Source organism: Ranitomeya variabilis, chromosome 1, assembly GCF_051348905.1.
Source record: "Ranitomeya variabilis isolate aRanVar5 chromosome 1, aRanVar5.hap1, whole genome shotgun sequence".
Lineage (NCBI taxonomy): Eukaryota > Metazoa > Chordata > Amphibia > Anura > Dendrobatidae > Ranitomeya > Ranitomeya variabilis.
Window position 1 is genome coordinate 205,058,231 of NC_135232.1, and position 72,089 is coordinate 205,130,319.

The following is a 72,089-nucleotide window of genomic DNA, read 5'->3' on the forward strand; positions in this document are numbered from 1 at the left end:
CTGCTGCAACCTATCCACCACAGAATCCACCCCAGGACAGTCAGAAGGCTCCACATGTCCCGAGGAAAAACGAGGATGGAAACCAGAGTTGCAGAAAAATGGCGAGACCAAAGTAGCGGAACTAGCCCGATTATTAAGGGCAAACTCAGCCAACGGCAAGAAGGTCACCCAATCATCCTGATCCGCAGAAACAAAACACCTCAAATAAGCCTCCAAAGTTTGATTAGTTCGCTCCGTTTGTCCATTAGTCTGAGGATGAAAGGCAGACGAAAACAACAAATCAATGCCCATCTTAGCACAAAAGGATCGCCAGAACCTGGAAACAAACTGGGATCCTCTGTCAGACACGATATTCTCAGGAATGCCGTGTAAACGAACCACATTCTGAAAGAACAAAGGAACCAGATCGGAAGAGGAAGGCAGCTTAGGCAAAGATACCAAATGGACCATCTTGGAAAAGCGATCACATACCACCCAGATGACAGACATGCCTTGAGACACCGGAAGATCTGAAATGAAATCCATGGAAATGTGTGTCCAAGGCCTCTTCGGGACAGGCAAGGGCAAGAGCAACCCTCTGGCATGAGAACAGCAAGGCTTAGCTCGAGCACAAGTCCCACAGGACTGCACAAATGACCGCACATCTCGCGACAAGGAAGGCCACCAAAAGGACCTAGCCACCAAATCTCTGGTGCCAAAAATTCCCGGATGCCCTGCCAACACCGAGGAATGAACCTCGGAAATGACTCTGCTGGTCCATTTAACAGGAACAAACAGTCTGTCAGGTGGACAAGAGTCAGGTCTACCAGCCTGAAATCTCTGCAACACACGTCGCAAATCCGGAGAAATGGCTGACAAGATTTCTCCCTCCTTAAGAATACCAACTGGTTCTGCGACTCCAGGAGAGTCAGGCACAAAGCTCCTCGAAAGAGCATCAGCCTTCACATTCTTTGAACCTGGTAAATACGAGACCACAAAGTCAAAACGGGAGAAAAACAATGACCAACGGGCCTGTCTAGGATTCAGGCGTTTAGCAGACTCGAGATACATCAGATTTTTGTGATCAGTCAAGACCACCACACGATGCTTAGCACCCTCGAGCCAATGACGCCACTCCTCAAATGCCCACTTCATGGCCAGCAACTCCCGATTGCCAACATCATAATTCTGCTCAGCAGGCGAAAACTTCCTAGAGAAAAAAGCACATGGTCTCATTACAGAGCAACCAGGGCCTCTCTGCGACAAAACGGCCCCTGCCCCAATCTCAGAAGCATCCACTTCAACCTGAAAGGGAAGTGAGACATCAGGCTGGCACAAAACAGGCGCTGAAGTAAACCGGCGCTTCAACTCTTGGAAAGCCTCCATGGCTGCAGGAGCCCAGTTAGCAACATCAGAACCTTTCTTGGTCATATCCGTCAAAGGTTTAACAACGCTAGAAAAATTAGCGATGAAACGACGGTAGAAGTTAGCAAAGCCCAAGAACTTCTGAAGACTCTTAACTGACGTGGGTTGAGTCCAATCATGAATAGCTCGGACCTTGACTGGGTCCATCTCCACCACAGAAGGGGAGAAAATAAAACCCAAAAAGGGAACCTTCTGTACTCCAAAGAGACACTTTGAGCCCTTAACAAACAAAGCATTCTCACGCAAAACCTGAAACACCATCCTGACCTGCTCTACATGCGAATCCCAATCATCAGAAAAAACCAGAATATCATCCAGATAAACAATCATAAATTTATCCAGATACTTCCGGAAAATATCATGCATAAAGGACTGAAACACTGAAGGAGCATTAGAGAGCCCAAAAGGCATCACCAAGTACTCAAAATGACCTTCGGGCGTATTAAATGCAGTTTTCCATTCATCTCCTTGCTTAATGCGCACAAGGTTGTACGCACCACGAAGATCTATCTTGGTGAACCACTTGGCACCTTTAATCCGGGCAAACAAGTCCGACAACAGAGGCAAAGGCTACTGAAATTTAACAGTGATTTTATTCAGAAGCCAATAGTCAATACAAGGTCTCAAAGATCCGTCCTTCTTGGCCACAAAAAAGAATCCCGCACCAAGAGGGGAAGAGGATGGACGGATATGCCCCTTCTCCAGAGACTCCTTGATATACGAATGCATTGCGGCATGCTCAGGTACAGACAGAGTAAATAATCTTCCCTTAGGAAATTTACTACCCGGAATCAAATCTATAGCGCAGTCACAGTCCCTATGAGGAGGAAGAGCACTGGACTCACTGAATACATCCTGATAATCAGACAAATACTCAGGAACTTCCGAAGGAGTAGAGGAAGCAATAGACACCGGCGGGGAATCACCATGAATTCCCTGACAGCCCCAACTTGACACAGACATTGCCTTCCAATCCAAGACTGGATTATGGGTCTGTAACCATGGCAGACCTAAAACGACCAAATCATGCATTTTATGCAGAACAAGAAAACGAATCACCTCCCGATGTTCAGGAGTCATGCACATGGTTACCTGTGTCCAAAACTGCGGTTTATTTTCCACCAATGGCGTAGCATCAATACCTCTAAGAGGGATAGGATTTACCAATGGCTCAAGAACAAAACCACAGCGCTTGGCAAACGACAGATCCATAAGACTCAGGGCAGCACCTGAATCCACAAACGCCATAACAGGGTAGGAAGACAATGAGCAAATTAAAGTCACAGACAAAATAAATTTAGGTTGCAAATTACCAATGGCGACAGGGCTAACAACCCTTGTAAGGCGTTTAGAGCATGCTGATATAACATGTGTAGAATCACCACAGTAAAAACACAACCCATTCTGCCGTCTATGATTTTTCCGTTCATTTCTAGTCTGAATTCTATCACATTGCATTAAATCAGGTGTTTGTTCAGACAACACCACCAGAGGATTAGCAGTTTTGCGCTCCCGCAAACGCCGGTCAATTTGAATAGCCAGCGCCATGGAATCATTCAGACTTGTAGGAATGGAGAAACCCACCATCACATTCTTAATGGCTTCAGAAAGACCATTTCTGAAATTTGCGGCCAGAGCACACTCATTCCACTGAGTAAGCACGGACCATTTCCGAAATTTTTGGCAATACACTTCAGCTTCATCCTGGCCCTGAGAAATAGCCAGCAAGGCTTTTTCTGCCTGAATTTCAAGATTGGGTTCCTCGTAAAGCAATCCGAGCGCCAGAAAAAACGCATCAATATTCGCCAATGCCGGATCTCCTGGCGCTAGCGAGAAGGCCCAATCCTGAGGGTCGCCCCGCAAGAAAGAGATAACAATTTTAACTTGCTGAGCTGAGTCTCCAGACGAACGGGGTCTCAGAGATAGAAACAATTTACAATTATTCCTGAAATTCCTAAACTTAAATCGATCTCCAGAGAACAGTTCAGGAATAGGTATTTTAGGTTCAGACATAGGACTACTGGTAACAAAATCTTGTATGCCCTGCACACGAGCAGCAAGCTGATCCACACTTGTAATCAGAGTCTGGACATTCATGTCTGCAGCAAGCTTAAGCCACTCAGAGGTAAAGGGGAGGAAGAAAGAGAGGAAAAAAAAAAAAAAAACACAGAATTTCCTTTCTTATTATCCCACTTCTGCAATGCATTAAACATTCAACTTTGGCCTGGCATACTGTTCTGACCCCAATGGCAGAGGGTCTCTGCAATAAATACCAAGTCTGCAAACACAAAAAACCAGCTCATAGGGCAGTGGTAACTGGGCTAACCGTATATCTAATCCTAGCACCACAAATAGCAGCAGCCGGGGAACGTGCCTACGTTGGTTCTAGACGTCTCGCGCCAGCCGGAGAACTAACTAACCCTAGAAGGGAAAAGATAGACCTTTCTTGCCTCCAGAGAAAAGACCCCAAAAGTTGGATACAAGCCCCCAACAAATAATAACGGTGAGGTAAGAAGAAAAGACAAACGTAAGAATGAACTAGGTATTTAGCAAAGAGAGGCCCACTGACTAATAGCAGAATATAGTAAGATGACTTATACGGTCAGCAAAAACCCTATAAAAAATATCCACGCTGGATATTCAAGAACCCCTGAACCGTCTAACGGCCCGGGGGGAGAATACCAGCCCCCTAGAGCTTCCAGCCAAAATCAGGAATCACATTTAGTACAAGCTGGACAAAAAATAAGAGCAATACAAATAAACAAAAAACAAGGAAGCAGGACTTAGCTTAATTTTGCATGAACCAGGACCAGCAGACAGGAGCAAACAGAAAGGACTGATTACAACGATGCCAGGCACCAGACTAAGAATTCAGGAAGTTCATATAGCAACACCCCTGGACTAACGACCCAGGTGGGTGCCAAACTAGGGAAAGACAATCTCAGAGTCATACCACTAGTGACCACAAGAGGGAGCCAAAAAAGTCTAATTCACAACACCTGTGTATGTGCCTTCCTCTTACCTCACCGTTATTATCTGTTAGGGGCTTCTATATCTTTGGGGATTATTTCTCTGGAGGCAAGAGAGGTCTTACTTTCTCTCTAGGGGTAGTTAGTTCCTCAGGCTGGCTCGAGACGTCTAGGATTTTTAGGCACGTTCACCGGCTACTTCTAGTGTGTTTGGATAGGTTCAGATTTGCGGTCAGTTCAGTTTGCCACCTCCCTAGAGCTTGTCCTATGTTTGTTACTTAGCTGGAGTAATTTGTGATCCTCAACCACTAAGGATCATAACAGTCATGCACACGACAGTGTGACAAACACCCGGTGTTTGGACAGCCGAAGTCCGTGTTCAGTGTCCGTGCCCGAACAGTAGCTGTTTGGTATGGACCCCAAACTTTTCTGTTAAGGTTCGCCCATTTCTACTCACAACTCTTAATAAAGGCTTCTACAGACATGCTTTGTGCAAGACACTGTATCTAGGAGGTCCCAGGGAAACTCTAGCTTTGGATTTAGTCCAAATAGTGGGTATTAGCAGATGAAGCCAGCTGGCAGAGAATACAGTAGTTAGAAAGCCATGTCATAACCAGGATGTCAAAGTCAGGAATAAAATTGAGAGGCAAAACACACGTTTTGACTAAGTACTTGAATAAACAGGTTTAGTCAGAGTTGGGAAGCATGAGCCAGAGTTATTGAAAGGTATAACTGCCAGCCAGAAACAAAAGGGGAGTAGTTCCGACCATGACATCCAGCTGTGAGCTAATTCGAAGTTCAAGCTATCTGAAACAAAACACATCATCATTAGCCATCGGAATCTGCAGTAATGTTTGCTCATGTCTAATGTATTTGTCTATATTTGCCCCGTATTTCACATGTAAAGCGCCATGGAATAAATGGCGCTATAAAAATTAATAATAATAATAATAATAATAATGTCGCATTATCAATCAGCTTTTGTGCTGTGTATGTTTGGCTATATTCGGCGATTAAATCGATGATATTGCAAATTTGGCGATCGAGAGCAGAACCAAATTATTATTATTATTATTGAAATATTTGCTCATGTCTAATTATCACTATAATTAAACAATTTTTGGATTGCTTCAAATCATTTCCTTGTCATGGCAATACGGAATACTGGTGTATTGTATAGTATATCAGTACTCCAGTATTTCTAATCTCTAGATTCCCCAAAATCTCAGCACGATTCCCCAAAATATCATAATTTCTGCTGCAATTACTGGGGTCCATCTGACATATGATGACGTTGAATTTTGGGAGATAAATTGATGGGTATATAAATTTGTCTGAGCCACGATAAGATTTATTATTATTATAACCCTTAAGAATTTGAAAAATTTCAGTGAGGCCTGTAGCATCAAATGTGATTGCTGAGCTGATCATGAAATCCGGAATAAGAGGCTAATAACTTTGACATTCATATCGGATCAATTGTTCAAGGGGTTGCTTCGGTCTTAAGGTGGCTTGCTAGATCAGGAGTGAGGAAAAAGAGGAATGTGGGATCTTCCACACTGCCTGACTCTGGAAAGTGTATGCTTCCTGTGCTGCATAGTGCCTTCTTGATGAATAGGCCATTTGTATTGTATTCTTTTAAACAGTGCTAATGTGTGTGTAAGTGGTGCTTTTACACATATATTGTGTGAGGCATTTTTGAAGGGTACAATTTATTATTAAATTAGCTATAAAAAATAGTGGAAAAATGAGAAAAAAAATAGAAGAAAAAGATGAGAAGAAAAATCAGTACAAGTGAAAAAGTTTGTACAAAAAAATTACAGTGATGACCACTCCCCTAATGAGCTACCTATGAATATACTCGGTACTATTACTCGGTATTATTTTTCTTCCCTGCAAAACAAAGATGGATGTCACTAATACTATGACGTCCTTCCCCCTAACGCCCTACCTATGAAGCTACTCGGTACTAGTGCCCTACCTCCCTACCTCTACATATACATAAGCTACTCACTACCGGCTACTATTATCTTTTTTTACACAAGAAAATCAGACGACACTTAAGTAGCTATGCTACTCTACTTATAGAAAAAAATAGATAAACTACCTTGGGGCATATTTTACTCAGCAATACTGATCAGACAACTGCAACCCAACCATGGAAAGGGCCCACGTTAGTGTGGCAAAAAAAAGCTCTAAAAATTGAGGATGAATTATCAGTGCAGAATGTACTTGTGGCATGGATACAGGATGCACAAGCATAAAAGGAGTCAAAAAGTGCCCCAAAAATGCAATTAGGGAATGGAGGGATTGGGAGTGGGTGGATTGGGTGTATGTAGATGGTGGTTATGGGATGGAGGGGAGCATGAACAAGAATTTGGAACTGCGGCTGCTGCTGTGATCACAAATGAGGCACACGGCATTCAGCACACAATCGCAAGATACGCAGGAGGATCGCACTCCCACCAATAAATTCTCTCTCTCAGGTAGGATACAAGTTGTATACAACCACTCTGCATGACAGATCTGAGGGAAATATGGTGTGCAAAGCGGTGATTGTTATTTTAAATGAACCCTTTTGGTGCCGATTGGTCAATAAATATTGATAAGTGAAGGTTAATAAACAAAGGTGATGCCACGATCATCCTATCCATTTTGACTGCTATAATTGGTGCTGTCACCAATCATAGTAGGTCACATTAAAGTAAAAAAACCTTTGTTAAAATGCTGAGATTGGCTGGTAAGTATTGAGTAGTGGCCACAGACCACAAGATGACATACAGGGATGGTCTATCAGAGAGAGCAATCATTTTGACTTGGTTACCATGGTGACCAGAACTTGGGCGCCATACATGAAACACACTTCCCACAGCACTGTATACAGTGGGAATGGAAAGTATTCAGACCCCTTTACATTTTTCACTCTTTATTTCATTGCAGCCATTTGGTAAATTCACAAAAGTTCATTTTTTCTCATTAATGTCATTAATGTACACTCTGCACCCCAGCTTGACTGAAAAAAATAGAAATGTAGAATTTTTTGCAAATTTATTAAAAATGAAAAACTGAAATATCACATGGTTCAGGGTGATTCAGGGTATTCAGACCCTTTGCTCAGACACTCATATTTAAGTCACATGCTGTCATTTCCTTGTGATCCTCCTTGAGATGGTTCTACTCCTTCATTGGAGTCCAGCTGTGTTTCATTAAACTAATAGGACTTGATTTGGAAAGGCACACACCTGTCTATATAAGACCTCACAGCTCACAGTGCATGTCAGACTATATGAGAATCATGAGGTAAAAGGAACTGGCCAAGGAGCTCAGAGACAGAATTGTGGCAAGGTACACATCTGGCCAAGGTTACAAAATAATTTCTTCAGTACTCCAGGTTCCTAAGAGCACAGTGGTCTCCATAATCCTTAAATGGGAGAAGTTTGGGACCACCAGGAGTCTTCCTAGACTTGGCCGTCCAGCCAAATTGAGCAATTGTGGGAGAAGAGCCTTGGTGATAGAGGTAAAGAGGAACCCCAAGATCACTGTGGCTGAGCTCCAGACATGCAGTAGGGAGATGAGAAAAAGTTCCACAAAGTCAATTATCATTGCAACCCTTCACCAGTTGGGCCTTTATGGCAGAGTGGCCCAACGGAAGCCTCTCCTCAGTTCAAGACATATTAAAGCCCGCATAGATTTAGCTAAAAAACCATGAAGGACTCCCAGACTATGAGAAATAAGATTCTCTGGTCTGATGAGACGAAGATAAACCTTTTTGGTGATAATTCTAAGTGGTATGTGTGAAGAAGATCAGGCACTTCTCATCACCTGCCCAATACAATCCCAACAGTGAAACATGGTGGTGGCAGCATCATGCTATTGGGGTGTTTTTCAGCTGCAGGGACAGGACAACTGGTTGCTATTGAAGGAAGCATGAATGCGGCCAAGTAGAGGGGATATCCTGGATGAAAACCTCTTCCAGAGTGCTCTGGACCTCAGACTTGGCCGAAGGTTCACTTTCCAACAAGACAATGACCCTAAGCACACAGCTAAAATAACAAAGGAGTAGCTTCAGAACAACTGTGACCATTCTTGACTGGCCCAGCCAGAGCCCTAACCTAAACCCAATTGAGCATCTCTGAAGAGTCCTGAAAATCGCTGTCCACTAACGTTCACCATCCAACCTGACGGAACTAGAGAGGATCTGCAAGGAAGAATGGCAGAGGATCTCCAAATCCAGGTGTGAAAAACTTGTTGCATCATTCCCAAGAAGACTCATGGCTGTACTAGCTCACAAGGGTGCTTCTACTCAATATTGAGCAAAAGGTCTGAATACTTATGACCATGTGATATTTCAGGTTTTTTTTAAATATATTTGCAAAAATTTCTACATTTCTGTTTTTTCCAGTCAATATGGGGTGCAGAGTGTACATTAATGAGAAAAAATGAACTTTTTTGAATTTACCAAATGGCTGCAATGAAACAAAGAGTGAAATGGGTCTGAATATTTTCCGTACCCACTGTATGTACAGTGGATGTCATGAAGAGGTTAGTAGCTGCTGGGGAGCGAGCCGCACTATGGACTAGTTAGACAGGTGAGTCCCCGGTGGCTTCTCCCTGCCCACTACCTAGGTCTCTGCTTACATGCGAGAATAGGCAGAGACCTGTTAGCCAGGCCTTTGGCTGGGAGAAGCAGTTTCTTTGTAACTTTTACATAGAAACCATGGTAGACAGCTACAAGAGAATTAGATCCTTGTATCCTTGTCAGTTAAAAAAAAAAATTCTATCCTGAACCACATCAAAACCTCATAGTGTGGAGATGACTGATATACGCCCGGTCCTAGACACCAAGCAACTACTTACAAAAAAACCATTATTGAATACATCAGTACTTTGAGTTTCACCTACAGGGATTTATGATTCTCTTTCCTTGCTTACTTAAAGAAATATGCATCATGAGGTTGAGTGTCTTTTTATTCATATATTGTGTCTATTCTGAGTCTTAATATGGTCTTTGCTTACTGCATCAGCATAGTGGAATCTAGGCCTGGATGAAATGTGCAAGTTAGTGTGAATGCCACTTCAAATTCTATATAGATGATTCTTGAAGACACATATAATGGCAGCTGAAAGATCTGCACTGCAGAGAGTTGCAACAGCAATGTACTGCATGCAATTCACATATCTCAACTGCTTCTTTTATTATGTATATTCTGAAAGAAAGCTGAAGATGTTACATAAAAATGTTGAAGATTTACGGTGTATGCTTATAGCTAAGTGGTCTGGTGGGTTTTTATGTCCAAGTCTAGGTAAAAGGATTTCTTAAAAGTGGTGTAAAGAATTGATTTCTTATTTATACTCACTTTTGTGTCTCTTTTATAGTTTAACTAGTAAAGCTCTGCATTTTGTTTTGGTCAACCTTGTGAATGCCTGTAAAAATGATTTTATGTTATTTTTTCCATCTTTTACAAAACTGACTTAAAGCCATACACATATGCATCACAACAGGTAACCGGTTGTTACAGTGGTATTGCCTTCCTCACGGGGAGGGTGATGCCATGTTTGAAAGCGAGGAAGAATCCCTTTAATAGGTAACCAGTACATGCAACACTGTTCTGACTCCAGGCCAGAAGGGGAAGCTTGAAACCCAGATTCAGGGGAACTTCCCCATATATTCTGACTGGAGGAGTTAGTTCACTCTGTGAGGAGTCAGTCTGGCAGAGGGACAGAGGATAGAGGAAGCAGACAGAGTCTGAGAGAGGAAAGCTCGGGCCGTGCAGACAAGTAGTTCTGCAGCTCCTGGAAGGAGAGAGAAACAGAGCAGTCTGTAGGAGACTGAAAGCAGAAGAGAAGCACAGAAGAAGTAAAGAGCTGGAGGGAAGCTGCGACTGAGCTTCCTCCATGCTTAAGCGCAGAATACCGGTAACCGGAAGACCAAGGTTGTGGGGATAACTCTATGCCCCACAGCAGAGACTGGTGGACAGGAGATTGCAGGTCACCTGCCCACCTTTAACACCCGAAGGCACAGCAGCACATAGATCCTGGAGTCATCCTTAGGGACTCCTGTAAAAAGGATCGTGCTGCCTGCAATGCAGGTAGTGTCCTACTAAAAGGGACAGAGAGAAAGTGAAAACCTTGTGTGAGGCCTAAGGCAGCAAGGGACTACAACACAGCGCAGAGAGGAAGGCTTCCAATCCAACCTGGCTAGGGGGATTCCCGAATCGCTTCCAAGCTTGCCAGACCACACCAGTACCTGTGATCAGTCTCCTGGACTGTGGCTGCCTTACACCAGTAAAAAGGTAAAGAGACTGCAGCCTTGTGTTATCTAGTTCTTTTGTCACTACACCATCTTTATCTACTAAGCTGGGAGCCCTGGGGACCCAGCTTCACCTGTAGGAAGCCATACCATCCCTACTGCCATAACATCACCCCAGTGGACCTCTTTAAGCAGCATCAGTTATCCCTGACCGAATACCACAGGTGGCGTCACAAACAAACTTTATTCTTTATTCAATAACCCCTTTTATTGGATGCCCAGGGCCACAGACCGGGTCACTGCCACCGTGACACATCCCTTTAAAAACCAGCCCGGTTCTGAGTATCCCCTAGGCCCTGGTGGGCACTCCAAACTTGGCATCACAAACAGGATGGACCGACCGGAAAAATCGGGTCCTGTGCGCCTAAGAGACTGTGATCATTGAACTGCTAATTGCCACCAAAACCGCAGCCATTACAGCACCATGTGACATGCAGGAGGAGAAGGAAAGTTTTGGCCACCCCTCACCGATACTACTGTGTCGGAGAGACCTGAATGTCAACAAGAGAAGTCACCATTCTAGTCTGGGATGGCGAGAAGCAAGGAAGAAGGAACCGCCCACAGAAGAGAATGCGGGAAGAGCAGCAGGAAGGTGCGGCCCAGAACCCAGAGGGCAAGATGGCAAGCGGAGGTCACCGGAGGATGGGAAGGAAGCAGGAAGCCGCCCCAGCAAAAGGGAGAAGAAAGAAGACCTGCAGTCAGCAATGAACCTGGAGGTTCTTGGAGCCGAGGTGGAGGAGCTATGCTGTCAGCTCCGGAGGTCCTGGTTCCGCACAGCCAAGAGAGCATGGGAGCATCAGAGAAGCAATCTTCCGATACACCAGCCCGCAATGGAGAAGTCTGGCACTGGAGACACAGCAGCGGCAGGTAAGGAGACCGACCCTGCCCCGGTAGCCGATGACACCCTCATAGGGCCCTTTGATGCTCCGACACCCCCACCACCTGGCCAGGTATACTGATAAATTGATTGGGAGCAGCCCTCGGGTATCGCACATACCTTAACAGCCCCACTGCAGCCGCAAAGATACCAGGAAGTGAGTGGGGAATGGGTGACGTTCCGGTGGGAGCACTCCGGCACCGACCTGATGGGGTTCCCCCGGGAGACCCAGGCTGAGGGAGAGTATATGGAGGTCATCAGTAAGGAGGAATGCTGCCAGCAGCAGGTGCCCAAATGGAAGCAGGAGGATAGAGAGCGGGACCTCTGGCGCAGGGCCATAGAGGAGAGGAACCTGCGAGCAAAGGCTCAGGCCCGAAAGATTAAACATGAAGAACAGGGCCTAAGAAGACAAGGAACAGTGGTGGCTTTTCGTGTAAAGGCAGGATGGGGATTCATTAAAGAACCCAGGGTGCAGCTAGTAGTTTTTGTCACCAAACGTGATGTAACATCCCACCTTCTAGAGGGACACCTGGATAGGGACCTCTACACAGGAGACCGTGTCAACTACACCCGACACTGGGGAGAAAAGGGATGGTATGCACTGCATGTTCACAAATGCGCCCCAAAAGGAACAGCACCTAGGTCACCTGCAAGTGATCCAGAGCCATCAGCTCCATTACCTGGTAAGATAACCTCTGCACCTGCAAATGTAAGCAAACCAACCAAAGTGTGTTCCAGGGCTACGCAGGCCACAGTAAAACTACATTCTAAGAGCACCCGACTCCCATAGTGGGTACTGACCAATTGATGTTGTACCTGTCATAAGACTGTACTCCCAGCAAGGAGACTGCAATGTCCAGGTAAACCCGTGGAAGCAGCAAGATTAGTACAGATATGTAAGCATGACTGTAAAAAAGTTAAATTAACCTGGCAAGGTTTCTGTTAAAAAGTTAAATTGTTTAAAGGGACACAGAGGCCATGGATAATGAATGGTCCACAAACTTTCCATTGCAAATAGTTGGCACCTCTTAAGGTGCTGTCTACTGGTTTTACAAGTAACCACTGAAGATACTGTCTGTTTACACTAAAAAGTTGTTTGTCTTAAAGTTTGGCGTAGCCAAAGAAGCGGTCCAGAGAGGAGACCACTTAAGCCTTGCAGCACGCCTAAGTCTTACGTTGGGGGTTTAGAACGGGTCCCCTGCATCACTGCTGTTGCTGGTGAGAGAGATCTCACAATTTACTGAATAAAACTGTTACTGATGTGATGTTGAAATACTTGAGTGTTCGCACCTTTAAATGTTGCACTACCTCGATTTAGGAAATGCTGACTTTGTTGCACTTTATTAAAAGTGATAGAATTTGATATTGCTAAAGAAGTTTACCCGTAAGGGAATTGAATAGTATTTTATAGTTAATATATGCTATATTTTTGGTAAAGTTAATGTTTTGCACTTTATAGTTATTAGTACTATAAGTATAACTATACTTTATAGTTATGAAACATTTAAAGCAAAATATCATCCCATAAAGGGAAGCAAAAGTTTTATAATAACCTGTTAGTTGTTTTTCAAAATGTTTTGCAAAATGTAACCTGTTATTGTTGTTGTTTTCCCATTCTGGGAGTTTTGGATTTAACGGGGGGGAGTGTAACAACCCAAGTAACCAGTTGTTACAGTGGTATTGCCTTCCTCACGGGGAGGGTGATGCCATGCTTGGAAGCGAGGAAGAATCCATTTAACAGGTAATCAGTACATGCAACACTGTTCTGACTCCAAGTCAGAAGGGGAAGCTCGAGACTCGTATTCAGGGGAACTTCCCTATATATCCTGGCTGGAGGAGGAGTTAGTTCTGTCTTTAAGGAGTCAGTCTATCAGAAGGACAGAGGAGAGAGGAAGCAGATAGAGAAAGTATGAGAGAGGAAAGCTGGGGCTGTGCAAATGAATGGATCTGCAGCTCCTGGAAGGAGAAACAGAGCAGTCTGTAGGAGACTGAAAGTGGATGAGAAGCACAGGAGAAGCGAAGAGCTGGAGGGAAGCTGCGACTGAGCTTCTTCCACAATGAAGCGCAGAATAAAGGTAGCCGGAAGACCGAGGTTGTGGGGGTATCTCTATGCCCTGTAAGAAAGTCCTTACTGAGAGCTGGAAGAGCCGGGAAAAATATGTGGACAACTCCTTTTATCAAGCCAAGACTGAGGTTTACTCGGAGATTTCGCAGCAGGACAGCACATGGATAGTCAGTGAAATAAAGCATGTGAGCACGAACAGAAGTCCAGACAGACAAAGTATCGCTGGGATATCTGGCCGATGGTCTGGCCATAGCCTGGCCATGGTGTGGCACGGCGGCAGAATGGCGATGAAATGGCCATATTGTGGCATAGCAGCAGGTTGGCTATGTAATGGCCCCAAACAACAGCAACAGGGGCTTTTTATACATGATACAGACAAAGAAAGCTCATTGCGGCAAGAAGGGCGTATACATGATAACATCATACTGCAGAGAAAAACACATTCACATTCACGGACAAAACCATGGTTAAATGTAATGACTTTGAGGTTCTTTACGCCGAACTCCATTAGAACTCGTAAATCTCCATGCTCCTCGTAGTAACTGTCATTGTTCACTTAATACACTTATTTATTACCATGTTTACCCTTTTTCTATTCTCATTGCCCTGCAGCTGATTCAAATAACCTGTGTGTATGTCCACTATATCTGCTAATGGCCATGATCTCATCTTGTGCCTCCAATCTGTCTATGACTTTCAGAAGTACATCTTAGAATTAGTTGGTTTCTAACTTTGTACAAGATGGCTGCTAGAGCCAACATGGCTGTTCTGTTCAGTAATATTATGACTTAGCATTCTCTTACATGCCCCACAGCAGAAACCAGCAGACAGGAGACTGCAGGTCACCTGCCCACCTTTAACACCCGAAGGCACAGCAGCACATAGAGCCTGGAGTCATCCTTAGGGACCCCTGTAAAAAGGCTCGTGCTGCCTGCCATGCGGGTAGTGTCCTACTAAAAGGGGCAGAGAGAAAGTGAGGACCTTGTGTGAGGCCTAAGGCAGCAAGGGACTACATCACAGCGCAGAGAGGAAGGCTTCCAACCCCACCTGGCAAGGGGGATTCCTGAATCCCTTCCAAGCTGGCCGGATCACACCAGCACCTGTCATCTGTCTCCTGGAGTGTGGCTGCCTTACACCAGTAAAAAGGTAAAGCGATTGCAACCTTGTGTCCTCTAATTCTTTCTGGCACTACACCATCTTTATCTACTAAGCTGGGAGCCCTGGGGACCCAGCTTCACCTGTGGGAAGCCATACCATCCCTGCTGCCCCAGTGAACCCCTTAAGCAGCGTCGGTTATCCCTGACCGAATACCACAGGTGGTATCATGAGCAAACTTTATTCTTTATTCAATAACCCCTTTATTGGACACCCAGGGTCACGGACCGGGTCACTGCCGCCGTGAAACATCCATTTAAGAACTGGCCCAGTTCCGAGTATCCCCTAGGGCCTGGCGGGCGCTCCGCGTACACCAATACTGTGAGGTTTTTTTTTCATATAAGGACAACGTTAAAAATCAATAAGTCTTAAGAGAAAATACCAGTGAGTACAAATAAGGGTTGGTGAAGAATGTATTCTCAGACCACCACTGACATCCAAAAAGGAAAGGTTTTTTTTCTCGGTTAAACATTTTTTTTGCTGTTGGGTCTCATTAATGGTGGATGATTTGGCTTTTATGGTCTCTGTGTACAAATTAAATAGATGGCTGCGGAATGGGTGAAATGTGAATCTATCAGTATGATTGCTTTGGCATACAGCTGTCTGCATAATGAGTACATTGTGAATCCATGAGTGAATTTGTTTTGGCAGCAGGGTTTGCAACTCTTATTTCTCTTCCTCTGAATTTTTTTTCTAAACTAATTTGTGATAAAACAAAAGTTCAGATCAAGCTTTCTGTGCTTAAACATCAGTTTAAGGCCACGTTCACACGTTCAGTATTTGGTCAGTATTTTAACTCATTATTTGTAAGCCAAAATCATGAGTGGAACAATCAGAAGAAAAGTATAATAGAAACATGTCACCACTTCTGGATTTATCACCCACTACTGGTCTTGACTTACAAATACTGATGGAAAATACTGACCAAATACTAAACGTGTGAATATGGCCTAAATGAGTCCAGGAGAATAAAGTTTTACAAAATTTCCAGATCAAGCTCACAGACAGGTTTACAAGAATCTCATTCTGAAGCAAATTGTGCACTATGTGAAACAGCGGTGACCCAAGCAAGTTCAAACAAAACGTTTCTTTATTGTGTTACTTCACACAGTCTATACATTATATGGTTTTTTCATACAGTCCATTAATAATAAATGGCTATATGATGCAGTCAATAAACAAGCCAAACTTCCATCTGTACAGTTTCCCTGGGTGACCACAAGCCGGTATCAAGTCTCTGTACTCAGTGCACTGCACTCTTTATCCTCCGGATTGCAGCCGGGTAAACACAAAACAGCCCAAGACGCAGGGTGTCAGTCTCTTTGGTTCCTTCTGCCTCTGTGTTGCTCCACACAGATATAGCTCTGCAGACAACTGCTCTGTCTGCTTCCAAGCTCAACACTGACACACCTCCCCCTCTACTCCAGGGCTTTTAATCAGTCACTGCTTCACTATTCTAATTACAGCCACACCTGTGTCTGCAGTACGCCCTCATGGCCTCACTACACTTCCATGCACATTCTGGAGAGCACATACAGCGCCCCCTAGCTGTAACAGGGGTCACTGCCTCAAAACTGTCATACACAGAAACTTTAACCCCTTTACCCTGAAGGTGGTTTGCACACTAATGACCAGGCCAATTTTGACTACTGCCACTTTATGAGGTAAAAATCTAAAATGTTTCAACAGATCCCAGTGATTCTGAGACTGTTTTTTCGTTACATATTGTACTTCATGATAGTGAAGTAAAATTTATTGGATATGACTTGCATTTATTTGCGAAAAAAAATGGAAATTTCGCAAAAATTTGTAAGATATTCCAACTTTGAATTATCATGCCCTTAAATCACGGAGATATGTCACACAAAATATTTAATAAGTAACATTGTTCAGTCAACCATGACGGCACTACGAGAGAGGGGATCTGCCATTGAAGGACAGGAAACCTTCAAGATAAAAAGGGCGGCTCCTCTCTCTGCATCAGTTGATTTCCTGTCCTTGATGGGAAACCCTCAGTTAACTGGCAGTGGAGGAGTCTCCAGGGGAGATCTTGCAGACATCACCTAGCCTCCTGATCTGGTACCGTATAAAGCGTCCGAGTGGTGAGTTCTCTACGAGAAAGTTCAGGAGGCTAATGACCATTTTTTCTCTTTCTCTCTTGTTGTCTCTCTTCTGCTCTCTCTCTGCCTTTATTTTATTTTATCTGGAGTGGGAAGTAGGAGGTTCCTGGAAAGTGTAACACAAAATCGAACCATAGGGAGTGCCCCTCTGTGAACAACAGTTGTTAAGGACATGAACAAAAAGACTTTGCCAAGCTTGCATAAAGCAGACTATTTCAGAGGAATCCCTTAATTTTGCTGCTAGCCTGTGGTCCTCAATTAAGTTGGAGGTACAGAGATCTGTTAGTTCACTGGCCCATTCAGAGGATAGAGGCAGTAAGGAAAAGAAAAAATCCAGACTGTTCTCTTCTACACCTGAGGATTCTACTGTGTCAGAGGACGAGGGCCTGTGGGAATCTGACCAGACTGCCACCTCGTCAGTCAGCCCCTACCTGTAAAAACCCCTCCATGGGATTAAAATTTAGTGTTGACTGCATTAACAGAGAGCCCCTTTTAGCCTTTATATTCTGCCTCGGAGAGAATAGTCTCCCTAAAAACATCCCTGCTAGTGGCCCTTGCATCAGCCCACAGGATGAGCGACATACAGGCTTTATCAGCAGACCCCCCACACACACCTTACACTCAGGTTCTGCAATCATAAAGAGGAGAAATTACACACCTTAAACATTAGAAACTTCTTGTTGCGGTATTTAGAGGTGACAGAACCTTGGAGGAGACAGAGGGCCCTGTTTGTATCCTTCCAGAGGTCTAGGAAAGGCCTTAAGGTATCTAAATGAACCTTGGCGAGATGGGTCAGAGAGGCTATCAAACTAGCTTATGTCAGTGCAGGCAGGGCCAATCCTGAAGGTCTGAAGACACATTCTACAAGAGCTGTGGTGGCATCCTGGGCGGATAAAGCAGATGTCTCCATTGACCAGATTTGTAAGGCGGCCACATGATCCTCTCCATCCACCTTCTATAGACACTATAGGCTGGATCTGTCTGCTTCATCGGACCTTAAATTTTGGAGAAAGGTTCTACAAGCTCTGGTCCCTCCCTAAGATTAAAAGTCTGCCGACATGGGTGACTGAAAAACACGGATATTACTTACCGGGAATGTGGTTTATTTTTGTAACCCATGACGCCACTCTTATATTCCCTCACTGTTTAATCACTCTTTTGATCGGTGGATCTTAGTTTTGCTCATACACTCTCATGTGGTGCTGGTGGTTAAGGATGAATAATAATATTGGTATATGATAAATGTATGTACACTAACCTGGGAGATTCCTCTTGTTCTCTGTAAACCAACTGAAGCAGAGAGAGGAGCCGCCCTTTTTATCTTGAAGGTTTCCTGTTCTTAAAAGGTGGATCCCCTCTCTCGTGATGCCGTCATGGGTTACAAAAAAACACATTACCGGTAAGTAATATTCGTGTTTGCCACATGTCTATGGAGCGGCCCCTAGACGCAAGACGGCGGGGTACTCAGTACCGGGTCTCTCGGTTCTGAGCATGTCACGGTGGCCTGACCCGGTCCATGGTCCTGCTAAGGGGCGCCCAATAAAAGGTGTAGGTGGTGTAAGTCACAGTAAATAATGAGGACACAGGGTTGCAGTCTCTTTACCTCTTTACTGAAGGCTTCGGCATCCGCAATCCAGAGCACTGTTAACTGGGCTGGCTGAGACCTTGATAACGTGTGTGTATAGATGAATGTCTGTCCATGGATGAAAGCTCCTTAACCATTCCCATTTCTAGTGATGATGACTGCTCGCGAATGGTGAAAGCTACCTAGCGCCTGACAGTGCTACCTGCACACTTAGCACATGTACCTGCGTCTATTCGCAGTGCCCCCCTGTACGGCACCGTGCACAATCAGTGCGCTTTCCTGACAGCTGGTCAGTGTAGGGTGGGAACTCCCGCTTGGACTCAGCATCTGACTCCGGGCGTCCTCAGGCACGGGCTCAAAAGCCACAGAGGGTCAGAGCGAGTCCAATCACCAGTTTAGTGGGGGTGATTCATAGGGATCCCACTAGTGTCTTTCAGCTGCACCCAGTGACTACTAACAGGGCACAGAATATTTACGGCGACTCTGTGAAGCAACAGAGTTCGCTTCCATTCACACTGGGTGAGGTCTAACCCACGTGTGTGTAAGCGTCCGTCCGCCATTACTCAGCAGCAGGTGTCATCTCTGCACGGTGGACCCCGAACTGCGAACGCACCTCATATTCTCTAATATTATTATTTGGTGCGTTCCACCAGTCCTAACACCATGGTTATTTACATTCCACTTTTTGATCGCGTTTTATTCCACTTTTTGCTCGGCGGTATGATGATACAGCATTGTTTTATGGCCATGTTTTTTAATTTTTTTTTTAATGGTGTCACTAAAGGGGGCAACTAGTGGAAAAGTTTTATAAGTCTGGTCATTGGGGATGCGGCGATACCAAATATCTGTAATTTTATTGTTTATATTTTTTTCATTCAAATATTTATTTATAGATACATTATCTTTTTATTTATTATTTTTTTTATATTTTTACAATTATTTAAAAACATTTCTTTACTTTTTTTTTTACTTCTGTACTTTGTCCCACTGTGGGACTATCATTTTTTGCAGAATGATCATTTCTACAGCATGGGGATTGCCTAACAAACAGGCAATCCCCACATGTATTCAAGCTGTCTAGCAGCCGCAAATCATGCAGTAGCGTCGACACAAACTAAATCTCCGAGCACGCCGAAATACTCAGAGAACACCAGAGCATGCTCAGAGAAACTCGGGTAACGAGCATACTTGCTCATCACTAGTCCTTGCAGAAAAAATGGTGGTGGGGTTTTGGCCATTTTCTGTACATTTTAAGCACGTCTAAAAGACTTGGGTTTATATGCTCCACAAACCTATTCAGGCTGCAGCCTTACACATATTGGAACATGGTCATTGCCACGTTAAGGCTTTTACCTGAGCTCTGTAGCACTGCCTGTAACTTGAGTAATAAACTCCACAGACCTCGACACTCTCTGGGACATATCCTGTAATTACTCCATTGTTGCTCAAAACCATGCAAAAGATGCATTCAGCCTGGTTGGGTAGTTTCCAGAAGAAGCATGTAGGCTTCTGCAGATTGGTCAATGGCACTCCTGTCGTTTTCCCTTGAGGAGGCTGCTTCCAAGTAAAATGAGGCTTGTACATGTTCATGACATGGATTTCAGGCCTGACAGACTGACAATAGAGGCCTTTGCTTGCATATACTGTATTCAGAATTTAATTCTAAAGGTATGTTTCCACAGTCAGGAAACACTGCGTGCTTGACGCTGCGTACAGCTTCATCGTCAAACACGCAGCGTCCAGATGTTACAGTATAGTGGAGGGGATTTCATGAAATCCCATCTCAACTATGCGTTAAAAGACCCAGGCGGCAGACCCGCGTAAACAGACATGCAGCTCGTCTTTCCAGAACACAGCATGTCTGTTTACAATGCGGTGACGCTCTGTCGCTGCACCGTAAATTTACCATAGACTATCATTAGATGTGGTAAAACCGCATCTAATGATTAGTCACATGCGTAATAACTGCATAAACGCAGCTTAAACGCATGTCTACTAATTTAAATAAGGTCTTACCTGTCAAAAAGCCCAAAGTCCACGTCCACTGCAGTTCTCGCAATAACTTGGCTTACCACGAGAACTGCCGTGCACATGACAGGGGGTTCTCAGGTCACCCTAGGCTAGTTCTCTCGGTCAGCTGCCCTTGAGCGCTAGAGTGTAGGTGATCGCCGGAGAGTTATTTCCAGTAGTCATCTACAAGCTCTATATCTGGATGTCAGGCATCCAGATGTAGCAGAGCTAGACTCGTCGTGAGACATTATCATTATTAAGGACTGCGTCAGACCAGGGAGAATACCGTTGGTTTATTTTTTTTCAGAAGATCGATGGCTTAGCTTGGATTACCGGTGTAATAAAGATGGCAAAACTGTGTTGTGTTCATTTAATTTAATTTCATTAAAATACTTTATTCTGCATGTGTGTGCGTGTTTTATTAACCTTTTATTAACCTTTTACCAACTATAGAATTAGTAATGGTAGGAGTCTTATTGACACCTCTCCATTACTAAGCCGGGAGCGGAGCGTGCGGCTGCGTAGAAATTCATACAGCCGCACGCTTTGCTCCCAAGTGCCTGTGGCAGTGCTGGGTATTAAGATGCGAGACTCGTCCGAGTTTCTCGCACGTATGATCCTTGTCTAACTGTTTATGTACCATTTTATTATGTTCATTACTTAGCATCGGGCTTGGTATGATCTATATCTATCATCTATCCATTATCTATCTATCTATCTATCTATCTATCTATCTATCTATTTATATATCTATCTATTATCTATGGATAGATAGATATATCTATCGATAGATATATCAGGAGATACAATAGATAGATCTATAGATAGATAATAGATAGATAGATGTATCTATATCTATCTATCTATTATCTCTATCTATTATCTATTATCTATCTATCGCTATATCTATCTATTATCTATCTATCATCTATCTATTATCTATCTATAGATGTACTGTGTCTATCTATCTGTGTGTGTAAACATTATTCTTCAATGGAGTATGTAAAAGAAGAGGTTGGACAAGGAAATTACATCACAATTCTTGTTTTTTTGTATATCTTTATTTAGCTTACAAAAACACACACAAATCTGCATGAAAAACGCATTTGGTGCAGATTTTACCTGCGTCAAATCCTGAGCAAATCCTGAATCATTCCTGACCATGGAAATATACCCTAATGCTTTTGGTGTCTGGTAGAATCCAATCTCCTGACATTGATCATACAGCTCCCCCAATTCCTGTATTATATTCACCTTATAGCAGCTTCACCCACTATGACAGTTGTTCCATTGGGATCCGCTGGGGAAAATGTAACTGTTGAGCTTATACAATGCAGGTTTCACAGCACCTGCTGGCCCTCTGAAAATGTGAAACTAGGGCCGCATAGTGAGATAGAGGTGGATGTGGTGGTTTTGGTGGCGGGCGAAGCCCAAAATTCAAATGGGCATGTTTGAAATGGCATTGTAAAGGGATGGGGAATATGTATTCCACTATATTGCTAACTATTTGGAATGGGGGAGGGACCTCCTAAATGTATGATACAGGGCCACTGGAGGGTCCTTACGAAACTCAGATTTCACAGCACCTGCTGGCCCACTAAAAATGGGAAGCGAGGGCCGCATAATGACATCTCGGTGGACATGGTGGTGGTGGTGGCGGGCAAAACCCAAAATTCAAATAGGCATGTTTGAAATGGCATTGTAAAGGGATGGGGAATATGTATTCCACTATCTTGTAAACTAGATAGAAGTAGGAGTAAGAACCCTCCCAAGTGTTAAAGGAAAAACAAAAGCCAAAACGCTCCATGTGAACAAATGCTAAAGTGGAGGTATACATTTTTTATTTACTTTTTTAAATTTTGCATTACATACATTATAATGTTTCACTCAATCAGCTGCAGTTTGAGATAAGCACAGGAAGCGGTTTTCATAAAAATGTCCAGTCAGATTTATCAGATCTATAAACCTGCTTAAGTTTAACCCATTTACACCCAAGGGTGGTTTGCACGATAATGACCGGGCCAATTTTTACAATTCTGACTACTGTCCCTTTATGAGGTTATAACTCTGGAACGCTTCAACGGATCCTGGTGATTCTGACACTGTTTTCTCGTGACATACTGTACTTCATGATACTGGTAACATTTCTTTGATATTACCTGTGTTTACTTGTGAAAAAAACAGAAATTTGGCAAAAATTTTGAAAATTTCGCAATTTTCCAAATTTGAACTTATATGCCCTTAAATCACATAGATATGTCACACAAAATACTTAATAAGTAACATTTCCCACATGTCTACTTTACATCAGCACAATTTTGGAACCAATTTTTTTTTTTGTTAGGGAGTTATAAGGGTTAAAATTTGACCAGCAATTTCTCATTTTTACAACACCATTTTTTTTTAGGGACCACATCACATTTGAAGTCATTTTGAGGGGTCTATATGATAGAAAATAACCAAGTGTGACACCATTCTAAAAACTGCACCCCTCAAGGTGCTCAAAACTACATTCAAGAAGTTTATTAACCCTTCAGGTGTTTCACAGGAATTTTTGGAATGTTTAAAAAAAAATGAACATTTAACTTTTTTTCACAAAAAATGTACTTCAGTTCCAATTTATTTCATTTTACCAAGGGTAACAGGAGAAATTGGACCCCAAAAGTTGTTTTACAATTTGTCCTGAGTACGCGGATACCCCATATGTGCGGGTAAACCACTGTTTGGGCGCATGGCAGAGCTCAGAAGGGAAGAGGCGCTATTTGACTTTTTCAATGCAAAATTGACTGGAATTGAGATGGGACGCCATGCTGCATTTGGAGAGCCCCTGATGTGCCTAAACATTGAAACTCCCCACAAGTGACACCATTTTGGAAACTAGACCCCCTAAGGAACTTATCTAGATGTGTGGTGAGCACTTTGACCCACCAAGTGCTTCGCAGAAGTTTATAATGCAGAGGAGTAAAAATAAAAAATCATATTTTTTCACAAAAATGATCTTTTTGCCCCCAATTATTTATATTCCCAAGGGTAAGAGAAGAAATTGGACCCCAAATGTTGTTGTGCAATTTGTCCTGAGTATGCTGATACCCCATATGTGGGGGTAAACCACTGATTGGGCACATTGCAGAGCTCGGAAGAGAAGGAGTGCCGTTTGACTTTTCAGTGCAAAATTGACTGGAAATGAGATGGGACACCATGTTGCGTTTGGTGAGCCCCTGATGTGCCTAAGCAGTGGAAACCCCCAATTCTAACTGAAACCCTAACCCAAACACACCCCTAACCCTAATCCCAACCACACCCCTAACCCCAACCACACCTCTAACCCCAACACACCCCTAACCCTAATCCCAACCCTAACCACACCCCTAACCCTAATCCCAACCATAACCCTAACCACACCCCTAACCCTGACACACCCCTAACCCTAATCCCAACCATAAATGTTATCCAAACCCTAACCCTAGCCCTAACCCTAAACCTAGCCCTAACCCTAACCCTAGCCCTAACCCTAGCCCTAACCCTAGCCATAACCCTAACCCTAGCCCGAAACCTAACCCTAGCCCTAACCCTAATGGGAAATTGGAAATAAATAAAATTTTTTAATTTTTCACTAAGGGAGTGATGAAGGGGGGTTTGATTTACCATTCATAGTGGGATTTATAGCTGATTTTTATGATTGGCAGGCGTCACACATTAAAAGACGCTTTTTATTGCATAAAATATTTTTTGCGTTACCACATTTTGAGAGCTGTAATTTTTCCATATTTTGGTCTACAGAGTCATGTGAAGTCTTGTTTTTTGCGGGACGAATTGACATTTCTATTGGTAACATTTTAGGGCAAGTGACATTTTTTGATCGCTTTTTATTCTGATTTTTGTGAGGCAGAATGACCAAAAACCAGCTATTCATGAATTTCTTTTGGGGGGGGAATTTATACCTTTCCGCGTTTGGTAAAATGGATAAAGCAGTTTGGTTCTTCGGGTCAGTAGGATTACAGCGATACCTCATATATATCATTTTTTTATGTTTTGGCGCTTTTATACGATAAAAACTATTTTATAGAAAAAATTATTATTTTTGCATCGCTTTATTCTGAGGACTATAACTTTTTTATTTTTTTGCTGATGATTCTGTGTGGTGGCTAATTTTTTGCAGGATAAGATGACGTTTTCAGTGGTACCATGGTTATTTATATCCGTCTTTTTGAATGCGTGTTATTCCACTTTTTGTTCGGCGGTGTGATAATAAAGCGTTGTTTTTTGCCTCATTTTTTTTTTGTGTTATAGGTCGGGTCGTTACAGACACAGCAATACTAAATATGTGTACTTTTATATTTTTTTTTAATGATTTAGATAAAGAAATGTATCTATGGGAACAATATATATATATATTTTTTTATTTAGGATTTTTTTTCTTACACTATAACATTGCCCGGGGGGGGCATCATGTTATAGTATAAGATCGCTGATCTGACACTTTTGAAGAGCACTGTGTCAGATCAGCGATCTGACGTGCACTGCAGAGAGGCTTTCCCCCTCTCCCCCCGTGAGCGCGGCCGATCGCTATGATGTACTATCCCGTCGGTGGGCATACGGGCCCACCCCACCTTGACAGGATAGTACGTCACATGTCAGAAAGGGGTTAAGCAAACATAAGATAGCTTTCTGTGGCACAAAGTAAAAACTTAGTAAATATAAGAAAACTGACTGAACAGCAATATAGTCTGAACTGGTGCATAACCAGAAAGGTCATATAGCAAATAGATCAATGGCTGCACTCAAAATTTACTGTGCTAAGGCAAGGAAATGTGCAATACATGAAATGTGAATAGCATGATGGCTTGGGAAATTTATGAAAAAACACATGAGATTCTTAGCACAAGATTTGGCCAAAAGTTGTGAGCCCATCCACCAAACGTCAAGGTAATCTCAAAACGGATGGGTACCTGAGCTGACTGCCTAGTGTGAACACTTACCTATGGCTAATAACATGGTAAAGCCTGCTTTTATAGGAAGCTCAGAACCAACTGTGTCTGGATGTAATTAAAATCACAGCACGGTGAAGGGCGGAGCGTTCAAGTCAGAAAAAATAGTACATAGTAAATATAAGAAAATTGACTGAACAGCAATACAGTCTGAACTGGTGCATAACCAGAAAAGTCATATAGCAAATAGATCAATGGCTGCACTCAAAATTTACTGTGCTAAGGCAAGGAAATGTGCAATACATGAAATGTGAATAGCATAATGGCTTGGGAAATTTATGAAAAAACACATGAGATTCTTAGCACAAGATTTGGCCAAAAGTTGTGAGCCCATCCACCAAATGTCAAGGTAATCTCAAAATGGAGTAAAAACAAGCAGAAACAAAACAGTTCATATAGCACTGCAGGTCCTCCCGCTCAGGTCAGTGTCTTAGGCATTTGCGGTTGTGCCCGCATCCGCATGCATCTTGATTTCCTATCTTTTACAGTATAGACGCAGTATAGACGCCCACGTTTGCTTACGCATGTGTATTTTCATGGTGTGCAGCTGGGCGCAGCTAACGCACCATGTTAGAATTTTTGTGGCGGCAAATTTTCACCGCCATAAGCATGTGGACGCTTGCGGAAGGAGTGCGTCAAATAAACGCATTACAGTCTATGGGAATGCATGCGTACGCAAGGACTTGCGTACTATTGCGTTTGCGTACGCATGCGTTCTTATGAGTAAACATGTCTAGGAACTTGTTTTAAGCCAGCCCCCAATCAAAGCTTATAAAAGAAGGTGTGGGCAGTGGAAGTCCATTACTCTCAAGACGCTGGAAGTGATACAAGCATTGCAGCATATTTTTTGGAAGACTCAGACTATCAAATTGTAAGTATACAAGCTACATGTCTGCCTGTCTGTTTTTCTCCCTGCAGTCTGTAATCATTTCTGTCTCTCTTGCAGCATTCCTCATGATGTCCTCCACTCAAGATCAGAGCTCACAGAGTAGACAGGAGACTGAAGTGAGTACATTTGCTACTGATTGGTAAGTATTCACTGTCACTATTACATGTGTGGCAAAATATTTATTTTTCTTTTAACAGAACCCTTTCAGTGCAGATAAGCAGGAGCAGCAGACTCGGGCCCAAGCTCCAGTGGCAAGATGGTGTGTAAGTATTCTTGACTGTTTTTATTTATGCTTGACTGTTGTTGGTACTCTTGACTGTTTTTATTTATTCTTGACTTTTTTGGGACTCTTGACTGTTTTGTTTTCTTTTTGACAGTTTTTGTTTTAAGTGTTTTATCTTTCCAACATTAATGTATTTTTTTCATTTGTAGGTCCCACAGCGGGAGGAGGATTTTATAGACAAAGAGCAAGTTGCGTTGTGGGACACCTGGGAGCAGCAGCACTCGGACGCTGTGGTGATTTGGCGGTTGTGGAATGAGGTGGCCCAAGCGCTGATGCATGACTGGGATAACGCCACGTCACGAGACAGAAAGGCTTTTCTTAAGTATTGCAGTGTGGTCTGATGCAGAGTTTCTCGCATCACACACAGTTGTGTGATCCCGGCCTAAAATGCATTGTTTAACATTTTTTTTTCCCTATTCACAGTGATCAAAGTCAAAACCCGTAGGCGTTCGATGAAGGATCGCTTCAACAAGGACCTGAGACAGGAGATCCAAGTTTGTAGTGGTGCTGCAGCAAGGATAGGGAAATACAAGTATCACAGGCTGCTGGCTTTCCTGAGGCCTGTCCTTGCTTAGAGAGCCTAAGTATTTTTGTGTTGTATTCCATTGTATTGTATTCACTAATCTGAATTTTTCTATTCCACAGGAGTTGGCACTTTTACAATTGTTATTTTTGTGTAGTAATATTTTACTTTTTTTTTCTTTTCACAGAACCTGTAGCAGCACCCTCGAACTTCTTACATCTTCTGTAGGGGTCCCTCATCTAACTGCCGAGGACCAGTCCCAGCCATCCACAGCGAAGCAGCAAGTGGGCCAGCTTCACAGGCTGGAGAACAGGCAGCTGGTCCTTCAGGTGTTCCCCTGTCCCAGTCCTCTGTCTCTTTTTGGGGGGGCTCTTCCCGCCAGCGGCAGAAGGCCTCGGACAGGTCACTCATGCCCTAGTTTATTCACTTGAGCTCGGTCTTCCAGAATGGCTTGAAGGCGCTGGGAGTTAGTCCTTTTCCAAGACGTCAACCAACGCCTTAACCGTCTGGAAGCCGACCTCCAGAGACCAGCACACCTTTTTTTAATAAGATAGAGCAGGGCATGTCGGAACACCTTACGCCTGAACTCCAGCTCAATGTGATGCAGGCCTGCAATGCTGCTTACATTCAGGCTATGCAGCAGACTTCCACCAGCCACAGGTGGTATTTCCACCTGTGCCACCAATTACACACTTAACATCAATACCGAGTTCTGCTGCAGACCACTATATGGCCACCACCATGCCCAGTCCTGCCACACACCACTACACCGCCACCACCATGCCGGGTGCTGCTGAAATCCACTCCACCTCCACCACCATGCCGAGTCCTGCTCTTGCGTGGCTGACCACTGCCACCATCAGTAGGCCACCTAAAGATCCTGCATGGCTGCTCACCACCACCACCACTAGGCCTCCTGAAGAACCTGCACAGCTGACCACTGCCACCACCACTAGGCCGCCTGAAGAACTTGCACAGCTGCCACCACCACTAGGTCGCCTGAAGAACCTGCATGTCTGTCCACCGCCACCACCAGGCAAGGTCCAGTTCATACACGCCCTGCTGACCCCACTACTCCCACTCTCCCAAGGAGACATAAAAAAGGAGGATGTTACATAAAACTGGCCAGAAAGGCAAAAGGACTAAAGGCAGCAGAAGTGTCGCACTACCTCTACCCTCACCTCCCAATGTGTCTGTGCGGTCCAGTTTTTCTCTCCCTTCCAATGTGTCTCTCCCATCCCACGCTTCCACTCCTAATGTGTCTACTTCCATCCTTGACCTCCCAGACCCCACAAGTTTAGTTACCTTTTCCCCTGAAAGCCCTTCATCGTCCATCCGTAGCCAATCCTCCCAGCTCCACACATATAAGTCCATAACATTTCCCCCTCATTGGTTTGTAAAAGTTAATTTTTTTTTTTTATAAATTTGTATTGTTTTCCCCAATCACTGCTTGATTTTTGTCTCTTAAATTGCCGGCAACACACATCGTGCGCCGTCAACACACATGTCGCTGACACACACTGTGGTTTGCCACCTCATAGCTCCATGACACACAATCTACTGCCCCTCTTCTTTATTTGCTTTACACTGCAGCTTTGCTTCTTGTGTGTGTAATGGAGCTATGAGTTTGCAAAAACACAAAGAGGACTTAAAATCCTCCAAAAATACACTACCGTTCAAAAGTTTAGGGTCACCCAGACTATTTTGTGTTCTCCATGAAAACTCATACTTTTATTACACAAATGAGTTGTCAAATGAATTGAAAATCTAGCCCAGACATTGACAAGGTTCGAAAAAAGATTTTTATTTGAAATAATAATTTTCTCCTTCAAACTTTGCTTTCGTCAAACAATGCTCCCTTTGCAGCAATTACAGCATTGCAGACCTTTGGCATTCCAGCAGATAATTTGCTGAGGTAATCTAGATAAATTATACCTCATGCATCCAGAAGCCCCTCTCACAAGTTGGTTTGGCTTGATGGGCACTTTTTGTGTACTATACGGTCAAGCTGCTCCGACAACAGCTCAATGGGTTTGAGATCTGGTGACTGCACTGGCCACTCCATTACAGATAGAATACCAGCTGCCTGCTTCTTCCGTAAATAGTTCTTGCATAATTTGGAGGTGTGCTTTGGGTCATTGTCCTGTTGTAGGATGAAATTGGCTCCAATCAAGTGCTGTCCACAGGGTATGGCATGGCATTGCAAAATGGAGTGATAGCCTTCCTTATTCAACATCCCCTTTACCTTGTACAAATCTCCCACTTTACAAGCACCAAAGCAACCCCAGACCATCACATTACCTCCACCATGCTTGACAGATGGTGTCAGGCACTCTTCCAGCATCTTTTCAGTTGTTCTGCATCCCTCAAAGGTTCTTCTATGTGATCCAAACACCTCAAACTCGTATTCATCTGTTCGTAACACTTTTTTTCAATCTTCCTCTTTCCAATGTCTGTGTTCTTTTGCCCATATTAATCTTTTCCTTTTATTAGCCAGTCTCAGATATGGCTTTTTCTTTCTACTCTGCCCTGAACGCCAGTATCCCGGAGTCATCTCTTCACTGTCTTGTTGCTCAGTTGTGAGGTGGGGCCTCCCACTTCTCTTTCTACTCTGGTTAGAGCCTGTTTGTGCTCTCCTCTAAAGGAAGAAGTACACACCATATTAGGAAATGTTTGGTTTCTTGGCAGTTTCTCGCATGGAATAGCTTTCATTTCTAAGAACAAGAATAGACTGTCGAGTTTCACATGAAAGTTCTTTTTTTTCTGGCCATTTTGAGAGTTTAATGGAACCAACAAATGTAATGCACCAGATTCTCAACTAGCTCAAAGTAAGTTCAGGTTCATAGGTTCTCTAAACAGCCAAACTGTTTTCAGCTGTGCCAACATACTTGCACAAGGGTTTTCAAGGGTATTCTAACCATCCATTAGCCTTCTAACACTGTTAGCAAACACAAAGTACCATAAGAACATTGGAGTGATGGTTGTTGGAAATGGGCCTCTATACACCTATGAAGATATTGCATTACAAACCAGATATTTCAGCTAGAATAGCCATTTACCACATTAACAATGTATAGAGTATATTTCTGAATCATTTAATGTTAGCTTCATTGGAAAAAACTGTGCTTTTCTTTCAAAAATAAGGACATTTCTAAGTGACCCTAAACTTTTGAATGGCAGTGTATATATACAGTATACAGCAAAAAATGTGAGGGGTCGACAATGCTCACCTGCCCTGGTGTGAGAACTAGTGCACTAAGGATGCAGTTTTTCTGCATCCTGAGTGCACTAATTCTGACACACGGGCAGGTGACTAAAGATATGAGGTGGCTTAGCTCAATCATCTCTCCAGTCTGCATTAATATGTAGAAATATAGAAATGCAGACTGAAGACACGATTGAGCTTATCCAATGTCACCGACCATAGCACTGACCTCCGAGAGTACATAACCTAATTTGGTTATAATCTGCAATCTGCATGATACAGCGAGTGGATTATATAAAAAAAAATGTAGTTGTGAACCGGTGATCACCTTATTAAACTTAAAAAAAAATTTGGGTAATATAGAAGGCACTTGGAACAGGTGTTTAACTAGAGGTGCTTTATTGTCAGCAAACATTAAAGTAAATTTGAATAATTACAGGTACATAACGTTACACAACATTACAAGAACAATAAACCATATCATCTTGCCAGGACAGACATCCACTCTCAGAAACAAAGTAGGACACAAATGTATCCCTTATTTGGGCAACTTCAACTGTTGTCTTGAGAGGGTGATGATGGTAATCTGGCAATGGGTACAAACAGGTTCATCAAGTTCGATGTTGGTCACTCTTTAGCCATTATATAGTTGTGCAGAACCACACATGCCTTGACCACCTCATCTACTGTCTCAATTTTCAGATTAATGGCTGTCCCTAAAATGCGCCATTTTGAGACAAGGATACCAAAGGCACATTCAACAGATCTTCGTGCCCTGATCAGTCTGTAATTAAAAATTCTTTTATTGTGTGGTTCAAGTACCGACTGGAGCATGGTTTCAGGAGGTTTCCACACATCTGAAAGGCCTCATCTCCAACCACAACAAATGGCATTGGCAGGTCTTCAGTAGGGTTGAGCGAAACGGGTCGATCATTTTCAAAAGTCGCCGACTTTTGGCTAAGTCGGCGTCTCATGAAACCCGATCCGACCCCTGTGCTTGTCGGCCATGCGGTACGCGACTTTCGCGCCAAAGTCGCGTTTCAATGACGCGAAAAGCGCCATTTCTCAGCCAATGAAGGTGAACGCAGAGTGTGGGCAGCGTGATGACATAGATCCTGGTCCCCACCATCTTAGAGAAGGGCATTGCAGTGATTGGCTTGCTGTCTGCGGCGTCACAGGGGCTATAAAGGGGCGTTCCCGCCGACCGCCATCTTACTGCTGCTGATCTGAGCTTAGGGACAGGTTGCTGCCGCTTCGTCAGAAGCAGGGAGAGCGTTAGGCAGGGTCCACTAACCACCAATCCGCTTGTGCTGCAGCGATTTCCACTGTCCAACACCACCTTCGGTGTGCAGGGACTGTGGAAGCTATTTTTATTTTTTTTTCCCCTCAGCGCTGTAGCTCATTGGGCTGCCCTAGAAGGCTCCGTGATAGCTGTATTGCTGTGTGTACGCCACTGTGGAAACCAACTGCTTTTTTCAAAGCACATATCCTCTTGTTCCTTCCTTTCTGCACAGCTATCTTTTTTGTTTGTCCACACTTTTTATTTAATTTGTGCATCAGTCCACTCCTATTGCTGCCTGCCATACCTGGCTTAGATTACTGCAGGGAGATAGTAATTGTAGGACAGTCCCTGTTTTTTTTTTTGTTTTTTTTTTGTGGGAGATTAAGATTTGCATTTCTGCTACAGTGCCATCCCTGTGTGTGCCATCTCTCACTGAGTGGGCCATAGAAAGCCTATTTATATTTTCCGTGATTTGTGTTCTAAATTCTACCTCAACACAAAAACACTACATCAATCAGTGGGAGAAAAATATTGGCCTCAGTCAGGGCTTGTGTGCCACTGCTGTGTGTGCTATCTCTCATTCAGTGGGCTATAGGAAGCCTATTTTTTTTTTTTTTTTTTTTAATATTATTTGGTTTCTAAAGTCTCCCTGAAAAAAAAAAAAATACCTAAAAAAACAGTGGGAGAGTAATATTGCCCTTTCAGCTTGTGTGCCAGTCTTGACTCCTGGGTGTGCCACCTCTCTCATTCAGTGGGCCATAGAAAGCCTATTTATTTTTTTTTTAAAATATTATTGGGTTTCTAAAGTCTCCCTTAAAAAACAAAAAATACATAAAAAAACAGTGGGAGAGTAATATTGCCCTTTCAGCTTGTGTGCCAGTCTTGACTCCTGGGTGTGCCACCTCTCTCTCATTCAGTGGGCCATAGAAAGCATTTTTTTTTTTTTTCCCTTGATTTGTGTTCTAAAATCTACCTCAACACAAAAACACTACATCAATCAGTGGGAGAAAAATATTGGCCTCAGTCAGGGCTTGTGTGCCACTGCTGTGTGTGCTATCTCTCATTCAGTGGGCTATAGAAAGCCTATTTATTTATTTATTTTTTTTCTTATTATTTGGTTTCTAAAGTCTCCCTGAAAAAAAAAAAAAAACATAAAAAAACAGTGGGAGAGTAATATTGCCCTTTCAGCTTGTGTGCCAGTCTTGACTCCTGGGTGTGCCACCTCTCTCCCTCTCATTCAGTGGGCCATAGAAAGCCTATTTATTTTTTTTTTTAAATATTATTGGGTTTCTAAAGTCTCCCTTAAAAAACCAAAAATACATAAAAAAACAGTGGGAGAGTAATATTGCCCTTTCAGCTTGTGTGCCAGTCTTGACTCCTGGGTGTGCCACCTCTCTCCCTCTCATTCAGTGGGCCATAGAAAGCCTATTTATTTTTTTTTTTAAATATTATTGGGTTTCTAAAGTCTCCCTTAAAAAACCAAAAATACATAAAAAAACAGTGGGAGAGTAATATTGCCCTTTCAGCTTGTGTGCCAGTCTTGACTCCTGGGTGTGCCACCTCTCTCTCTCATTCAGTGGGCCATAGAAAGGCTATTTTTTTTTTTTGTTTTTTTAATATTATTTGGTTTCTAAAGTCTCCCTGAAAAAAAAAAAAAAACATAAAAAAACAGTGGGAGAGTAATATTGCCCTTTCAGCTTGTGTGCCAGTCTTGACTCCTGGGTGTGCCACCTCTCTCCCTCTCATTCAGTGGGCCATAGAAAGCCTATTTATTTATTTTTTAAAATATTATTGGGTTTCTAAAGTCTCCCTTAAAAAACAAAAAATACATAAAAAAACAGTGGGAGAGTAATATTGCCCTTTCAGCTTGTGTGCCAGGCTTGACTCCTGGGTGTGCCACCTCTCTCCCTCTCATTCAGTGGGCCATAGAAAGCCTATTTATTTATTTTTTTAAATATTATTGGGTTTCTAAAGTCTCCCTTAAAAAACAAAAAATACATAAAAAAACAGTGGGAGAGTAATATTGCCCTTTCAGCTTGTGTGCCAGTCTTGACTCCTGGGTGTGCCACCTCTCTCCCTCTCATTCAGTGGGCCATAGAAAGCCTATTTATTTTTTTTTTTAAATATTATTGGGTTTCTAAAGTCTCCCTTAAAAAACAAAAAATACATAAAAAAACAGTGGGAGAGTAATATTGCCCTTTCAGCTTGTGTGCCAGTCTTGACTCCTGGGTGTGCCACCTCTCTCCCTCTCATTCAGTGGGCCATAGAAAGCCTATTTATTTTTTTTTTTAAATATTATTGGGTTTCTAAAGTCTCCCTTAAAAAACAAAAAATACATAAAAAAACAGTGGGAGAGTAATATTGCCCTTTCAGCTTGTGTGCCAGGCTTGACTCCTGGGTGTGCCACCTCTCTCCCTCTCATTCAGTGGGCCATAGAAAGCCTATTTATTTTTTTTTTAAATATTATTGGGTTTCTAAAGTCTCCCTTAAAAAACAAAAAATACATAAAAAAACAGTGGGAGAGTAATATTGCCCTTTCAGCTTGTGTGCCAGGCTTGACTCCTGGGTGTGCCACCTCTCTCCCTCTCATTCAGTGGGCCATAGAAAGCCTATTTATTTATTTTTTAAAATATTATTGGGTTTCTAAAGTCTCCCTTAAAAAACAAAAAATACATAAAAAAACAGTGGGAGAGTAATATTGCCCTTTCAGCTTGTGTGCCAGTCTTGACTCCTGGGTGTGCCACCTCTCTCTCATTCAGTGGGCCATAGAAAGCATTTTTTTTTTTTTCCTTGATTTGTGTTCTAAAATCTACCTCAACACAAAAACACTACATCAATCAGTGGGAGAAAAATATTGGCCTCAGTCAGGGCTTGTGTGCCACTGCTGTGTGTGCTATCTCTCATTCAGTGGGCTATAGAAAGCCTATTTATTTATTTATTTTTTTTCTTATTATTTGGTTTCTAAAGTCTCCCTGAAAAAAAAAAAAAACATAAAAAAACAGTGGGAGAGTAATATTGCCCTTTCAGCTTGTGTGCCAGTCTTGACTCCTGGGTGTGCCACCTCTCTCTCTCATTCAGTGGGCTATAGAAAGCCTATTTTTTTTTTTTTTTTTTTAATATTATTTGGTTTCTAAAGTCTCCCTGAAATAAAAAAAAAAACTTAAAAAAACAGTGGGAGAGTAATATTGCCCTTTCAGCTTGTGCGCCAGTCTTGACTCCTGGGTGTGCCACCTCTCTCTCTCTCTAATTGTGGGCCATAGAAAGCCTTTTTTTTTTTTTTTTTTTTTTTAATATTATTTGGTTTCTAAAGTCTCCCTGAGAAAAAAAAAAAAAATAAATTAGGTGGGAGATTAATATTGACATTTGTGCTTGAGTGACAGTCCTGCGTGTGTGTCATCTCTGTGATTTTGTGCCACAGAAAACAGAGTGTGTAACATTGTGCCTGATTTTCCTTGTGGTCTCACCAACCTGTTAAGGGATATTGAAATCATACTGAAGTTATAGCTCACCGTGTAAGTTGTTTGACAGCAACAAATAAAGTTACTTTGGTTAAGATTTTAAAACAATGAGGAAGTCTGGTGCAAGAGGTCGTCGTGGGCGTTCATTGTCAGCTGGTAATGATGGTAGTGGTAGTGGAGCATCAGGTGGTCGTGGGGATAAAAATATTCCACCTAAGTCTGGAGCTGTGGAGCCAGTTTCGTCGTCAGGCTACACAAGGCCTCGAACGCTCTCTTTTCTGGGAGTAGGAAAACCGCTTTTAAAGGCGAGCAGCAACAGCAAGTTTTGGCTTACATTGCAGACTCAGCCTCTAGCTCTTTTGCCTCCTCTTCTGAAACTGGTAAATGTAAAAGCAGCGCGTCGCTTGTGGATGTTCACGGTCAGGGACAAGTCGCTTCCTTGTCCTCCTCAGCAAAAACTACAACAAGAGAGAAGGATGCAGCAGGCGACACAACGGGTCACTCCATGGAGCTCTTTACACATACCGTCCCTGGCTTAGAAAGTGAAACATTTAACAGGCCATGCCCATTACAAGTATATTCTGACATGGAGTGCACTGATGCACAGCCACAGCCAGAGTACTATGCTGCTCCTTTGACTCAGACCACCACATTGCCCTCTCAGGGTACAGATCCACAATCAGACCCTGATGAGACTATGTTGCCCCGCCACGAACGCTATACCACCGACCGACACAGTGACACAGACGAAGTTGCACACGAGCTCGAAGAGGAGGTAATAGATGACCCAGTTATTGACCCCGATTGGCAGCCATTGGGGGAACAGGGTGCAGGCGGCAGTAGTTCAGAAGCGGAGGTGGAGGAGGGGCCGCAGCAGGCATCAACATCGCAACAGGTTCCATCTGCCGGGCCCGTATCTGGCCCAAAACGCGTGTCAAAGCCAAAACCTGTTGGAGCACAGCGTTGCCATCCGGTTAAAGCTCAGTCTGCAATCCCTGAAAAGGGATCCGAGTCTAGGAAGAGTGCAGTCTGGCATTTTTTTAAACAACATCCAACTGATCAGCGCAAAGTCATCTGTCAAAAATGTTCAACTAGCTTAAGCAGAGGTCAGAATCTGAAAAGTCTAAATACTAGTTGCATGCATAGACACTTAACCACCATGCATTTTCAAGCCTGGACTAACTACCAAACGTCCCTCAAGGTTGTAGCACCCTCGGCCAATGAAGCTAGTCAGCAACGCAACATCCCTTCCGTCACTGTAAGGCCACCATTTTCCGCACCACCGGCAGTATCTGTGCAGGTTTCTTTGCCAGCCAAAAGCAGTCAGGGTCAGGGAATCACCAGTTTTGTAGGAGGAAATATTGCATCTAGGGCACCGGCGGAAACAATACCGTCTCCAACCGTCTCTCAGTCTGCCATGTACACCGGCACACCCGAAAGTTCCACGATCTCCAGCTCTCCAGTCCAGCTCACCCTACATGAGACTCTGGTTAGAAAAAGGAAGTACTTATCCTCGCATCCGCGTACACAGTGTTTTAACGCCCACATAGCTAGACTAATCTCGTTAGAGATGATGCCCTACCGGTTAGTTGAAAGCGAAGCTTTCAAAGCCCTGATGGAGTACGCTGAACCACGATACGAGCTACCCAGTCGACACTTTTTTTCCAGAAAAGCCATCCCAGCCCTGCACCAGCATGTTAAACAGCGCATCGTCCATGCACTCAGGCAATCTGTGAGTACAAAGGTGCACCTGACTACAGATGCATGGACCAGTAGGCATGGCCAGGGACGTTATGTGTCCATCACAGCACACTGGGTGAATGTGGTGGATGCAGGGTCCACAGGCGACATCAATTTAGGGACAGTTGTGCCTAGCCCACGGTCTAGGAAACAGTTGGCTGTAGGCGTTCGCACCCCCTCCTCCTCCTCCTCCTCGTCCTCCTGCAGAAGCTACAGCTCTTCCACAGAACGCAGTCTGCCAACCACTCCATCGGCAGATGACACTGTTGCACACCAGTTGTCCCATTATGGGCCAGCTACTGCCAAGCGTCAGCAGGCTGTATTGGCTATGAAGTGCTTGGGCGACAACAGACACACCGCGGAAGTTCTGTCCGAGTTCTTGCAACAAGAAACGCAGTCGTGGCTGGGCACAGTAGATCTTGAGGCAGGCAAGGTAGTGAGTGATAACGGAAGGAATTTCATGGCTGCCATCTCCCTTTCCCAACTGAAACACATTCCTTGCCTGGCTCACACCTTAAACCTGGTGGTGCAGTGCTTATTGAAAACTTATCCTGGGTTCTCCGACCTGCTCCTCAAAGTGCGTGCACTTTGCTCACATATCCGACGTTCGCCTGTACACGCCAGCCGTATGCAGACCTATCAGCGGTCTTTGAACCTTCCCCAGCATCGCCTAATCATAGACGTTGCAACAAGGTGGAACTCAACACTGCACATGCTTCAGAGACTGTGCGAACAGAGGCGTGCTGTTATTTATTTGTGGGAGGATACACGGGCAGGCAGTAGGATGGCAGACATGGAGTTGTCAGGTGTGCAGTGGTCTAAGATACAAGACATGTGTCAAGTCCTTCAGTGTTTTGAGGAATGCACACGGCTGGTTAGTGCAGACAACGCCGTAATAAGCATGAGCATCCCCCTAATGCGTCTGCTGATGCAAAGTTTGACGCACATAAAGGAGCAGGCGTCTGCACCAGAGGAAGAGGAAAGCCTTGATGACAGTCAGCCATTGTCTGGTCAGGGCAGTGTACAGGACGAGGTAGCGGGCGAAGAGGAGGTGGAGGACGAGGAGGATGATGGGGATGAGTATATTTTTAATGCCGAACCTTTCCCGGGGGCACAGGAAATTGGTTGCGTGTCACGGCCGGGTTCTGGTTTTTTGAGGGACACAAGTGACGTAGATTTGCCTGCAACTGCCCCTCAACCAATCACAACCGGAGATTTGACAACTGGAACTTTGGCCCACATGGCGGATTATGCCTTACGTATCCTAAAAAGGGACACACGCATTACGAAAATGATGAACGATGACGATTACTGGTTGGCCTGCCTCCTTGATCCACGCTATAAAGGCAAATTGCAAAATATTATGCCACATGAGAACTTGGAACTAATATTAGCAACCAAACAATCAACTCTTGTTGACCGTTTGCTTCAGGCATTCCCAGCACACAGCGCACGTGATCGTTCTCACACGAGCTCCAGGGGGCAGCAGACTAGGAGTGTTAGGGGTGCACACATCAGAAGTGGCGTTGGACAGAGGGGTTTTCTGACCAGGTTGTGGAGTGATTTTGCTATGACCGCAGACAGGACAGGTACTGCTGCATCAATTGAAAGTGACAGGAGACAACATTTGTCCAGTATGGTTACTAACTATTTTTCATCCCTTATCGATGTTCTCCCTCAACCGTCATTCCCATTTGATTACTGGGCCTCCAAATTAGACACCTGGCCAGAATTGGCAGAATATGCATTGCAGGAGCTTGCTTGCCCGGCAGCAAGTGTCCTATCAGAAAGAGTATTCAGTGCTGCAGGTTCAATATTAACCGAAAAAAGGACTCGTCTGGCTACCCAAAATGTTGACGATCTAACATTCATTAAAATGAACCACAACTGGATTTCGAAATCTTTTGCCCCACCTTGCCCGGCCGACACCTAGCTTTCCTATGAAAGGCTCTTGCCTGTGAATTACTTTTCTAATGTCTAATTTGCTGCAGCTGATTGTACAGCATACGACATGTTTACACCTCCCTAAATGGCCAAACTCCCCACACGGGGCCGTGGTATCGCGGCTTGGCGCAAGCACCCGTGAGACTGCTGTTTGTCTGAAGAGGTGGGTGTGCTCGCTTTTGGTTGACGGCATTGCTACTGGGTCCCTCATAGTACAATGTAGTGTCTCTGGCGGTGGTGGTGCGCACCCAACGTCAGACACACCGTTGTAACATGAGGGGCCCTGGGGCGGTCCCGCCGGCCTCTAGAGAGTTCCCCCCGTACCCCAGCTCAAAATGTGCTCTACCACATGCAAAATTATGTCGCACAGCTCCACCAATCTTTAGTCTATTCGCTGACATCATTCAATGTCTGGCACTGACAATACAAATTTGTAGACATCTATGATGCAACTTAAAGTAGTCTGTGTCTGTGTCCTATATTGGCACCATTAAATAGTTACTGCCAAATTACTATGTCAGAAACTCAGCAGATGAGCCCACCCCTGTACCTAAGTATGCCACCTTTTTTTTTGTTTTGGTTGTTTTGCGAGACATTAACATCTATTTATATTTTGGGAGTACTGGGACAGACACTCCTTGCACTACTCCTCCACTCACCACCAAGCTGCCCGTGTATCCATGTAACCGCTGTAAAACTGCCATGAGCCTATTGTTTGTTATTTTAGGCCTTTGAAGCCTGTCTGCGGTCCCTCCTTCCACTAGTCCTCCACTGACCAGACCACTGCTGCCCGTGTACCCCTGGAACCAATTATAAAGTGCCTACAGCCAGCCCATTTTTTTATGTTAGGCCTTTGAAGCCTGTCTGCGGTCCCTCCTTCCACTAGTCCTCCACTGGCCAGACCACTGCTGCCCGTGTACCCCTGGAACCAATTATAAAGTGCCTACAGCCAGCCCATTTTCTTATGTTAGGCCTTTGAAGCCTGTCTGCGGTCCCTACTTTAAATACTCCTCCACTGACCACCAAGCTGCCTGCCCGTGTATCCATGTAACCGCTGTAAAACTGCCATGAGCCTATTGTTTGTTATTTTAGGCCTTTGGAGCCTGTCTGCGGTCCCTCCTTCCACTAGTCCTCCACTGACCAGACCACTGCTGCCCGTGTACCCCTGGAACCAATTATAAAGTGCCTACAGCCAGCCCATTTTTTTATGTTAGGCCTTTGAAGCCTGTCTGCGGTCCCTCCTTCCACTAGTCCTCCACTGGCCAGACCACTGCTGCCCGTGTACCCCTGGAACCAATTATAAAGTGCCTACAGCCAGCCCATTTTTTTATGTTAGGCCTTTGAAGCCTGTCTGCGGTCCCTCCTTCCACTAGTCCTCCACTGGCCAGACCACTGCTGCCCGTGTACCCCTGGAACCAATTATAAAGTGCCTACAGCCAGCCCATTTTTTTATGTTAGGCCTTTGAAGCCTGTCTGCGGTCCCTCCTTCCACTAGTCCTCCACTGGCCAGACCACTGCTGCCCGTGTACCCCTGGAACCAATTATAAAGTGCCTACAGCCAGCCCATTTTCTTATGTTAGGCCTTTGAAGCCTGTCTGCGGTCCCTACTTTAAATACTCCTCCACTGACCACCAAGCTGCCTGCCCGTGTATCCATGTAACCGCTGTAAAACTGCCATGAGCCTATTGTTTGTTATGTTAGGCCTTTGATAGCCTGTCTGCGGTCCCTACTTTAAATACTCCTCCACTCACCACCAAGCTGCCTGCCCGTCTATCCACGTAACCGCTGTAAAACTGCAATGAGCCTATTGTTTGTTATTTTAGGCCTTTGATAGCCTGTCTGCGGCCCCTACTTGCAATACTCCTCCACTGACCACAATGCTGCCTGGAGTGCCTGCCTGTGTATCCATGTAACCGATGTAAAACTGCCATGACTGCCTACTGTTTGTTATTTTAGGCCTTTGATAGCCTGTCTGCAGCCCCTACTTGCAATACTCCTCCACTGACCACACCAATGCTGCCCGTGTACCCCTGGAACCTATTTAAAAGTTCATAGAGCCTAGTTATATATTTTATTTACTATTAATAAGGCCATGATGGACTACGCTGTACCACGCTACAAGCTAACCAGTCGACACTTCTTTTGCGAGAAAAGCCATCCCAACCCTCCACCAGCATGTAGAAGACCGCATTGTCCATGCACTCTGGCAATCTGTGAGTACAAAGGTGCACCTGACAACAGACGCATGGACCTGTAGGCATGGCCACGGAAGATTACGTGTCCATTACGGCGCAATGGGTTAATGTGGTGGATGCATGGTCCACAGGGGACAGCCTACTAAGTCTGTCTGCAGTCCCTAATTCAAATTGTCCTCCACTGTCTAAATCGGAGCTTCCACCTTCTGGCTTTCGGCCTATAGTATCAGAAATTAAACTGCATTTGGCCTTCAACTTTGGTTAGGGCCTACTAACGGCTTCTGCCCCTCCCTGGTGTTGTCCTCAACTAAATAAAGCTGAGCTTCAACCTTCTGCTCCAAATTACCATTTTAAAAAATGCAATAGGCTTTTCCGGCCTACTAAAGGTGTCTGTCTGTGTGCCCCTGCCTGGTGTTGTCCTCAACTAAATAAAGCTGAGCTTCAACCTTCCGGCTCTCATTAAGTGGTTTAAAAAAAAAAAAATGGTGGTTAGGGCCTACTAACGGCTTCTGCCCCTCCCTGGTGTTGCCCTCAACTAAATAAAGCTGAGCTTCAACCTTCTGCTCCAAATTACCATTTTAAAAAATGCAATAGGCTTTTCCGGCCTACTAAAGGTGTCTGTCTGTGTGCCCCTGCCTGGTGTTGCCCTCAACTAAATAAAGCTGAGCTTCAACCTTCTGCTCCAAATTACCATTTTAAAAAATGCAATAGGCTTTTCCGGCCTACTAAAGGTGTCTGTCTGTGTGCCCCTGCCTGGTGTTGTCCTCAACTAAATAAAGCTGAGCTTCAACCTTCTGCTCCAAATTACCATTTTAAAAAATGCAATAGGCTTTTCCGGCCTACTAAAGGTGTCTGCCCCTCCCTGGTGTTGTCCTCAACTGAACAAAGCTGAGCTTCCACATTCTGGCTTTCGCCCTATACTATCAGATATTAAACTGCATTTGGCCTACTAGTGTGGTTAGGCCCTTGAAACAGTGTCTGCTGCTCTTGGGTTTGCTACTCCACTGAACAAAGCAATGCCGCCTGTTTAGTCCTGTTACCAATTTTGAACTGCATGTAGCCTACTTTATTCTTTGGCCCTATATCTGTTTCCTCCTCATCCTGCCCATTGCCCAGCCACTGCTAAATGAGTCTGCTGGTACATTGACCTAGACCACTACATTCCCCTTGTACTCTACACAGCCAGAATCTGACCCTGCTGAAAGTAAGGATCCCCTTCCCGCATGTTATACCACCTTACACAGGGACAAAGAGGAAGGTGCAGATGAAAGTGCAGGTTCCTTCATCAGGTGGGGGGGCATACTCGTTGGCGACGTCACTGGCACAGGGCCCCTCAGAGTACGCAAAAGTGTCGCTGCTGGTGGGAGGCGCCCCCGCCATGCAAACACACCGCCGTACTTTGAGGGGCCCTGTGCCAGTGGCAATGCGAACGAGTGGGCCCCCCCCTGCTTGCTCAGGATCACAGCACTTGCAACGTTTAAATACTTACCTTTCCCTGCAACACCGCCGTGACGTAGTCCGCATTTCCTGGGCCCACGAAAAACTTGAGCCAGCCCTACTCCCCCCACAACTTTCCCCCAATTCCCTATGCCCAACTATTATTATACAGTTAATTAAGATTGGCAAGCTTCAGAAACAAGAATGGATGTTTTTGGCATTAAAATGGGCACTGTAGGTGTTTTCCTGGCCTCCACTCACTGCCGACTATGCTTCCCCATTGACTTGCATTGGGTTTCGTGTTTCGGTCGATCCCCGACTTTTAGCGATAATCGGCCGACTGCACTCGACTCGACTCTGGACAAAATCGGGTTTCCCAAAACCCTACTCGATCTTGAAAAAATGAAAGTCGCTCAACCCTAGTCTTCAGTGTTGAAAAAAGGTCATGGCAGGGGGAACCTTCTAAGGAGCTGGGTGTCCTGCTTGCTGATGGCTCCTTGTACACAGTCCAGCAATTCCATAAAGCTGTCTTTACACATCCTCGTGGGTTTTCACGGAGCTCACTGAACAAGGAGTGGTGTCGCCATTCAAGAATCGGGTGCTGCCAAAAGTGCCGACGCCGTCTTCTCTGTTTTCCTCTTTTCCGTTCTTGCTCACAAGCAAATGCAAAGGAAAGAAACAAGTTGACATCCAAATCCAGATTCTGATAGAAACTCTCCATGCGAAGATCCATCTTGACACAGAATACAGGAGCAAAATGTGAGGATTTTATCTGTGCAAGGGTTTATATACAGAAATCCCATGAGCCACGCCCATTTAGCGTAGCTTGTTTCAAGAAAATTCTCCTTGAAATTTTTTTCATATCAAACGCATGCGCATAAAAAACACGAACGCATGCAAATGCGCATGCAAACACATGCAAATGTTGCGTTTTTTTATTCGTCAAGAGTAAGTTGATGCAGATAAAAAAAATGCAGAGTTTGCATGCATTTTGCAATGCGTTTGCGTTTGCGAACTCAACCGCAAATGTGAACCTAGCCTTAGCAAACACACACTGGAGGCCTCCACACCTCCAGTCACAGACCATGTGCCAAACAACAGCCTCCATTATGTAGGCTGCTAACCACACCCAGAAGTGAGGTATGTGGGTAGCTAGACCTGCCCATCTCTCACAGCTACCCGCAACCCAGTCCCAGGTTGTCTCTCAGTGCTCGCATGCACTGGAGAAAATACTCCAGGTTACATCACAGAGACCAGCCATCTCTGTTACACATACCTCCCATCGACTACGTGACCATTAGCCACCCTACAACATGTAATTATGAAGGAAAAATGTTTCTTAACATTTTTCACGTCAAAAAAATTGGGTTTGGTTTAGTAGGTCTTTTTAAAAATCCATAAAACTGGCACAATAATCTGACAACATTATTCACAGATACCATATGTGAGTCAGAAAGACATGCAGGCATCTTTTCCATGATGTTCCCATCATTCGGCTTTCTCATTGACTTGCATTGGATTTGTTATTCTATACGAATACACGGATATTAGAAATTATTCGTGCCGATTTTCCCAAATCTGAATGTTTCACTATTCGATCATCACTAGAAATGTCTTAATAATCCATCCCTGGTCAAATTGGCCAAGGACACATGGTTGGATTATTACATCTGATGTCAAAAAGGGGTTAAAAGTCAAATAGTCCAACATTTTTTAAAACATGTAATAGAATACAATTTATTTTAGTTTGAAGCACATGCATTTAAGTAAAAAATGACCTCCAAATCGTAAAGAATTTTAATAAGGTCAAAGAGGTTTTAGTGCTCTATCGAACTCCTTTTAATTTTTATTTAAGCAGCTTCACTGCTGTGATCTTCTCATTTGCACATCACAATTATCATTTCTATTTGTGTCTATTATAAATTGTTTAGTTTCAAATACCCAAGATCTGGAAAACATTTTTTTAGCATAGACTGTATTATATGTTATCCAAAATATTGGTATGACTTGGGTGGATTAAATAGAACATCAATAAACTCTTACACAAAAATGTAAAATTTGGAAGTGGCCATTACTATACTGCATGGGCCCAGTTGTTGCTAGACATAATTATTATGTAAGAACCAGTTTGTTTCTAATTCCAAATATTGATGTTGTGGGTATATACTTATGACAGTTATATTATTTTGTAAATTTCAATGGTCACTTTTCCCTTTAACCCCTTAACCCCGAAGATTTTTTCATGTTTTTGTTTTTGCTTTTCGCTCCCCTCTTTCCAGAGCCATAACATTTTTATTTTTCCATCAATATGGCCATGTGAGGGCTTATTTTTTGAAGGACAAGTTGTACTTTTGAACGACACCATTGATTTTACCATATCCTGTAACAGAAAACAGGAAAAAATTCCAAGTGCGATGAAATTGCAAAAAAAACGCCCAGTCCTGTAGACAGGTCCACACAATCTAACAGATTTGAAGCTCTACTGCAAGAAAGAGTGGGCAAAGATTGTCAATTATAGATGTGCAAAAGTAATTGAGTCCTACTGAAAAACACTAAATGCTGTCATAAATTCAAAGAATACTTCAACAAAATCTTAGTTTAAAGTTGAACATATTTATACAACCATATTATTTTAGTTCCTTATTTTTCTCTTTCCACCAAAAAAAATGTCAGTTTCTTTCTCAATAGATTTGTACAGATTATGAATAACATTATTATAGGTGGAAAATGTTCTGAAATTAATATTTTTGCTTACTTTCTTACATGACAAAAAGTGGCATTTTAACAGCGATGTATAGAAATTTGATATCAACTGAACATACGCAACATGGATATCGATATAAGAATATTTCAGGTTAGATGTTCTTTCAAGAATTTAAATGTATTACAATATTATTTGCTGATAATGCCCAAGTCTCTGTACACATAATATGAAAATAACATTTCAAAGACTCAAAATGAAAATGATGAAACTTGAAATTTACTTAATACTAATGTAATATCATGTTCATTTCCCAAATGCACTGCAATATCTTGATATGATTTCCATTTCATTAACTAGACTATCACTTAATATCTAGTTCACAATATAAATGACAGAATTGTAGGATTAGGGGCATTAATAATAATGTTAGTTATTAAGCTTACAAAGAAGATGTACTTAATGGAAGTAATTATATCATTTTTTTTTCTTTTTACAATTTGTAACAATGTAACTCAGATGGTATTATTAAGTCTACTATCTGAGGGTACATTCACAGAAACATTATCTGTCCATATACTCTCCAGTTGGAGAACAGAATGCAGAGGGACCAATGTTAACTAATGTGTGGGAAAAAAATGACAGCTTACTCTAGTCTCATCCCTTTTTCAGATTGAACTTGCTTATATATTTAATCAGCAAAAAAAAACACATGCAATACAGAAACAATTCATTTATCATTCTTTTTAATGGATCCAATGCAAAGATTTTAGAAAAAAATGACTTGTCCTTTTATAGTTTTGTATTTTTATTGTGAAAAGAAATACGGATTTAAAAAATGGACATATCAATGATATTCAGATAAAAAAATTATCATTCTTTCTGGATGAAAAACAGATCATTTTTCAAACACCATGTTAAAGTAGCCTTTGAAGTCAAACCATTGCAAAATACTTTATTGTATTGTCAGTTTTCCCATCTACTTTAGAATTGTAAAGGAGTTCACATTTGTAATCATACTTAAAAAATAACTTGACATCCATCTAAAATTTGTATAACATCCATGTCAAAACATGTTCCCTCTACATATGTAAATATTCATCTGTGCTTTGCAGCACATGGCTGTTTATTAGTGTAAATAACTCACTGCTGGATGCCATGGGAGGAGCTACTCCTCTTTTGTTTCTGGCTGACAGTTATAGGTTTCAATAACTCTGGCTCATGCTTCCCAGCTCTGACTAAACCTGTTTATTAAAGTACTTAGTTAAAACTTGTGTTTTGCCTCTCAATTTTATTCCTAACTTTAACATCCTGGTTATGACATGGCTTTCTAACTATTCTTTGCCAGCCTGCTTCATCGACCAACAGCCACTCCATGGACTAAATCCAAAGCCAGGGTTTCCCTGGGACCTCCTAGATACAGTGTCTTGCACAAAGCCTGTCTATAGAAGCCCTTATTAAGAGTTGTAAGTAGAGATGGGCGAACTTGAACAGTAAAAAACTCTCACGGTGCTAGCGGGGATCTCACCGAGGTTACAGCACTTCAGTCTGGCTGGGAATGCAGCCTCAGTGACTGGAGGTAACCTCAATGACATCACCGCCGGTCACTGAGTCTGCACTCGCAGCAGCTCATTCACCAGTGGTTCTCGGCCTGGACGATCGCATCTTGGCACCGTCCAGGTTGAAAACTGTTTTTCCCCCAGACATGGATTACGGCGTGGGACAAAACAACGGATAGGTGAGGGATTTTGCTGTTTTATATTTTTGGCTTATTACAGGAGAACGAGGGCTTCGGTGGAATAGGCATTTGGTGAGTATAACTGTCTTTGTTATTTTTAAATAAACAGTAAAAGTGTGTTTTGTTTTATTTCTAACTAGCTGTACTACCCGGCTTCGCCCGGGTTAATAACTGCTGTTAGCAAAATAGAATGTGTTAACAAAAATGTATTCTGCACACAAAAACCACAAAACAAATAGATAGAAATGTAATTATTAAAAGTCAAAAACTAAGCTAATAGAAGCATTTCACAACATATATTTCAACACCAGAGATATTCCGCACAGATTTACCTAAATTGGCCAAGTAATGTAGGAGATTCATTTCCCTCTCCTCAGAAAGTTAATTGGCTCTTGAGGAAGTAGCTCTTGTTTTCATGTCTGCAAGCCTCTCTTCCCCCTCCTCAGAAAGTTCATCGGCCCTTGAGGAAGCAGCTATTGTTCTCTTGTCTGCAAGCCTCGCTTGCCTCTGCTCAGAAAGTTTATTGGCTCTTGAGGAAGCAGCTGCTGTTCTCATGGGTGTCAGCCTTGTTTCTCGGTCTTCACATTCATTGGCCCGTAATGCAGCTTTTCTTTTCGCATTAGCTGACATTCGTGCCATGGAATTCCTTTTCTTATGAGGCATTATTGTGGTAAAAATAGTCTGTAACTGGCAGTTTCTATATCCTCTCACATAGAGGTAATGTGACTGACATCAGCTTTTCCACCAACACACCCTAACTGACATGCTATTACCTCACACAAGCTTTGTTATACTGAGAATGTCCTTTGTTGCCTATATTAACCAATCAGATCTCAGATTACTTAACTGTAGCAAAATAGAAGCTGAGCTGTGTATGGTTGCTATTGGCAGCCTGATACATCCCCAGCCAACAAGAAGCCCTTCCCCCTGGCAGTATATATTAGCTCACACATACACATAATAGACAGGTCAAGTGACTGACAGCTGCCGTATTTCCTATATGGTACATTTGCTGCTCTTGTAGTTTGTCTGCTTATTAATCAGATTTTTATTTTTGAAGGATAATTCCAGACTTGTGTGTGTTTTTGGGTGAGTTTCGTGAGTCATGTAGCGACTTTTGAGAGATGAGTTTTGTGTGGCAACATGCGTGTAGCAACTTTTTGTGTATCGAGTTGCATGTGACAGGTTAGTGTAGCAAGTTGTGTGCAGCAAGTTTTGCGCATGAAGAGTTTTGCGCATGGTGAGTTTTATGTGTGGTGCGTTTTGAGTATGTGCAAGTTTTGTGTGAGGCAACTATTGCATGTGTTGCAACTTTTGTGCATGTGGCAATTTTTCCGCGTGTGCAAATTTTGCATGTGGTGAGTTTTCCATGAGGTGAGTTTTGCACATGTGACGAGTTTTGCATGAGCCTAGTTTTGCATGTGGCGAGTTTTGCATGTGGCGATTTTTGCAACTGGTGAATTTTGCGCATAGTGAGTTTTGATTGGCAACTTTTATGTGGCGAGGTTGGTGTATGTGTGGTGAAATGTGTGCTGAGGGTGGTATATGTGTTCAAGCACATGGTAGTGTGTGGCGCATTTTGTGTGTGTGTTCATATCCCCGTATGTGGGGAGCATCCCATGTCAGAGCCCCACCTTAGCAACTGTACAGTATATACTCTTTGGTGCCATCGCTCTCATTCTTTAAGTCCCCCTTGTTCACATCTGGCAGCTGTCAATTTGCCTCCAACACTTTTCCTTTCACTTTTTCCCCATTATGTAGACAGGGGCAAAATTGTTTCATGAATTGGAACACGCGGGCTTAAAATTTTGCCTCACAACATAGCCTATGACGCTCTCGGGGTCCAGACGTGTGACTGTGCAAAATGTTGTGGCTGTAGCTGCGACAGTGCAGATGCCAATCCCAGACATACACACAAACATAGATACATACATACATACACACACACACACACACACACTCACACACATTCAGCTTTATATATTAAATAAAAGACTTTATGCTGGCTGTGTCTTTATTTACAATACAATTATAGGATTAGTAAAGGATAAGCGTCTTATAGACGCCTCTCCAATATTAAGCCATGGGTTGATATCAACTGACAATACAAAAAGAATATCAACCCCACAAATATATACCCCACTTGCCAACACTACAGGGCAAGTGGGAAGGGCCAGGCAAAGCACCAGAATTGGCGCATCTAATAGACGTGCCTTTTCTGGGCAGTTGCCGGCTGCTATTTTTAGGCTAGAGGGCCCAATATCCATATATCAGCCTGAGAATACCAGCCTCTAGCTGTCTGCTTTAGCAAGGCTGATTGTCAAAAATGGGGGGACCCCACACCATTTTTTAAAATTATTTATTTAAATAATTAAAAAATATGGCGTGGGGACCCTCTATTCTTGATAACCAGCCTTGTTTAATCTGACAGCTGAGGGTTGCAGCCCCCCAGCTGTGAGTTTTCCCTGGCTGGTTATCAAAAATACAGGGGAATCTAGGCCGGGTTTTTTTTAAATTATTTTTTTACAGTGCAGGTATACACCCATCAGCTGTTCCTGCTCTCATTGTTATTAGCGGCAGCAGGCTTTGGATGATGGGAACCTCAAACACTTTCAGAGTTGCAGGTTTTTGTTCATTCTACCGCTCAAAAATTGGAATAGAAAGTGATCGAAAAATATTATCTGATCAAAAATAGTGCCAATAAAAACCTCAACTCGTCCCACAAAAAACAAGTCCTCACATCACTCTATCTAAAAAAATATAGAAAAATTATAGCGCTCAAAATATGGCTATGCAAAAACTTAGTTTAGCAAAAAAAGAGCATATTTTAGTGTGTGACAGCATCCAAACATAAAAAATATACAAATCTACTATCATCTAATCACTCATACCGCATGAAGAACGGTGTAAAAAATAAATAAAACACCTGTTGCTTATTTGTTCATTCTGTCTACCAAAGATTACAGTAAGGCTCAGCTCACAGTTACAGTTACATCTATAATATAACGCTGGGAGCGTCACTCTGTCCGAAGCCTTTATAGACTGGGCAAGCGCAAGCACCGGCGCAGTCTGGACCCCACAGAGTGACGCTCCCAGGAGATCGCGGTATGCGTAAGCACTGAACGCACACCGCGATCTCCAACGGAGAAGCAGGGACGAGCCAGGAGGGTGAGTATGCAATAGTTACCTGTCCCGTTCCAGCGATGCGCGCTGCTCCATCCTCCACATCCGCTGCCTGTGACGTTCAGTTCAGAGGGTGCGATGATGCGCTTAATGCGCACCGCCCTATGACTGAACAGTCACAGCCAGAGGATGTGGAGGATGGAGCAGCGCGCATCGGTGGAACGGGGGACAGGTAAATATAGCAAGTGGGGGGGCCTGAGCTAGTGGTGACTCCGGCACCTGACCCCCACAGCGCGCCGGTGTCTCCGCCTGCTCAGGCCCCCAGCACTCGGCGCCCAGCACAGCCACGCAAAGCCGCCCGCACTCACCACAGCCACGCACAGCCGCCCGCACTCACCACAGCCATGCACAGCCGTCCGCACTCACCACAGCCACGCACAGCCGCCCGCACTCACCACAGCCACGCACAGCCGCCGGCACTCAGCACAGCCATGCACAGCCGCTCGCACTCAGCACCGCCATGCACAGCCGCCCGCACTCAGCACCGCCACGCACAGCCGCCTGCACTCAGCACCGCCACGCACAGCCGCCCGCACTCAGCACCGCCACGCACAGCCGCCCACACTCAGCACAGCCGCCCGCACTCAGCACCGCCACGCACAGCCGCCCGCACTCAGCACCGCCACGCACAGCCGCCCGCATTCAGCACCACCACACACAGCCACCCGCACTCAGCACCGCCACGCACAGCCGCAAGCATTCAGCACCACCACACACAGCCACCCGCACTCAGCACCGCCACGCACAGCCGCCCGAACTCAGCACCGCCACAAACAGCCGCCCGCACTCAGCACAGCCGCCCGCACTCAGCACTGCCACGCACAGCCGCCCGCACTCAGCACCGCCACGCACAGCCGCCCGCACTCAGCACAGCCGCCCGCACTCAGCACTGCCACGCACAGCCGCCCGCACTCAGCACCGCCACGCACAGCCGCCCGCATTCAGCACCACCACACACAGCCACCCGCACTCAGCACCGCCACGCACAGCCACCCGCATTCAGCACCACCACACACAGCCACCCGCACTCACCACAGCCACGCACAGCCACCCGCACTCAGCACCGCCACGCACAGCCGCCCGCACTCAGCACAGCCGCCCACACTCAGCACTGCCACGCACAGCCGCCCGCACTCAGCACCGCCACGCACAGCCGCCCGCACTCAGCACCGCCACGCACAGCCGCCCGCATTCAGCACCACCACACACAGCCACCCGCACTCAGCACCGCCACGCACAGCCGCCCGCATTCAGCACCACCACACACAGCCACCCGCACTCAGCACCGCCACGCACAGCCGCCCGCACTCAGCACCGACACACACAGCCGCCCGCACTCAGCACAGCCGCCCGCACTCAGCAATGCCACCCACAGCCACCCGCACTCAGCACAGCCGCCCGCACTCAGCACTGCCACGCACAGCCGCCCGCACTCAGCACTGCCATGCACAGCCGCCCGCACTCAGCACAGCCGCCCGCACTCAGCACTGCCACGCACAGCCGCCCGCACTCAGCACCGCCACGCACAGCCACCCGCATTCAGCACCACCACACACAGCCACCCGCACTCAGCACCGCCATGCACAGCCGCCCGCACTCAGCACCGCCACGCACAGCCACCCGCACTCAGCACCGCCACGCACAGCCGCCCGCACTCAGCACAGCCGCCCACACTCAGCACTGCCACGCACAGCCGCCCGCACTCAGCACCGCCACGCACAGCCACCCGCATTCAGCACCGCCACGCACAGCCGCCCGCACTCAGCACCGCCATGCACAGCCTCCCGCACTCAGCACAGCCGCGCACACCCGCCTGCACTCACCACAGCCACGCACAGCCGCCCGCACTCACCACAGCCACGCACAGCCGCCTGCACTCACCACAGCCACGCACAGCCGCCGGCACTCAGCACAGCCACGCACAGCCGGCCGCACTCAGCACCGCCACACACAGCCACCCGCACTCAGCACCACGACGCACAGCCACCCGCATTCAGCAACGCATTCACAGCCGCTCGCACTCAGCACCGCCACGCACAGCCGCCCGCATTCAGCACCACGACGCACAGCCACCCGCACTCAGCACCGCCATGCACAGCCGCCCGCACACAGCACCGCCACGCACAGCCGCCCGCACTCACCACAGCCATGCACAGCCGTCCGCACTCACCACAGCCACGCACAGCCGCCCGCACTCACCACAGCCACGCACAGCCGCCGGCACTCAGCACAGCCACGCACAGCCGCTCGCACTCAGCACCGCCACGCACAGCCGCCCGCACTCAGCACCGCCAAGCACAGCCGCCTGCACTCAGCACCGCCACGCACAGCCGCCCGCACTCAGCACCGCCACGCACAGCCGCCCACACTCAGCACAGCCGCCCGCACTCAGCACCGCCATGCACAGCCACCCGCACTCAGCACCTCCACGCACAGCCGCCCGCATTCAGCACCACCACACACAGCCACCCGCACTCAGCACCGCCACGCACAGCCGCCCGCATTCAGCACCACCACACACAGCCACCCGCACTCAGCACCGCCATGCACAGCCGCCCACACTCAGCACCGCCACGCACAGCCGCCCGCACTCAGCACCGCCACACACAGCCGCCCGCACTCAGCACAGCCGCCCGCACGCAGCACTGCCACGCACAGTCGCACGCACTCAGCACCGCCACGCACAGCCGCCCGCACTCAGCACAGCTGCCTGCACTCAGCACCACCATGCACAGCCGCCCGCACTCAGCACAGCCGCGCACAGCCGCCTGCACTAACCACAGCCACGCACAGCCGCCCGCACTCACCACAGCCACGCACAGCCACGTGCACTCACCACAGCCACGCACAGCCGCCCACACTCACCACAGCCACGCACAGCCGCCGGCACTCAGCAAAGCCACGCACAGCCGGCCGCACTCAGTACCGCCACGCACAGCCGTCCACATTCAGCAACGCCATGCACAGCCGCTCGCACTCAGCACCGCCACGCACAGCCGCCCGCATTCAGCACCACGACGCACAGCGACCCGCACTCAGCACCGCCACGCACAGCTGCCCGCACTCAACACCGCCATGCACAGCTGCCCGCACTCAGCACCGCCACGCACAGCCGCCCGCACTCAGCACAGCCACCCGCACTCAACACCGCCACGCACAGCCGCCCGCACTCAGCACAGCCACCCGCACTCAGCACCGCCACGCACAGCCGCCCGCACTCAGCACAGCCACCCGCACTCAACACCGCCACGCACAGCCGCCCGCACTCAGCACCGCCATGCACAGCCACCCGTATTCAGCACCGCCACACACAGCCGGCCGCACTCAGCACCGCCACGCACAGCCGCCCGCATTCAGCACCGCCAGGCACAGCCGCCCGCACTCAGCACCGCCACGCACAGCCGCCCGCATTCAGCACCGCCACGCACAGCCACCCGCACTCAGCACCGTCACGCACAGCCGCCCACACTCAGCACCGCCACGCACAGCTGCCCGCACTCAGCACAGCCGCCCGCACTCAGCACCGCCACGCACAGCCGCCCGCACTCAGCACCACCACGCACAGCCACCCGCATTCAGCACCGCCACGCACAGCCACCCGTATTAAGCACCGCCACACACAGCCGCCCGCACTCAGCACCACCACGTACAGCCGCCCCCACTCACCACAGCCACGCACAGCCGCCCGCACTCAGCACCGCCATGCACAGCCACCCGTATTCAGCACCGCCACACACAGCCGGCCGCACTCAGCACCGCCACGCACAGCCGCCCGCATTCAGCACCGCCAGGCACAGCCGCCCGCACTCAGCACCGCCACGCACAGCCGCCCGCATTCAGCACCGCCACGCACAGCCACCCGCACTCAGCACCGTCACGCACAGCCGCCCGCACTCAGCACCGCCACGCACACCTGCCCGCACTCAGCACAGCCGCCCGCACTCAGCACCGCCACGCACAGCTGCCCGCACTCAGCACCACCACGCACAGCCACCCGCATTCAGCAAAGCCACGCACAGCCGCCCGCACTCACCACAGCCACGCACAGCCGCCCGCACTCACCACAGCCGCGCACAGCCGCCCGCACTCACCACAGCCACGCACAGCCGCCCGCACTCACCACAGCCACGCACAGCCCCCCGCACTCACCACAGCCACGCACAGCCGCCGGCACTCAGCACAGCCACGCACAGCCTGCCGCACTCAGCACCGCCACGCACAGCCGCCCGCATTCAGCACCGCCAGGCACAGCCGCCTGCACTCAGCACCGCCACGCACAGCCGCCCGCATTCAGCACCGCCACGCACAGCCACCCGCACTCAGCACCGTCACGCACAGCCGCCCGCACTCAGCACCGCCACGCACAGCCGCCCGCACTCAGCACCGCCACGCACAGCCGCCCGCACTCAGCACAGCCGCCCGCACTCAGCACCGCCACGCACAGCCGCCCGCACTCAGCACCACCACGCACAGCCACCCGCATTCAGCACCGCCACGCACAGCCACCCGTATTCAGCACCGCCACGCACAGCCGCCCGCACTCAGCACCGCCACGCACAGCCGCCCCCACTCACCACAGCCACGCACAGCCGCCCGCACTCACCACAGCCACGCACAGCCGCCCGCACTCACCACAGCCGCGCACAGCCGCCTGCACTCACCACAGCCACGCACAGCCGCCCGCACTCACCACAGACACGCACAGCCGCCGGCACTCAGCACAGCCATGCACAGCCGGCTGCACTCAGCACCGCCATGCACAGTCGCCCGCATTCAGCACCGCCATGCACAGCCGCCCGCTCTCAGAACCGCCACGCACAGCCGCCCGCATTCAGCACCGCCACGCACAGTCACCCGCACTCAGCACCGTCACGCACAGTCACCCGCACTCAGCACCGTCACGCACAGCCACCCGCATTCAGCACCGCCACGCACAGCCACCCGCACTCAGCACCGTCACGCACAGCCGCCCGCACTCAGCACCGCCACGCACAGCTGCCCGCACTCAGCACAGCTGCCCGTACTCAGCACCGCCACGCACAGCCGCCCGCACTCAGCACCACCTCGCACAGCCACCCGCATTCAGCACCGCCACGCACAGCCACCCGTATTCAGCACCGCCACACACAGCCGCCCGCACTCAGCACCGCCACGTACAGCCGCCCCCACTCACCACAGCCACGCACAGCCGCCCGCACTCACCACAGCCACGCACAGCCGCCCGCACTCACCACAGCCGCGCACAGCCGCCCGCACTCACCACAGCCACGCACAGCCGCCCGCACTCACCACAGCCACGCACAGCCGCCGGCACTCAGCACAGCCACGCACAGCCGGCCGCACTCAGCACCGCCACGCACAGCCGCCCGCATTCAGCACCGCCAGGCACAGCCGCCTGCACAAAGCACCGCCACGCACAGCCGCCCGCATTCAGCACCGCCACGCACAGCCACCCGCACTCAGCACCGTCACGCACAGCCGCCCGCACTCAGCACCGCCACGCACAGCCGCCCGCACTCAGCACCGCCACGCACAGCCGCCCGCACTCAGCACAGCCGCCCGCACTCAGCACCGCCACGCACAGCCGCCCGCACTCAGCACCACCACGCACAGCCACCCGCATTCAGCACCGCCACGCACAGCCACCCGTATTCAGCACCGCCACGCACAGCCGCCCGCACTCAGCACCGCCACGCACAGCCACCCCCACTCACCACAGCCACGCACAGCCGCCCGCACTCACCACAGCCACGCACAGCCGCCCGCACTCACCACAGCCGCGCACAGCTGCCTGCACTCACCACAGCCACGCACAGCTGCCCGCACTCACCACAGACACGCACAGCCGCCGGCCTTCAGCACAGCCATGCACAGCCGGCTGCACTCAGCACCGCCACGCACAGCCGCCCGCATTCAGCACCGCCATGCACAGCCGCTAGCTCTCAGCACCGCCACGCACAGCCGCCCGCATTCAGCACCGCCACGCACAGTCACCCGCACTCAGCACCTTCACGCACAGCCGCCCGCACTCAGCACCGTCACGCACAGCCGCCCGCATTCAGCACCGCCACGCACAGTCACCCACACTCAGCACCGTCACGTACAGCCGCCCGCACTCAGCACCGCCACGCACAGCCGCCCGCACTCAGCACCGCCACGCACAGCCACCCACATTCAGCACCGCCACGCACAGCCGCCCGCACTCAGCACCGCCACGCACAGCCGCCCGCACTCAGCACCGCCACGCACAGCCGCCCGCACTCAGCACAGCCACGCACAGCCGCCCGCACTCACCACAGCCACGCACAGCCGCCCGCACTCACCACAGTCGCGCACAGCCGCCCGCACTCACCACAGCCGCGCACAGCCGCCCGCTCTCACCACAGCCACGCACAGCCGCCGGCACTCAGCACAGCCATGCACAGCCGGCCGCACTCAGCACCGCCACGCACAGCTGCCCGCATTCAGCACCGCCATGCACAGCCGCCCGCACTCAGCACCGCCACGCACAGCCGCCCGCACTCAGCACCGCCACACACAGCCGCCCACACTCAGCACCGCCATGCACAGCCGCCCGCACTCAGCACAGCCGCCCGCACTCAGCACCGCCACGCACAGCCGCCCGCACTCAGCACCGCCACACACAGCCGCCCGCATTCAGCACCGCCACGCACGGCCGCCCGCACTCAGCTCAGCCACGCACAGCCACCTGCACTCACCACAGCCACGTACAGCCGCCCGCACTCACCACAGCCACACACAGCTGCCTGCACTCACCACAGCCATGCACAGCCGCCTGCACTCACCACAGCCACGCACAGCCGCCCGCACTCACCACAGCCACGCACAGCCACTGGCACTCAGTACAGCCATGCACAGCCGCCCGCACTCAGCATTGCCACGCACAGTTGCCCGCACTCAGCACCGCCATGTACAGCCACCCGCATTCAGCACCGCCACGTACAGCCGCCCACACTCAGCACCGCCATGCACAGCCGCCCGTACTCAGCACAGCCTCGCACAGCCGCCCGCACTCAGCACTGCCATGCACAGCCGCCCGCACTCAGCACCGCCACGCACAGCCGCCTGCACTCAGCACCGCCATGCACAGCCGCCTGCACTCAGCACAGCCGCCCACACTCAGAACAGCCGCACTCGGGCAGTAGAGCCGGAGAGAGAAAGATGGGAGCAACATATGGCAGAATGGAAACAGGAACAGGCAGAATGGGTGCAGCACATTACAACAGAATGGGGGCGCAGGATGGGAGCAGCACATGATAGAATGGGGGCATGGGATGGGAGCAGCACATGACAGAATGGGGGCGCGGAATGGGAGCAGCACATGACAGAATGATTGCGCACGATGGGAACAGCACATGACAGAATGGGGGAGCACACATGACAGGATGGGGGTGCAGGATGGGAGTACATGACAGGATGGGGCGCAGGATGGGAGCAGCACATGACAGAATGGGGGCACAGGATGGGAGCAGCACATGACAGAATGGGGGCACACACATGACAGGATGGGGGTGTAGGATGGAGCAGCATATGACAGGATGGGGGCGCAGGATGGGAGCACATGACAGGATGGAGACACAGGATGGAGCAGCACATGATAGAATGGGGGCGCAGGATGGAGCAGCACATGACAGGATGGGAGAGCAAGATGGGAGCAGCACATACCAGGATGGAGACCATATACCAATATAAATGCTTGCCACCTGGGCATAGAAAGGGTTCAATAGCTAGTACCTATATAGAAGTAAAAACCAAAAATATGTTAAAAGATGACTACGAATATGTCAATATAACCAAATGTACAAACTACGGTATATAAAAAAATTAGGCAGAGAATACTGGTGGGTGCCAGCCCGGCCACCTCCTCCCATATGTCTGAAGGACGAGCACTGGAGACGATGACCCCCTTCCTAAAAAGCCAGTGGGTGGTGTGGTACAAAGAAGAGATGGCGGTTCTGGGCCAGGCGTCTCTCAGGAGTACAAGGAGGAGGCTGACCACTGGGCACAGCAGAGCAATGTGGAATGTAAACCCAATGATCCGGGAGCCTGTACAGATCACCCAGACAGAGTTTAAGCTATTCGATAAGGCTTCCAGAGATGTGGAGGGGTTCTTCAAGAACTTTGAGCAGCAGTGTGCTGTGATGGAGGAGCCCCACTCTGGCTGGATGCGTGTGTTAGTGGGACTCCTGAATGGTAGCCTGGCGGAGGCTTACCAAACCATTGACTCACAGTGGAATCGGGATGATAACATTGTAAAGCAGACTATCCTGGATTACCATGCTATCACCCCAGACTCATATAGAGCCAAGTTTTGAGACCTCCCATGCACTACGGGGGGATCGTTTAGGATGTATGCACATAAGATGTCTCAGGCATGTCGGAGATGGCTGGAAGCAAAAAACGTCTTTACTGTGGAAGATGTTATACAGGCATTCCTTATAGAACAATTTCTTGCCAAGTGCCCCGCAGAGGTACAGGAATGGGTCTGGGAGTGCACACCATGCACCATGGATAGAGCTGCAGCCCTGGCCGATGAAGCCCTTACTATCTGTCCACAATGGAGGAGGCTTCTGGGCAATGAACAACGGCCTTCTCCCACACCCGTCCCCCTCAGATTATATCTGCCCTTCCACCTAGTTGCAAGCTGATGACAATCACGCCTCACAATCCTGGACCCCAACAGTTCCAACCACAACCTGGGGGTATCACAGAGAGGAGATGTTATGGGTGTGGGCAACCTGGACATTTGCAGTCTGTCTGTCCCTCAAGAATTCGGAGGGAGCCCTATGCAGCCCCACCTCATCCAGTACATCTTGTGCATTCCATCCCGCCTGAGAAAGAGCTACCACCCTCCCCACCAGAGTGGACCACCGACCACGGCACCATAGATACCCCTCCTGGAGTGTACGAACTCCATCCTTTGCCCATCAGAAATATAGAGCAATGGCATTGCCACCTGCAGGATGTCTTAATTGATGGATACAAAGTGTCGGGATTTAGAGACACGGGTTCTTTCCTGACTATCGCTGACCCCCATGTGGTTCGACCCGAGGCAATTCACCAGGGCCCAGGAATTCCCATTGTTCTGGCAGCGGGTGTCCACAAATATATACAGCGAGATTTGGTACCTTTGGATTATAGTTTTGGAGAAAAACTGTGTTGGAATGGACTTGTGGGAGGACTTCTTGCAGATATCCTCCTTGGAAATGACATTGGGGAGTTACAAAGTCATTTTGTGGGAGCAGAAGGTCCGTGGGCCTCTCACTCTTCTGAAAGAACAATTGGAGGGAGATATCACAAATACCGGAATGCCCATCATTCCCTACGTTCTAGAGTTCAGAGACTGTCTCGCCCAGCTAGCTACCTTGGCTAGTGAACATCAGCGAATGGCCCAGTCCAGTCAAAAAGCCTGGTATGGCCATAAAGCCAATACCCGGGAATTTATGGACAAGTGCTTATGATTATTGCAACCCCTGCCACTGTACAAGGAACTATAAACTATTGAGCAATGTGGACTAAAGTGAGCAGGCCAGAGGTCTGTGTAGACATCATAGCGTGTTCACTTATTATGAGGGGGGAGAGGTTGTGATGGTGTGATATGCTATGTGGGTATCATTTTTGTGTATATTTCTAGTTTACTTATTTTCATGGTGTTCTCTTGTGGAAGGAGTTATTTGCTAATTGATGAATGGCTGTTGCTGCCATCTGATATCAGCCCCTGTTGTGAAATTGGATTTTGGGCTCCCCCGGTGGCCACTGGTGGAATTGAACTTGTGTGCATCATCCCCTCTGTTCACCTGTTCCCATCAGGATGTGGGAGTCGCTATTTAACCTTGCTCCTCTGTCACTTCCATGCCGGTCAACATTGTAATCAGAAGCCTTTCTGTGCATGTTCCTGCTTCTAGACAACTCCCAGCTAAGTGGACTTTTGTCCTTGTTTGTTTTTTTGCATTTTGTTCCAGTTCACAGCTGCAGTTTCGTTTCTGTGTCTGGAAAGCTCTTGTGATCTGAAATTGCCACTCTGATGTTATGAGTTAATACTAGAGTCTTAAAGTAATTTCAGGATGTGTTTTGATAGGGTTTTCAGCTGACCATGAAAGTGCCCTTTCTGTCTTCCTGCTATCTAGTAAGCGGACCTCGATTTTGCTAAACCTATTTTCATACTACGTTTGTCATTTTCATCTAAAATCACCGCCAATATATGTGGGGGCCTCTGTCTGCCTTTCGGGGAAATTTCTCTAGAGGTGAGCCAGGACTGTATTTTCCTCTGCCAGGATTAGTTAGTCCTCCGGCCGGCGCTGGGCGTCTAGGGATAAAACGCAGGCTACGCTACCCGGCTACTGTTAGTTGTGCGGCAGGTTTAGTTCATGGTCAGTTTAGTTTCCATCCTTCCAAGAGCTAGTTCGTATGTTTGCTGGGCTATGTTCTCTTGCCATTGAGAACCATAACAAGCCCCCACAGTACTGTATGCTAATGACGGTTCCCTGAAAAATGCCCACAGGAAAATTGCCCACAGGAAAATTGCCCACACAGAAAATTCCCCACACGGAAAATTCCCCACACGGAAAATTCCCCACATGGAAAATTCCCCACACGGAAAATTCCCCACATGGAAAATTCCACACACGGAAAAATCCCCACATGGAAAATTCCCCACACGGAAAATTCCCCACACGGAAAATTCCCCACACGGAAAATTGCCAATTACAGCATCACAAAAGTTTCAGATCTATGATATTTCAGGTGCAAGATGAGGATGTTCACATAATATGTGATCAACTTGTGATTTACAGTTGACCTAGTGCAGAACTGCAAAAATGAAGATCTGTGGTTTGCAACAGTCTGTCATTATCAGCAATAGATAGATCTAGTCTGCTCTCCTCTCTCACTGATTCTGCCTTACTCCTCCAACCAGCCCAAAACAGCATGGTCTTTCTCATCTTAATATATACTTACCTTGTAATGTCTTCACATCCTGTTTCGTCCAGATGTGTCTGGATCTCAGAATTCCAAGCGGCGGAAGTTCACCGACCTCCATATTGGGACACCCAAGTGATGGGTGTCTCAATATGGAAACTGCTGGTGGTACCAGCCTCTTGTGCGGTACCACCAGTGGAACACCGTCGCACCACAAAAACATACACTGTATACGCCATACGCACCACACACACACACACACACACACTGTATACGCCATATGCAGCCTCTTGCGCGGTACCACCAGTTGAACACCGTCGTGAACACACCGCCGCCTGGATCAGCCGAATGATTCACTGACCGCCACCATCTTTGTACAGGAGGAGCGCATGCGCAGTTTTAATGTGACCGCCGCTATCTGTTTGCACAATGATGCTGGCGGTCTGATTTACTGCGCTTGCGTGAATTCCGCACAGGCGCAGTGAATCATTAGGGTGATCCCAGAGGCAGATGTGCGATGTATCTACAGGCAGAGGAAGCCGGTCACATTAAAGGGGTTTTCCCACGAACGAAAGTTCATTTTAAAAATTGTCTGTGTCTGACCGTGTACGGAGCATAGCACATCTCCTTGGCAGGGGAGGAAGCAAAAGACAATACTGACATTACAGCAGGGGATCACAGAGGATTCATTTTGTCACGTAAAATAGTGGTGGAGAGAGAGAGAGCAGGCAAGGGGGAGAGCACATGGGGTACACAGGTCAAAGAAGAGATGATGAGAGAAGACAGCAAATGGGGTAGAGAGAAAGCGCACAGGGGTGAGAGAGACAGAGCACAGGGGGGAGACAGCTCAAACGGAACAGCACATGAGGGGAGAACACAGCACAGGAAGAAGAGAGACAGCAGACAAGAGGGATAGCACATGGGGTAGACAGGTCAAAGAAGAGAGCACAGACGGGAGAAGTCAGCACATAGGGAAAGAGAGAGTGGATAGGTGGGTGAGCACATGGGGGGGAGAGATTCTCAATGCTGCGAAACCTGCCCCCATCGAGACATTACCGCCCTCCCGATGTGATAGCATGTGGCCTCCATCTAGTGCTGTATAACATATGAAAAGAGAAGACAGACAGATAGGATACACAGATTGAATAAAATAGACAGATAGATAAATGCTGTAAAAGGTAGATCAGGCTTACCAGTCTCCCACCCATTAAGCCTCATGCATATTCACTGCATTGACTACATTGACCTGAAAATGGCGCTAGTGTGGCTGTACCCATACCTGTATATTATCCCCCTGTCCTGCAGAGCATCTCACCTATAATTCTATATTATTCTCCTGCCCTGCAGAGTATCTCACCTATAATTCTATATTATTCTCCTGCCCTGTAGAGCATCTATCCTATAATTCTATATTATTCTCCTGCCCTGCAGAGCATCTCACTTATAATTCTATATTATTCTCCTGCCCTGCAGAGCATCTCACTTATAATTCTATATTATTCTCCTGCCCTGCAGAGCATCTCACTTATAATTCTATATTATTATCCTGCCCTGCAGAGCATCTCACCTATAATTCTATATTATTCACCTGCCCTGCAGAGCATCTCACATATACCTGCATACTATCCCCCTGTCCTGCAAAGCATTTAGCCTATAGCTCTATGCTATTCTCTGTTCTGCAGAGCATCTCACCTATAACTCTCTACTGTTTTCCTGTGGGTATTCATGTCTGTGGGCACTTTTCACATATCATGTGAACACCTTGCACCTGAAATATCATAGATCTGAAACTTTGTGATGATGCAATTGGCAATTTTCCGTGTGGGGAATTTTCCGTGTGGGGAATTTTCCATGTAGGGAATTTTCCGAGTGGGGAATTTTCCATGTGGGGAATTTTCCGTGTGGGGAATTTTCCATGTGGGGAATTTTCCGTGTGGGGGATTGTTGTGAACTCTGTTTTCGGGCTCCCTCTTGTGGTCACAGGTGGTATTGTGTGAGTTTTGTTTTTGGGCTCCCCCTGGTGGCTTTGTTTGTTATCCTGCAGATCTGTGGCTGGATCAGCTGCCTCGTTATGCACTAGGGAGTTTCCTATTTAGCTCTGCTTCACCTCCACTTGTGGCCGGCTGTACTGTTATGATCCTAGTGGCAAGGATCGCAAGTTTGACTAGCTAAGAAACTAAACCGACGACCTGCTCTGGGGAAGTGGTATCTGGATTGACCGCAACCTGATCCTATCCGCAAACAACTATAGGCAGCCGTGGAACGTTACCTGGAAATCCTAGACGTCTCTTCACGGCCTGAGAAACTACCTATTCCTAGAGGGAAAGTAAAGTCCTTACTTGCCTCAGAGAAATGACCCCAAAGATATAGAAAAGCCCCCCACAAATATTAACGGTGAGTTAAGGGAAAAGCACAAACGCAGAGATGAAATAGATTTAGCAAATGAGGCCCGCTAACACTAGATAGCAGAAAATAGGAAGGGAGCTGTGCAGTCAATAGATAACCCTAAGCAAAATATCCACACAGAGATTGCTCGAGCCCCCGCACCAACTAACGGTGCGGGGGAAGCAACTAGTTGAACGGTGAACACCGCTTCGTGAATCGGGGTAGTGACGTTACTCCCATACCTATGGTTGGGCACATGGGAAAAGTTACAGTTGTGTTTCTAATCCAATGCATTTCGAAAGCTTGTGGCTTCCTTCATCTGGGATATTGCAGCCCCAGTATAATGAGCAATTGGCCAAAAGTAGTCACCAGCAAAGGAATGAAAAGAGATTAATACCGATGTTTGGAGATGAATATATAGATCATAAAATTTATCAAAGGAGAATTTGAAATATACAGAGTGATAAATTAAAAGAAAGTTTCAATAAAGTGAGAATATTGATATTTTTGACAAAACATTTGCAAAGTGTATTACAGTATGTTCTCAATACAACAATCTTTCTTTTTGTTTATTTAGTCATGCATACATGAACAGTGCCTATTGTGGTAAAAATAGAGGAAGCATGAATGTAACTATTTAAAACTATTTATTTGAGCATAATATAATAATTACTGTGTGAACACAGTTGGTTCTGACCTTCCTATAAATGCAGGCTTTACCATGTTATTAGCCATAGGTAAGTGTTCACACTAGGCAGTCAGGTCAGTTACCCATCCGATCTGAGATTACCTTGACGTTTGGTGGATGGGCTCACATTTTTTGGCTAAATCTTGTGCTAAGCATCTCATGTGTTTTTTCATAGATTTCACAAGCCATTAAGTTATTCACATTTCATGTATCGCACATTTCTTTGCTTAAGTACGGGTTTACAGCGACAGAGAGGAGCCAGAAGATAGAAGCACTTCCCCTTCATATTAAATTATGTAAATTTCTTTTGGCAGTGCAGGGGTTAATCAGCCCAGTGGAGAGCTCTAGGAGTGTTAAGGCTCTCAGCTGTGCACTGTTAGCCACTAACATCTCCTATATAATCTGGGCCCTGGCTAGCTCTCATTGTCAGAACTAGCTTATGCTGCAAGGCTGGAGGTTGTTAGTGGTTATTGGAGAAAGCATTTGATGGATTTATCTATGACTGCTTGGTTTTGAGTGTGTCTAATCTGTGCCTTCCCTTTTCTTTTTTTTTCCCCCATCCCCGTGCTCTCCCCCAGCCGCGCCGTGTAATCTCTGCCTACCCTTTTCTTTTTTTTTTTCCCCATCCCCGTGCGCTCCCCCAGCCGCCGCATCTAATCCGTGCCTTTTCTTTTTTTTTTCTCCCAATCCCTGTGCGCTCCCCCAGGCGCTGCGTCTAATCCATGCCTTTTCTTTTTTTTTCCCCATCCCCTTGCGCTCCTCCAGCTGCCGCGTCTAATCTCTGCCTTCCCTTTTCTTTTTTTTTTTTCCCCATCCCCGTGCGCTCCTCCAGCCGCTGCGTCTAATCTCTGCCTTCCCTTTTCTTTTTTTTTTTTTACCCCATCCCCGTGCGCTCCCCCAGCCGCTGCGTCTAATCCGTGCCTTTTCTTTTTTCTTTTTCCCCATCCCCTTGCGCTCCCCCAGCCGCCGCGTCTAATCTCTGCCTTCCCTTTTCTTTTTTTTTTCCCCCCATCCCCGTGCACTCCCCCAGCCGCCGCATCTAATCCGTGCCTTTTCTTTTTTTTTTTCTCCCATCCCTGTGCGCTCCCCGAGCCGCCGCGTCTAATCTGTGCCTTCCCTTTTCTTTTTTTTTCCCCCATCCCCGTGCGCTCCCCCAGCCGCTGCGTCTAATCTCTGCCTTTCCTTTTCTTTTTTTTTTTTCCCCATCCCCATGCGCTCCCCCAGCCGCTGCATCTAATCTCTGCCTTCCCTTTTCTTTTTTTTTTTTCCCCCATCCCCGTGCGCTCCCCCAGCCGCCGCGTCTAATCCGTGCCTTTTCTTTTTTTTTTCTCCCATCCCTGTGCGCTCCCCCAGTCGCCGCGTCTAATCTCTGCCTTCCCTTTTCTTTTTTTTTTCCCCATCCCCGTGCGCTCCCCCAGCCGCTGCGTCTAATCCGTGACTTTTTTTTTTTCCCCCATCCCCGTGCACTCCCCCAGCCGCCGCGTCAAATCTGTGCCTTCCCTTTTCACATCCCCGTTCGCACACCCAGCAGCCGCCGAACTCTGATAAGTGACACGGATCACTTATCAGTAGGGTTGAGCGAAACGGATCGGTCATTTTCATAAGTCGCCGACTTTTGGCAAAGTCAGGTTTCATGAAACCCGACCCAATCCCAGCGTGGGATCGTCCATGCGGTACACGATCTTCCTTAAACGCTTAAACGCTTAAACGCTTAAAGCGCCATTTGTCAGCCAATGAAGGTGCATACAGAGTGTGGGCAGCGTGATGACATAGGTCCTGGTCCCCACCATCTTAGAGAAGGGCATGGCAGTGATTGGCTTGCTTTCTGCAGCGTCACAGGGGCTATAAAGGGGCGCTCCCGCCGACCGCCATGTTACTGCTGCTGATCTGAGCATAGGGAGAGGTTGCTGCCGCTTCGTCAGAAGCAGGGATAGCGTTAGGCAGGGTAAATTAAGCCCCAAACCACTTGTGCTGTAGCGATTTCCACTGTCCAACACCACCTTTTCTTTTTGGGACAGTGGAGGCTCGATTTCTGTGCAACAGCTCTGTAGGTTATAAGGCTCCCCTGATAGCTGCGTTGCTGTGTGTACGCCGCTGTTGTGCAATCCAACTGCTTTTTTCAAAGCACAAATCCTGTTGCTCCTTCCTTTCTGCACAGCTATCTTGTTTGTTTGTCCACACTTTTGACTTTTGTGTGCAGCAGTCCTTTTTATTGCTGCCTGACATACTTTTCTGATATAACTGTAGGGAGATAGTAATTGTAGTACAGTCCCTTTTTTTTTTTTTAATATCTCTTCAAGCCACTTTTTGCCACAGAAAATATACTCTAATACAGTGGCCCAGATTTATTCACAATTCTCCCAGAAAAAAAAACAAAAGTGGGAGATTAAGATTGGCAAATCTGCATTAGTGCCAGTCCTGTGTGTGGCATTTGTCTTTGTTTTTCTGCCACAGAAAACCTACATTTTTAACAGTGGGCCTGATTTCTTCACAATTCTCCCAGAAAAAAAAATAAAAGTGGGAGATTAAGATTGACAAATCTGCATTAGTGCCAGTCCTGTGTGTGGCATGTCTTTGTTTTTTCTGCCACAGAAAACCTACTGTATAACAGTGGGCCTGATTTCCTCACAATTCTATCAGAAAAAAAAAATAAAAGTGGGAGATTAAGATTGGCAAATCTGCATTAGTGCCAGTCCTGTGTGTGGCATCTGTCTTTGTTTTTCTGCCACAGAAAACCTACTGTGTAACAATGCACCTGATTTCTTCACAATTCTCCCAGAAAAAAAAATAAAAGTGGGAGATTAAGATTGGCAAATCTGCATTAGTGCCAGTCCTGTGTGTGGCATCTGTCTTTGTTTTTTCTGCCACAGAAAACCTACTGTATAACAGTGGGCCTGATTTCCTCACAATTCTCCCAGAAAAAAAAATAAAAGTTGGAGATTAAGATTGGCAAATCTGCATTAGTGCCAGTCCTGTGTGTGGCATTTTTTTTTTCTGCCACATAAAACCTACTGTGTAGCAGTGGGCCTGATTTCTTCACAATTCTCCCAGAAAAAAAAAATAAAAGTGGGAGATTAAGATTGGCAAATCCGCATTAGTGCCAGTCCTGTGTGTGGCATTTTTTTTTCTGCCACAGAAAATCTACTGTGTAGCAGTGGGCCTGATTTCTTCACAATTCTCCCAGAAAAAAAAATAAAAGTGGGGATTAAGATTGGCGAATCTGCATTAGTGCCAGTCCTGTGTGTGGCATCTGTCTTTGTTTTTCTGCCACAGAAAACCTACTGTGTGACAGTGGGCCTGATTTCTTCACAATTCTCCCAGAAAAAAAAATAAAAGTGGGAGATTAAGATTGGCGAATCTGCATTAGTGCCAGTCCTGTGTGTGGCATTTTTTTTTTCTGCCACGTAAAACCTACTGTGTAGCAGTGGGCCTGATTTCTTCACAATTCTCCCAGAAAAAAAAATAAAAGTGGGAGATTAAGATTGGCGAATCTGCATTAGTGCCAGTCCTGTGTGTGGCATTTGTCTTTGTTTTTCTGCCACAGAAAACCTACATTTTTAACAGTGGGCCTGATTTCTTCACAATTCTCCCAGAAAAAAAAATAAAAGTGGGAGATTAAGATTGACAAATCTGCATTAGTGCCAGTCCTGTGTGTGGCATGTCTTTGTTTTTTCTGCCACAGAAAACCTACTGTATAACAGTGGGCCTGATTTCCTCACAATTCTATCAGAAAAAAAAAATAAAAGTGGGAGATTAAGATTGGCAAATCTGCATTAGTGCCAGTCCTGTGTGTGGCATCTGTCTTTGTTTTTCTGCCACAGAAAACCTACTGTGTAACAATGGACCTGATTTCTTCACAATTCTCCCAGAAAAAAAAATAAAAGTGGGAGATTAAGATTGGCAAATCTGCATTAGTGCCAGTCCTGTGTGTGGCATCTGTCTTTGTTTTTCTACCACAAAAAACCTACTGTGTAACAGTGGGCCTGATTTCTTCACAATTCTCCCAGAAAAAAAAATAAAAGTGGGAGATTAAGATTGGCAAATCTGCATTAGTGCCAGTCCTGTGTGTGGCATTTTTTTTTTCTGCCACATAAAACCTACTGTGTAGCAGTGGGCCTGATTTCTTCACAATTCTCCCAGAAAAAAAAAATAAAAGTGGGAGATTAAGATTGGCAAATCCGCATTAGTGCCAGTCCTGTGTGTGGCATTTTTTTTTTCTGCCACAGAAAATCTACTGTGTAGCAGTGGGCCTGATTTCTTCACAATTCTCCCAGAAAAAAAAATAAAAGTGGGAGATTAAGATTGGCGAATCTGCATTAGTGCCAGTCCTGTGTGTGGCATCTGTCTTTGTTTTTCTGCCACAGAAAACCTACTGTGTGACAGTGGGCCTGATTTCTTCACAATTCTCCCAGAAAAAAAAATAAAAGTGGGAGATTAAGATTGGCGAATCTGCATTAGTGCCAGTCCTGTGTGTGGCATCTGTCTTTGTTTTTCTGCCACAGAAAACCTACTGTGTGACAGTGGGCCTGATTTCTTCACAATTCTCCCAGAAAAAAAAATAAAAGTGGGAGATTAAGATTGGCGAATCTGCATTAGTGCCAGTCCTGTGTGTGGCATTTTTTTTTTCTGCCACGTAAAACCTACTGTGTAGCAGTGGGCCTGATTTCTTCACAATTCTCCCAGAAAAAAAAATAAAAGTGGGAGAATAAGATTGGCGAATCTGTATTAGTGCCAGTCCTGTGTGTGGCATCTGTCTTTGTTTTTCTGCCACAGAAAACCTACTGTGTGACAGTGGGCCTGATTTCTTCACAATTCTCCCAGAAAAAAAAATAAAAGTGGGAGATTAAGATTGGCGAATCTGCATTAGTGCCAGTCCTGTGTGTGGCATCTGTCTTTGTTTTTCTGCCACAGAAAACCTACTGTGTGACAGTGGGCCTGATTTCTTCACAATTCTCCCAGAAAAAAAATAAAAGTGGGAGATTAAGATTGGCGAATCTGCATTAGTGCCAGTCCTGTGTGTGGCATCTGTCTTTGTTTTTCTGCCACAGAAAACCTACTGTGTGACAGTGGGCCTGATTTCTTCACAATTCTCCCAGAAAAAAAAATAAAAGTGGGAGATTAAGATTGGCGAATCTGCATTAGTGCCAGTCCTGTGTGTGGCATCTGTCTTTGTTTTTCTGCCACAGAAAACCTACTGTGTGACAGTGGGCCTGATTTCTTCACAATTCTCCCAGAAAAAAAATAAAAGTGGGAGATTAAGATTGGCGAATCTGCATTAGTGCCAGTCCTGTGTGTGGCTTTTTTCTTTTTTCTGCCACAGAAAACCTACTGTGTAGCAGTGGGCCTGATTTCTTCACAATTCTCCCAGAAAAAAAAAAAAAAGTGGGAGATTAAGATTGGCAAATCTGCAATAGTGCCAGTCCTGTGTGTGGCTTTTTTTTTTTTCTGCCACAGAAAACCTACTGTGTAGCAGTGGGCCTGATTTCTTCACAATTCTCCCAGAAAAAAAAAATAAAAGTGGGAGATTAAGATTGGCAAATCTGCATTAGTGCCAATCCTGTGTGTGGCATCTTTTTTTTTTTTCTGCCACAGAAAACCTACTGTGTAGCAGTGGGCCTGATTTATTCACAATTCTCCCAGAAAAAAAATAAAAGTGGCAGATTAAGATTGGCAAATCTGCATTAGTGCCAGTCCTATGTGTGGCATCTTTTTTTTTTCTGCCACAGAATACCTACTGTGTAGCAGTGGGCCTGATTTCTTCACAATTCTCCCAGAAAAAAAAAATAAAAGTGGGAGATTAAGATTGGCAAATCTGCATTAGTGCCAATCCTGTGTGTGGCATCTGTCTTTGTTTTTCTGCCACAGAAAACCTATTGTATAACAGTGGGCCAGATTAAATCACTTGTCTCACATATCCCCCAAAAAAATTAAAATAAAGGGAGAATAATCTTGCCAAACCTGTGCATCTGTGCGAGTGCTGTCTGTGGTATCTGTCAGTCATTTTGTGCCACAGGAACTAGACCGTGATATAGTGGGCCTGATTCAATCCCTTGTCTCCCATATCAAAAAAAAGAGGGACATTTCTATTGCCAGTGTGTGCATCTGCGTCACTCCTGTTACTGCCATATCTGCCAGCCTCTTTCTGCCAATCAAACTGTGTTGTTGTGTAATACAGTGGCCCTGATTTTTCACTGCATTCTCCCAAACATAAAGAGGGACATTTCTATTGCCATTGTTTTTATCTGCGTCACTCCTGTTAGTGCCATATCTGCCAGCCTCTTTCTGCCAATCAAACTGTCTACTGTAATATAGTGGGCCTGATTCTTCACTGCATTCTCCCACACAACTGGGACATTTCTATTGCCAGTGTTTTTACCTGCGTCACTCCTGTTAGTGCCATATATGCCAGCCTCTTTCTGCCAATCAAACTGTGTTGTTGTGTAATACAGTGGGCCTGATTTTTCCCTGGATTCTCTCACACATAAAGAGGGACATTTCTATTGCCAGTGTGTGCATCTGCGTCACTCCTGTTACTGCCATATCTGCCAGCCTCTTTCTGCCAATCAAACTGTCTACTGTAATATAGTGGACCTGATTTTTCACTGCATTCTCCCACACACAAAGAGGGACATTTCTATTGCCAGTGTTTTTATCTGCGTCACTCCTGTTAGTGCCATATCTGCCAGCCTCTTTCTGCCAATCAAACTTTGTTGTTGTGTAATACAGTGGCCCTGATTTTTCACTGCATTCTCCCACACATAAAGAGGGACATTTCTATTGCCAGTGTTTTTATCTGCGTCACTCCTGTTGGTGCCATATCTGACAGCCTCTTTCTGCTAATCAAACTGTGTTGTTGTGTAATACAGTGGGTCTGATTTTTTCCCTGGATTCTCCCACACATGAAGAGGGACATTTCTATTGCCAGTGTGTGCATCTGCGTCACTCCTGTTACTGCCATATCTGCCAGCCTCTTTCTGCCAATCAAACTGTCTACTGTAATATAGTGGGCCTGATTTTTCACTGCATTCTCCCACACACAAAGAGGGACATTTCTATTGCCAGTGTTTTTATCTGCGTCACTCCTGTTAGTGCCATATCTGCCAGCCTCTTTCTGCTAATCAAACTGTGTTGTTGTGTAATACAGTGGGCCTGATTTTTCCCTGGATTCTCCCACACATAAAGAGGGACATTTCTATTGCCAGTGTGTGCATCTGCATCACTCCTGTTACTGCCATATCTGCCAGCCTCTTTCTGCCAATCAAACTGTCTACTATAATATAGTGGGCCTGATTTTTCACTGCATTCTCCCACACACAAAGAGGGACATTTCTATTGCCAGTGTTTTTATCTGCGTCACTCCTGTTAGTGCCATATCTGCCAGCCTCTTTCTGCTAATCAAACTGTGTTGTTGTGTAATACAGTGGGCCTGATTTTTCCCTGGATTCTCCCACACATAAAGAGGGACATTTCTATTGCCAGTGTGTGCATCTGCATCACTCCTGTTACTGCCATATCTGCCAGCCTCTTTCTGCCAATCAAACTGTCTACTGTAATATAGTGGGCCTGATTTTTCACTGCATTCTCCCACACACAAAGAGGGACATTTCTATTGCCAGTGTTTTTGTCTGCGTCACTCCTGTTAGTGCCATATCTGCCAGCCTCTTTCTGTCAATCAAACTGTCTAGTGTAATACAGTGGGCCTCATTTTTCACTGCATTCTCCCACACATAAAAAAGGGAGATTTACATTCCCAACAAGTTCACGGACACCTTGTACCTGGTTTTACAGGACCACATAACGGTTGTTAGTTTGGTAACATTTTTCCAAGAATGAGGAAATCTGGTGGAAGAGGTCGTGGCCGTGGGCGGTCATTGGCAGCTGGTAATGATGGTAGTGGTGGTCGTCGTGGAGCATCAGGTGGTCATGGGAAAAGCAGTATAGCCCCTAAGTCTCGAGTTGTTGAGCCAGCGTCATCGTCTGGCTGCACAAGGCCTCGAAGGCTCCCTTTTCTGGGAGT